Below are 72,089 nucleotides of genomic sequence, written 5' to 3'. Positions count from 1 at the left end.
ATGGATTGGCTTAGATGGTCACTGAGGACCTTTGCAATTCTAAAGTTCCTTTATCTGCCAAGTAAAGGAACACCTATGAAGGTGAAACCACAGATTGACACAAGTATAATTTCTATTCTTTTATCACCTGAAACTGTGAGAAAAAAGCACAATAAAGTTGATACTGATTAGAAGTAGCGGTCTCTTATAAATTCAATTATAACCCAGTAGATTGCTCAATTTTCACTGGTGAAAGTCAAAGAAAATCACTGTTACAGATTGTCGAACCTGATAAGGCAAATCAGTATTATCCATCTGTTTCAAAGCTTTGTCTACACAGACTCATGTGCATATCATAGAGAAGTGATGTGGTGTTTTTTAGGTATGATAAAAGTCAAGAGGGAGTTAGTATTTGTTTTGTTATTATAAGAACTCTCCATTAGCAAACCTTTTGAATGAATTTGATTCAAAGTTGAATCATGCTGATTTTTCTGGGTTACTACATAAAGTGGATTAGTGAGATGACTCATTAGAGCATGTAAGCAGATCACATTTTTCCCCATAGCAATGATGTGGGAAATTACAACCTAGAGCAGTCTTTATGATTTGTTACTTATCATCAATGTCAAATTAGTCAATTTTGAAATGACTAAGAATAGATAGCTATACTCTTCATCCTATTCCCTGCCCCCCAAATACAGAAAAAGACTAGTAGTACAGAAGTAAATATATAAGGCAGTATGCTTTGATTTATAGAAAATGTACTAATAGGGAAGGTTAAAAAAAACCCAAATGAATGGAGAAAAAAAGCAATGGATGAGTCCCCATATTAGTGTATTTTCCAAATTTTCTGAGTAATTACCTAGTTCAAAGAGAAATCATACTTACCTATTAATAGAAATAGAAACTACCAGAAGTGGGAATGACTGCTTTAGGAAAACCTGCTTTGGATGAAAAAGTCCCTGCCTTGCTTTAAGCTTTATTCTTCACAGCTCTTCACTGCCTTGACACTAATCTGTTGGGTAAATTCTGAAAACTTCTGGTTATGCCAGTGGTTTGCTTAGATCAAAGCAGGGGAAGTTGTTGGGGAAAGGGGGATTTGCTTTTTTTTTTAAAATGTTTTTATCTGTCATTGTTTTTTTAAAGTAATCTTTTATTTCCCCCAATTACATGTAAATATAATTTTTTAGCATTTGTTTCTTAAATTCTGAATTCCAAATTCTCTGCTTTCCTCCCTTTTCTGTCCTCTTGAGACAGTAAGCAATCTGACACTAAATTTTACATGAACAATCATGTGAAACATTTTTCCATATTAGTCATTTTGAGGAAGAAAAACGTGAACAAAATGGAAAAATAAAAAATGAAGAAAACATGCTTCAGTCTGCATTCAGATTCCATCAGTTCTTTCTCTGAAAGTATGTGTCATTTTTCATCACAAGTCCCTCAAGATTGTCTTGGATCATTGTATTGTTGAGAAGAGTCAAGTCATTCACAGTGGCTCATCATATAGTCGTGCTGTTACTGTGTACGATGTTCTAGTCCCACTCTCTTCACTCTGTATTAGTTCATGCAAGTCTTTCCAGGTTTCTTCTGGAACATCATGCTCAGCATTTCTCATAGCACAGTAATAATAGCCCATTACAATCACATGTCATGATTTGTTCAACCATACCCTAAATTTCCCTCAATTTCTAATTCTTTGCTACCACAAAAGAGCTGCAATATTTTCATATAAATAGATTTTCCCCTCACTCCTTTAAAAAAAATCTCTTTGGGAGGCAGGCCTAATAGTGGTATTGCTGGATCAAGGTGTATACACAGTTTTATAAACCTTTGGGAATAATTCCAAATAAGCTGAACATTTTCTAAATGGAATAATCATTTATTGGATATCCCTTATCCTTCTAGAAGTTTCAGGTTTATTGCAAATTATTTCTTTCAGTCAATTCATCAAATAAACAAGTTCTGGAATACTTTTCAATGACTCACTGACCCTCCACCCATCTTCAGGAATAGTGGGGGCAACTACAATTTGGGAACAATTGATTTAAAAAAAATATTGCATTTATCCTTTTTGTAAAAAAAATCATTGACTTTGCCTCCCAATAAATTACCATCCAGATGAATAATTCCTCATAACAAAAGAATTACAATTAGACAAAACAAATCCATATGTTATCTTTGCCTGGCAATATACCACTTCCAATAACTTTAGTTTTGCATCTTTATCCTGAGAGTCAGGATATATGCTTTATCATTAGTTCTTACAAGACTGGTCATGCTCATGAGTAAACAAAGAACATGGGGAGTATTTCCCTTGGTCCTTCCAATGTGAACATTTCCCCAGGATTGGCTGACATACTGGCCTATGTTCTCTACATGTCTCTGTACTAGTAGTTATCTGAGTTGTGATGTCTTTTTGTGTTGTTTCCATTCACATTAGGTGTGTATCATTTTTTATTTTTTCGTCATGGTGTATTTCCTCCTGGCTCTGCTTACTTTGCTAAGCATTACTTTTTGAAAGTCTTCCCAATTTCTCTGAATTCATCATAGTTGGTGTTTCTTACAATGCCATAATATTCTATTGAATTCACATCCCTAATTTGTCAGTCACTCCCTCAGTCAATTGCACTATTTGTTTAAAGTATATAACTTACATAAAAAGCGCTAAGTGAAGTATTTTAATATATATGGGAACTTTCTCCCTATCAATGACACTTATAAGTGTTATTGCCGAGTCTTATCCTTTTATTTTATTGTTTAGAGCTTACATCTCTACCTATTTCCAGTATAGCATCTTTCCTACCACAGGTCCAAAGTGTATTATAAAACAGGAACCCATTGCAAATGTTCCTAACTTGAGTTCTGTGAACTTGCTTTTAAAATATTTCAATCAAATGTAACAGCGCAGCTTAGTAGTGAAGGCATATGTTCAACACAAAAACTGTGCTCATTGACTTTCTTTTTAAAAGCCTTACCTTCTATCTGAAAATCAATACTGTGTATCGATTCCAAGGCAGAGGAGCAGTAAGGACTAAACATTGGGATTTAAATGACTTGCCCAGGATCACACTGCTAGGAATCATCTGAGGTCAAATTTGAATCCAGAACCTCCCACCTCTAGGATTGGATCACTATCTACTGAGCCACCCAGCTGCCCTAGCAACTACTTTATGGACAGCTCCTTAGGTAGAAAGATGTCACTAAAGTCTATAATTCTGGAATTGTGAGTTTCCCTGGCCATATGTATTTCCTATACATGTACTTCATTACCCAGGATGGAAAGTGTCTGTACACTTCCACTATGGGACCATGTGATTAGTGAGATAGCATGATTTCGATTTTTAAGGCAACAAAAGAAACTGAGAAAAACCAGTAAAATAAATAGGAGGAGAACCAAGAGTGTTAAAAACAATCCTTGAGAGGGGAAAATAAGTAGAAGAGAGAATGGCAAATAGTGATAGATGTTGCAAAGGGGTTAGAAAGGATAAGGATTTAGAAAATGTCATATTTGGCATTTAGAATGAGAGAGTAATTTTAGTCAAATGATGAGATCAGAGGCAATAATACTAATAAAGTAGCAAATGCAGACAGATTTTTCAAGGAGTTTATCCAAGAAAGGGATGAAAAATATAGGACAATATCTTAGAATCAAGTAAGGAACTTTTTTTTTAACTAAAGGATTCACATGGATATGTTTGTAGGCAGCAAAGGAAATAGGGAGAGATTGAAGGTAATTTGCTGGAAGAGACATAGAGGAATGGGATCAAAAGTGTTTATATTGGGAGGGGAAAGACATTAAAACCAAGCAAGACATAGAAAGAATCACAAAATGTAAAATAAATAATTTCGACTACATCAAATTAAAAAGCTTTTGTACAAACAAAACCAATGTAACTAAAATCAGAAGGGAAACAACAAATTGGGGAAAACATCTTCATAGAAACCTCTGACAAAGGTTTAATTACCCAAATTTATAAAGAGCTAAATCAGTTGTACAAAAAATCAAGCCATTCTCCAATTGATAAATGGGCAAGGGACATGGATAAGTAGTTTTCAGATAAAGAAATCAAAACTATTAATAAGCATATGAAGAAGTGTTCTAAATCTCTTACAATCAGAGAGATGCAAATCAAAACAACTCTGAGGTATCACCTCACACCTAGCAGATTGGCTAACATGACAGCTATGGAAAGTAATGAATGCTGGAGGGGATGTGGCAAAGTAGGGACATTAATTCATTGCTGGTGGAGTTGTGAATTGATCCAACCATTCTGGAGGGCAATTTGGAACTATGCCCAAAGTGTGCTAAAAGACTGTCTGCCCTTTGATCCAGCCATAGCACTGCTGGGCTTGTACCCCAAAGAGATAATGGGGAAAAAGACTTGTACAAGAATATTCATAGCTGCGCTCTTTGTGGTGGCCAAAAATTGGAAAATGAGGGGATGCCCTTCAATTGGGGAATGGCTGAACAAATTGTGGTATATGTTGGTGATGGAATATTATTGTGCTCAAAGGAATAATAAAGTGGAGGAATTCCATGGAGACTGGAACAACCTCCGGGAAGTGATGCAGAGCGAGAGGAGCAGAACCAGGAGAACATTGTACACAGAGACTAATACACTGTGGTATAATCGAATGTAATGGACTTCTCCATTTAGTGGTGGTGTAATGTCCCTGAACAGTCTGCAGGGATCTAGGAGAAAAACACTATCCATAAGCAGAGGACAAACTGTGGGAGTAGAAACACCGAGGAAAAGCAACTGCCTGACTACAGTGGTTGAGGGGACATGACAGAGGAGAGACTCTGAATGAACACTCTAATGCAAATACTAACAACATGGCAATGGGTTCGAATCAAGAACACATGTGATACCCAGTGGAATCACGTGTCGGCTATGGGGGGGAGGAAAAGAAAATGATCTTTGTCTCTAATGAATAATGCTTGGAAATGATCAAATAAAATATTATTTAAAGAAAAAAAAGTGTTTATAAAAGATTGACCCTATTAAGGAAAAGAGTATCTTTTTATCTGAGACTAGAATAAAAGAAATATCTCAATGATATGAGATAAGGAGGAGAGAAGAAATAGACTCAATTAGTGAATGGATTTAGTTGTTTTCCAGTGAAATATGAAGCAATATCTTCAGCTAAGAGGGTGAGGAGAGTTATTAGTGTGGGAGGCTTAAGGAGAAATGAAGTTTTGGAACATCTGGCATAGAGAATGAGATAGTAAATTGTTTATGGAGGAATTAAATGATTTACTTATTGCTGTGAAGGCCCAATTGAAACTGGATAACATAAATTTGTAGTGGCCCCACTAGCATAGTTTTACTATTTATTTCCTCCTAAAACTCTTCCCTCAAAATTAGAATTGATTATAATTAGAGAAAATTAGGATAATATGCAATTAGAGGCATAGAGCTGCTTCTTGATCTCTCTGGATTCCTTCAAGACTCATTTTAAATCTTACCTGCTTTGGATCTTTCTCAGTCCCTCCAGCTGTTGGCCATTCAGTCAATAAACATTTATTCATCACTTATTATGTACCAACCACTATGTTTATCAACGACAAAACAAAGAAGAGAAAAAATATAGTTACTTCCTAAACTCCAGATGTTCACATCCTAACAGAAGACACAGCATGCAAACAACTATGCTACACCCCCCCCACACACACACATTTATGCACACACACATATATTTAATGGGGATGCAGGGAAACAGGATTAAGAAATAAGAATTTATTCTTGAAAGAAGTAAAGGATGCTAAGAGGGAGAGATGATGGGAGAAATCATTCCATGTGTGTAAGATGCCCATTTAAAAGCCCTGAGTTGAGAAGGGGAATGTCATATATGAGGAATAACAAATGCCAGGCATAAAGTAGATGTTTGATAAATACTTTTTGACCAATTTTTAAAATTGATATTGGCTTGTTTTGGGCTTTTTAAAAAAGTAAATATGTTTGTTAATGTTAATTAAGATTAGTGACTGATTTATTACTGAAAAATACACTGATGGGGGCTCATAAGCTATCATATTAATAGTAATAGTTGCTCACAAAGGTTATTCTCAGGGCTCTGATAAAAGGGAGATATAGTACCAGTTCTTCCTTTGTAGTAATTCCAACTTGCCAGCATGGAAGGTGGTTGAGGGGAAAAAAAGAGAGATTACAAAAGGTGGGTGTAGCTAAGAGGTGGGGTAGTAAGTAAATGTGACACCACTTTCTACGTTATAGGTTGGCTGGCTAGCAAGTAGGTGCCAAACATAAGGAAGAATAAAACAAAAACCATAGTAGCAATGAATTCCAGGCACTATGGTTGAGTGAATCCATTGTGTGGTTGCACATTCTTAAGCTTTTCTTTGTCTTGGTAAACATATCTTATAATAGTTCTACGTTTACCTCTTATAATACCAATTACACATTTCTTCTCTTCCAGTGTTCTTTCTTTAGTCTTTCACTCCAAACTTTGTATGGAATAGAAGAAACTTATTTTTATTTTCTTATCATTCATATTAACAACAGAAATCACAAGCCCTAAGTAGAAAGTCTAATGATTACGATCCCAACATAGGATGCTCAGAACTTCATATTATAATACAATTGCCCATAATTGCTTTTGAGCGGGTTCTTGGTGCTTTTGCAAATTGCAAGTTAGATGTCTCCTCATGAGGCTTACATAAACACTTACAGTAACTTGTTTTCCCAATAGTTGCATGGAGAGCTTTTCCTGCTAACACTCCTTCTCTAATTGGAACCGACCCAATGGTGTGTTTGAGAGTTGTTATGTACTCTTCTGAAAGGTTACTTATTTGATTTTTAGTTAGTAGTGTTAGATTGGGGCAAAGGGATGGGTGGAGTATTTTTTAAAGCTCCTGTTGAAAATAAAATCTAATTTTCCTGGTGGGCTCTGATCTCTTTTCTTGCAATTCCTTCCTTCCTCAGCCTCCACAACATAATGCTACCCTAGTTTCAGACTTTCATTTCTGACACATCCTTGTATTGCCATTGCTAGTTCTTTTGCCCTCTTTTCATTTCACTGTTGGTATGATTCTCTTGTACCTGGTTCAGACAAGGAGACTGGGGGAATAAATTTATGCTAAAAATCAGTTTGATCTCCATAGAAACAGCCCAAATACTATCCTTAGAAGTTTCTATTAATATCCTGCTGCTTTTAAACTTTGATCAGTGTCTTTTACATTTCTTTCTATTTTTTCCCCATGGTGTGTCTAATGGAGTTGCTAACCATTCAGAAATATTGGGAAAATGTGTGAGAGTGAAGAGTAGAAATGCATTCTTAACTTTGGAAATAAATGAATGAAAATATATTTATTACAGGCTTACTATGTGCTTAGAGAGCATCATGCCAATTGCTCAGGATGCAAATAGAAAAAAAAAATGAATGTATTGGGGAAGCTAGGGGACTCAATGCCTAGCTGCCTATCAGTGGATAAAGAATCAGGCCTAGAGATGGGAGGTCCTGGGTTCAAATCTGAACTCAGACACTTCCTAGCTGTGTGACTTTGGACAAGTCACTTAACCCCAACTGCCTAACCCTTCTTGCTCTTCTGCCTTGGAACTGATATTTAATATTGATTCTCAGATAGAAGGTAAGGGTTTTCTTTAAAAAAAGGTGAATGTATTCTGTGCTTTTAAGAAGCTCAGATTCTAATGAAGTGGGTAGGAAGAAGAAAATAGAAGAAAATTCACTTGCAAGTCAAATGAAAAAGTTCCAGGATCTGTGCCATGAAATAACAAGGATCTTTAAGTAATGTAGAATCTTTAAATACATTTCCAATGATAGCATCTTGTCAATTTCTGACAGAAGGAAGGATTTTAGTGATAACATTTTTCTCATCTGAGTCTATAGTAGCTGTGGCTACAGTTCTTATACGAGTAGATTCCAGGTCAGATCTCCATGAGGGTTACTTCCTCTTACTGGCTGAAAAGGCTGAGTTGGAAACAAAGCTAGTGGTCTGGGTGGTGTTATTGCTCCCAGGACTCTTGAACTTACCTGCCCACAGGTGGTGGTTGACCTTCCCTGGCGTGATTACAAAGGAGTGCCACTTCACATAGTGTTTGTTCTCCTCAATGATGGTTTTAGATCTCCAGTTGGAAACAAGACCAGTAATCTAGTAGGCACTATTACTTCCAAGTCTTTCTACGTCCAGGTCCAATAGGAGGTTGTATATGCTGCCCCTAAAGATACTTGATTTCTTCAGGCTTTTGAGCAGAGTAGTACTAAGATTGAAGGAATCAAATTATTTATTGAGTGTGTACTATGAGAGTCAGCTAGTACTTAGAACCTTGGGATGGAAAACAGGAAGATGTGCACTCTAAAATTACTTCAAATGTGACCCTCAATGAAGTTATTTAACATTTCTAGCCTCAATTTCCTCTTCACAAATATGAAGAGAATTTGCTAGGCATTGAGGGGTATACATAAGAAGTAAGAGACCATGACTTCTTTCCTAAAAAGTTTTCAATCTTTTCTCCCTTAGAATATTTGGAAGAAAGCAGCAAAGTATATTAATATTTTGCCATCTTTATTTTCTTTACGAACAGAATAATAGTGCCCAAATATATGTGCTTCTATATTTGTTTACTTCTGCTTTTTATTGTTCACTTTTGAATTTCAAAATCTCTTTATCACAACATGGTTAGGAAATTACTTAGAACTTAGAAACATTTAAAAAGAAAGGTCATCTTTGCATGTATATCTTTAAAATAAAGGAGAAAGGATGGACATGAAAAATTGAAATTAGAATTAGGAAAAAGGTAGGATGCCTACTTCATAATTAAAGCTTATATTTTATAGCTTACATTTCAAATGCACTATTTGACTTTCATAATAACTCATTGATGTATGAAGGGTAGATATGACTAACCACATTTTGTGGTTGAAGATACGGAGGTTCAGAGGGGGTTCAATGAATTGTCCCAGATCACATAGTAGGAGAGTTTGGGACTGGAACTAGATTCTTTCTAGTATAACATTCTGCTGTTTCTCTATTGGTTTTATTGTTCTTTAATTCATTCATGCCTGACTCTTCATGACCACAGGGATCACAGATATCCATGCTGTGGCAAGGATACTGGAGTGATTTGCTATTTCCTTTCTCAGTGGATTCAGTGAACATTTTTGTCAGTTGACTAGGTTACACAGCTTGAGAGTGTCTGAGGCCAGATTTGAACATAGGCCTACCTGATTCCAGGACTCTATCCACTGAGCAACCTAGCTGCCTCCTTGTTCAACCTTTAGAGAAAATTTTAAAGTGAATATCTTTTGGTTTAAAATCTTCTATAAAGGGTGTAGTTTATTAATTCTTGCTGTCTTGTGAGATCATTGGCCTCTACTTGCCCAATTCTAGTCTTTAAAGACTGGTTTTCAGCTAGGTTCTTTTGATTTTCCTTTTTGGTTTAGTCTATCCTGCTTTTCATGGCTTCCAGCAGGTCAATTCTGGTCTCCAATTTGCTTATTATTTTGTTTGATTTCTGGACTTCTTTTTCCAAGTGGGAGATTCTTTCTTTTAAACTGTTATTTTCCTTTTGAATTACTTGCATTACTCTCATTTTTCTTCCCATTCTTCTTCCAACTCTCTTACTTGATTATTAAACTCAAATTTGAGTTCCTCTAGAGCTTGTGACCAATTTCCATTTTGGGGGGGAAGTCTGGATGTGTTTGCTTGTTTGTCATCCTCTGCTGTCCCCTCTGTAGTTTCCATATAAGTTATCCAGAGTCAAAGTCTTTTTCTTCTTTTTCTTTTTTTTTCTTCTTCTTTTTTTTTTGGAGGTTGTAGATTGTAGTTCTGGGTGTTGGTGGCCATTGCTGTGTTAGTTTTTCCTTCCCTTCCAAGCCAGAAGTCTGAGTGAGGAGGGCAGGCTCTCTGTATAGTGAGCTACAGAGTGGTTTTTGCCCTGAGGCTATTTTTCAGTCTCTGCCCCATCTGCTGTGGGCAGCCCATCTCTACCCTATCTGTGTACCCAAGCTCCATGTTCCTCAGCTTCCTAGGGTCCCAAGTCATACTGCTCTCAGGGGTAAGTCTGTGTTGTCCTCAGCCAGCCCTTCCCCAAGAACCTAGAGATTTCCCCCTGCTCACTCTGACTCTGGAGCCATAGATGGAGTGAGGGAGGGGTGATCAACTCAAGCTTTGGTAGGAGTAATTTTACCCCCGTATAGCATGGAAATGCCCAAACCCTGCCTACCTTCAAGGCTGTGCCCTATGGTAGAGCCCCTTCGCTCATCTGATTTTGATTTTTGTCCTTTTGAGGCAATTTATATTGGTTGGTGGTGAGGAGAAGACCTTTGCTTCTATTCTGCAACCATCTTATCCTGGAAGTTTAAAGGGTATAGTTTAGAGGGCAAATTGCCATCTGCACCAACTAGCTGATAACTTTCTTTTTGTACAAGTCTTTTTCCTTATTATCTCTTTGGGGTACAAACCCAGCAGTGCTATGGATGGATCAAAGGGTAGACAGTCTTTTATCGCCCTTTGGGCATAGTTCCAAATTGCCCTCCAGAATGGTTGGATCAGTTCACAACTCCACCAGCAATGAATTAGTGTCCCTACTTTGCCACATCCCCTCCAGCATTCATTACTTTCTATAGCTGTCATGTTAGCCAATCTGCTAGGTGTGAGGTGATACCTCAGAGTTGTTTTGATTTGCATCTCTCTGATTATGTAGATGTAGATGTAGAGCACTTTTTCATGTGCTTATTAATAGTTTTGATTTCTTTGGCTGAGAACGGCCTATTCATGTCCCTTGCCCATTTATCAATTGGAGAATGGCTTGATTTTTTTGTACAATTGGTTTAGCTCTTTGTAAATTTGAGTAATTAAACCTTTGTCAGAGGTTTTTATGAAGATTGCTTCCCAATTTGTTGCTTTCCTTCTGATTTTAGTTATATTGGTTTTGTTTGTACAAAAGCTTTTTAATTTGATGTAGTCGAAATTATTTATTTTACATTTTGTGACTCTTTCTATGTCTTGCTTGGTTTTAAAGTCTTTCCCTTCCCAAAGGTCTGACATGTATACTATTCTGTGTCCACCTAATTTACTTATAGTTTCCTTCTTTATGTTCATGTCAGTCACCCATTTTGAATTTATCTTGGTGTAGGGTGTGAGGTGTTGATCTAATCCTAATCTCTCCCACACTGTCTTCCAGTTTTCCCAGCAGTTTTTATCGGATAGTGGATTTTTGACCCAAAAGCTGGGATCTTTGGGTTTATCATATATTGTCTTGCTGAGGTCACTTGCCCCCAGTCTATTCCACTGATCCTCCTTTCTGTCTCTTAGCCAGTACCAAATTGTTTCGATGACTGCTGCTTTGTAATATAGTTTGAGATCTGGGACTGCACGGCCCCCTTCCTTTGTATTTTTTTCATTATTTCCCTGGATATCCTTGATCCTTTGTTATTCCAAATGAACTTTGTTATGTTTTTTTCTAAATCAGTAAAGACATTTTTTGGAAGTTCTATGGGTATGGCACTAAATAGATAGATGAGTTTGGGTAGGATGGTCATTTTTACTATATTGGCTCGTCCTACCCATGAGCAGTTAATGTTTTTCCAATTGCTCAAGTCTAGTTTTAGTTGTGTGGCGAGTGTTTTGTAGTTGTATTCATATAGTTCCTGTGTTTGTCTCAGGAGGTAGATTCCTAGGTATTTTATTTTGTCTAAGGTGATTTTGAATGGGATTTCTCTTTCTAGTTCTTGCTGCTGAGCTGTGTTGGAGATATACAGAAATGATGATGACTTATGTGGGTTTATTTTGTATCCTGCAACTTTGCTAAAGTCGTTGATTATTTCAATTAGCTTTTTGGTTGAATCTCTAGTATTCTTTAGGTAGAACATTATGTCATCTGCAAAGAGCGATTAGCTGATAACTTTCAATTGCTATTTTAGATAAATTTAAACTGTGTGGATGTTAGTGTTTTATCCATCTCAGTTAAGGGGAGTTTAATCAGAGTCCTTTTGAGGAAAAATACTTCAATTCAAAGGAATGTTCTATTGGGATGATTTTCAAAGATAGTGTTTTTTTTTTTTTTGGTACCTTCTATCCTTCACATTAGTTCATATGAGCGATGGTCTCAGCAGCACCCAAAGCTCTATATGCATGTTTGAGTTCTAAAATGTTAATTTCATTATTGCAATGAAAGTCATTGACTTTGGTTAGGGCCTGGATATAGAAAAAAATGCATGGTTCTGCACAGGGCACCATCATACCACATTGTTTGTATACCTTTCTTTTTCCTCCCTCTCCTCTACCTTCCTTTCTCCCTTCTAGTTTATTTTTCTCCTCTTCATTTTAATTAATTTGGTAGCAGAGTGGAAGGAGAAAAAGCCTTTGTCATAGAATCCAAAAGTCTGGTGTCCTTTTTGGGACATATGGCTTCTGAAACATGTATTGTAGGCAAGCCACTTAATCTCTCTGTCTCAATGTCTTCATCTGTAAATAGAAAAAAATAATAATACATGTGCAACTTTGTTGTAAGGAAAGTATTTTTAAAACTCTAACAACACTGTTTAAATGAGCTATTAATAATGAATGCCATGAACTAATTCTATTAGATCACTCAAGGTTCACTTTGGGTTAGGAGAAACAGGGAAAATGTTATAAAGGAAATAGGATTTTAAGCTAGGTCTTGAAGAATGGGCACAATTTGCAAGTCAGGAATGTGGAAAGGGGAGGAAAGATTAGGAAGACAAAGAGAAATGGAGAAAGTGAAGACTTTCTCCTTAGATCTGTCAGTCCTTTCTAAGAAGGCTGCCTAAGAGTCAGGGAAATGATTCAGTGGAGAGAATGCTGGGTCCAGAGTCAAGCAGTCCTCAGTTCAAATCCTGATTATGACACTTTCTAGCTGTGTGATCCTTGGCAAGTCATTTATCCCTATTTTCTTCAGTTTCCTTAACTGTAAAAAGGGGATAATAAAAGAACCTACTTCTCAGGGTTTTTGTGAGGATCATACTAGATAGTATTTGTAAAGAGCTTTACACATTCTCTAGTATGTAGTAGGTGCTTAATAAAGACTTATTTTCTTTTTGACGACATTCATATGTGGCAATCAGCCCTGCTGCTGACCTTTAAGTCTAATCTAATTTTAGATAACTGGTTTATATCTTTTCCTTTTGAGTCATCTTCATTTTCTTTACCATTAAGTTATTTTCTAACCAGACCTCCATTATTTGTGAGCAAACTTGGCAAACCTTCTCCCATTCTGTTTTGGTTTATTTGAATATATATATATATATATATATATATATATATATATATATATATATATGAATATATTTACTCATGTTTGTGACTTTTGAATGTAATTTATATAAATATCAATAGAAATATATATAGAGATAGATAGATATGGATAGTACATAGATACACATAGAGAAAGGTAGATAAGTAGAAAGACAGAAAATAGAAGGAGAGAGATACAGATATAAAGAGATAAAAGAAAGATAAATAGAAAGATAAAAAAGCTATAGATAGATGTATAGGTAGAACAAAAGATAGATATAGATGATGGATGAACAGATAGATTAATAGATAGGTGATCATATATATATATGCATATATATATATATATATATATATATATATATAGAGAGAGAGAGAGAGAGAGAGAGAGAGAACTGACAAAACATTAAGTATAGAAAAGCATTCCTAAGCCATCTAGGGCTTGAGCTTTCATGTTTTAAAGATACTTTCTCTCAGTCTCAATAGAATTGGAAAAATTCTAAGGAACTGTTCCATCTTTGACCCTCTCATTGAAATAAATGCAGTTGGGACATAGGATGGGGGCTCTAAGTGATAAGAGCATAAGTGGCTCTCCCCCCCCTCCACTTGTTTGAAATTAGATATGCCCAGGATTAGGAAACAGAAAGGACAAAACTGCAGAGGATCCAAAGAGCAATGTCAAATTGTATGGTAGGTATAAGAAGCCTGAAGCATAGAGCCAAAAATAATTTGCATCTTAGAGATATCATAAGGGATCAAAAATATATATATTTGTATGCAGTATATACATGTACATGTATATATAATGCATATACACATGCATTGTAATAAAATATATATGCATTGTGCAAATGTAAATATAAACATACATAAAAATATTATCCTTTCTGCTATTTCTCCTATGTTCTACATATATTCTTTCTTTGTATAAAATAGTATAATAGTATATATGTGAAGTATACTGTCACACACTGTATATATTAAATACTATAATATGCTATACATATATATATATATATATTTGCTTACACTATACTATAGCAGACACTCACACACATATATGCTATATACTGTACATTTCCTAGCTGTGTCACCCTGAGCATGCCATTTAACCTGTATTTTTTTTCAGTTTCCTTCTCTGTAAGTTGGGGAATAACAATAGTATTTACCTCCCAGAGTTTTTAACAGTCAGATGAAATAATTTTAAAGTTCTTGGCCAGTGTCTGGTGTATAGTGTAATAGATAATAAGGGGATATATTTGGTTGTTAATTGATAACTAACAGATCAGGCAGTTATCTTCTTTTTGCCTACCCTCCCTTCCTCCCTTTTCCTCCCTCTTCTCCCAGCCTCCCTCTTCTTCAGCCTCTTCAGCTTCCCTCCCTCTTTCTTCTTTCTAAATCACTCAGGGTGAGTTAGTGGTGTCTCAAATGAAAATACTTTTTCTCTTCTTTATCTTAAGCAAGGGATTTATTTGGGTAAGACAGGAAAAGATAGAGGATGAAGATAAGAAGGTTTTATCTCCCTATACTACAGGTTGGCCTTAGGTTGGAGGATATTGGTATAGAATTCAAATTGAGAGAAATGTCTTTCATCAACAGAGCAAGTCAGAGAGATATCTGGACTATTGTCCTTTCTTCTGCCTTCAAAGTCACCAGGGACCACCACTCCTTTCTGTCTTCCTTCTTCCCTGATACCACGCAACAGGAAAAGACCCAGAGTTCAGCCAGCAGTAGGCTTTTGCCTTCAACTGTTTTCCCGGTAACATTCCAAATCAGAACCTCTCATTTGACTGACAGGTCACCACTCAGCCACTGCTTCTGCCTTTTGCATGCTTCCCAATTCCTCTCTTCCACAATAGTAAATGTTATAGAAATTATTATTTTTATGTCATTATTGTTATTGTTATTACATCTGTAAAGTGTTATATATGTGAAATTTAAGGACTTGCTATGTACCACTGTTCTAAATGCCTGGATACCAGTGCAAGTAAATAGGATAATCCCTATCCTCACTAGCCTACAGTTTGTTGAGGTAACCCTTGGAACACATGAAAGGATGGAGAGAGTGTTATATGCCTGGAAATATGGAGTAGAGATGGACAAGAAATGACATGGAGGAGCTCAGGTAAGATGAGCTAAAAAAACCCCAAAAAACAACTTAGCCATCAGAGCCAGATGGGACAAGGACAAAGCCCAAGTTTCCATGATGTGTGGCATAAGTACAATGTCCAGGGAACTGAGAGTATGTTTTAGAGATGGCCAATAAGTGACATGGAGGGTTTTCGTCCCAGGGCATAACAGATGGACAATCAACATCCTACAATGGTATCTTAGAAATAATCAGCCACTCAACAATCACATATTAAGAATTTACCATGTTTCAGGATACAAAGAAAGGGAGTACTCTCATAGTACTTGCTCTTGTAGAGTATACATTCTAATAAATAGAAACTACATGCAAATATCTAGATACACATAAGATATTGAGAGTAGATGACAGTAATCTCAGAGGGAAGTCATTAGCAGCTACAGGAAATAGGGTATAGATCAATATCTCATACCATATATCAAGATAAGATCAAACTAGGTGATTTAGACATAAAGGGTGATACCACAAGCAAATTAGGGGAGCATGGAATAATTTACCAGTCAGAACTATGAATAAAGGAAGAATTTATGACTAAACACAAGAATGAGAACTTTGTGGGAAGTAAAATGGATAATTTTGATTATATTAGAATAAAAAAAATTTGCACAAATAAAACCAATACAATCAAGTTAGAAGGAAAGCTGAAAGCTGGGGAAAATTTTTTTCTCCAAGTATCTCTGATAACTGTCTCATTTCTCAAATAGTTAAGGAATTGAGTCAAATTTATGAGAATACAATTCATTTCCAAGTAGACAAAAGGTCAAAGGATATGAATAGTTTTCAGAAGAAAAAAATCTAAGCTATCTTAGATTTAGATTTGATTAGATATCTTAGAAAAAATATTCCAGATAACGATTGATTAGAGAAATATAAATTAGAACAACTCTGAGTTACCACTTCATACCTACCAAGTTGGCTAATATGACAGCAAAGGAAAATGATAAATGTTAGACGGGATGTGGGAAGACTGGGACACTAATGCACTGTTGGTGGAATTGTGAACTGATCCAACAATGCTGGAGAGCAATTTGGAACTATGCTCAGGTATGAAGGACAAAGAGCAATTGTGATTTTCCACTACAGGATTAACCGGACTAGAGTGTGTAAGTACCATTGTGTCTCATAGGTGTGCAGAGTGCATGACTCTCAAAGGAGTCAATGGTAATGCACACCAGGCTTATGCTGCCTGAATGCCAGTAGTGTGTATATTCTGTTCTCACTTGTCAGGACACCAGTTCCTCCTATTAATCAAACTATATCTTATCCACTGGGGGCCTTCTGACTGATGCACAGATGCTCAAGGGAACACAGTCTAGAGACTTCCTAATCCTTGTGGGAACAAAAACTTAGGATCATAGATGTAGATGTAGGGTAGATAAGAAGTCATCTAGTCCAACCCCTTCATTTTACAGATGAGGAAACTGAGGACTAGGGGAGTTAATTGACTTACCCAAGGTCATACAAATAGTGTCCGTCATTGTTTGAACCTATCATTTCTGATTCTAGATTCCGTTCTTATAGGATGGTGGTTCAAAGAGAAGAAAGAGAGAGAGAGGTAAGTGTTTCATTAGACTGTGAGCTCCTTGAGAACAAGGACTGGGTTTTTTTGCCCTTCTTTATATCTTCCATGTGTAGCAGAGTATAGGGAACACAGAGAGTAGACAGTTAAATACTTAAATAGACTGACTCTATAACTAATTAGTTGGTAAACTTATTGGGTAAGACTCAGAACTACCAGATACCTTGGAGAGGTTGGTTTAACTTAAAAACCCTGGTTAGGGTGCCTCTGACCTGATCGGAAAAGACAGGATGCATTTTCCCCAATTTTTGGAGGAAACTTGGGTTTAAGTCTGATCTGGATATAGATATTCCTGACTGGATATTTTTGGTGTATCTGTCAACATCATAGTCATAGCCAAAGGAACCCTAGGTCTGCAGTGGGTCCTTTGGGAATGTTTATGTTCTATGTCAAGGCCCTTGGAATCTATTTCTATCTACAGGTGAAAGGGTTTATATATTGATAAAGAGGAAAAAGAGAGACAGAGAGGGCAGAGAGAAAGACAGACAGTAGACAGAGAGAACATCTATGAGCCTGTTTGGAATTGTGTCTGATGGAAAGACCATGGACCTTGTCATTTGTGAATGTACATCACTGTCTACCTTTTCCCATATGAGATGGTGTATAGGAAAGGAACACTGAATATGGGGTTGGAAGCCTTCAAGTCCTAGCTGTGCTACTTTTTATTGCTGTAACCTTGGGCAGGTCATTGCCTCTTTCTATCCTCAATTTCCTTACCTATAAATTGAAGGGGTTATATTTGATGATCTTGAAGGTTTCTTCCATGACTAGCATTATGTTTGTTGAAAGGGAAAAATTAGTGAATAATTTTGGAGGCAAGGAAGGGCAGTTTTTTCCAATTCCAATTAAATTGATTGGTTTTTATACCTAGTTAATTATAAATAAATTTTTGTTCAATTTAATTTAAATCAATTCTGCTCACATGTCATTGAATGTCTACAACATACGAGGTATTAGGCAAGGTGTTGGGAACACTAAGAAAAGATTGCCTTCTAGAAAAACTTAGTTTGTATTGTTATTATAGATTTGAGTTGTGAGGCAGCAATAGAGTTGATACAGGACTGTCCTTGGAATCATAAAGAAATGAATTCAAGTCCTACCTTTGACACACATGAGCTACTTTTGTATTTTTAAGTCACTTAATCAGGAAGGACTGTTTAAATGGGATGTAGAACCTAATACATTAGAAGAGCAATAAGAAAAAGGAAGGGAAAGGAGAAACATTACTGTTTCCAGTGAGAGAAGGCAGCAATTGCTTTAACTACACCTTTTTGAACTGATGCAGTAGTAAAACAACTAGGAAGGAGTGTTTGTAATAGCCAAGACAGGAAATGATTCAGGTTTGGATGCAAATTTTAACTGTGGAAATGAGAGAGAACAGACATTTTGGCATAATGACAATTACATTTCTGGTCTGACGTAAGTGATATTGTGAAACTATTTTTATTACACACTGGCCTTTTGTTTCTTTTCAATCCTTGGGGACAACTAGATGGTGCAGTAAAAAGTGTGCTGAGCTTAGTGCCAGTGAGAAATGAGTTCAAGTTCAACCTCAGATCCTCATTAGCTATGTGGCCCTGGGCAGGTCCTTTAACCTTTGTTTGCCTTAGCTTTTGTAGCTGTAAAATGGGAAAAAGAATAGCTTATTTTCTTACTCCTTTCCTTTCTTCCTTGGCTATCTTTGGGTACTATTTGGATTGTTGATAGTTCTTAGTTGTAAAACATAGAAGAATGGTTACTGAGAAATTCATTTACAAGCAACAGATGTTATTTTCAACTGGAATGATTCTTCTGTACCACACAATCACAGTTTCCAAGTGTGGTTATAGTTGATATTTTAGAAACAAGCTCTGAGTAGGGGTGGCAGATACTGTGGTATGTGTAGCCAATCCAGACCCAGGAAGACCAGGGTCTGAGATGTTGCCTCTTGTCTATCAGAGATCTCTGGGTCACTGTGATATTGTGCATGGAGTGTTCACTTTCTTTCTCTTTCTTTCTTTCTTTCTTTCTTTCTTTCTTTCTTTCTTTCTTTCTTTCTTTCTTTCTTTCTTTCTTTCTTTCTTTCTTTCTTTCTTTCTTTCTTTCTTTCTTTCTTTCTTTCTTTCTTTCTTTCTTTCTTTCTTTCTTTCTTTCTTTCTTTCTTTCTTCCTTCCTTCCTTCCTTCCTTCCTTCCTTCCTTCCTTCCTTCCTTCCTTCCTTCCTTCCTTCCTTCCTTCCTTCCTTCCCTCTTAGAATCAATACTGTGCATTGGTTCTAAGGCAGAAGAGAAGTAAGGGTAAGGGAATGGGGGTTAAGTGACTTCAAGGTCACACAGCCAGGAAGTGCCTTAAGCCAGATTTGAACCTAGGACCTCCTGTCTTTAGGGCTGGTTCTCAATCTACTGAGCCACCCAGCTGCCCTTTAGTAAGATTCTTTTGACAAAGCTTACCTTACATTTATGTCATATTAAGCAGTTTTTAAAATTTCTTGTCATGTCAATATTCCATTGGATTCTGACCACAGCTTTGAGAGGCAGATGGGAATTCTGTCATTTTGACATTCATTATACAACAGAGAACACCAAAACTGAGAGGTTAAATGAGTGTGTGTGTTTGTGTGTATGCACACCTACACACAAACACATACACACACACAAATCCAGAGATACTGGTAAAGGATCAATTACGGAAGCTGAAGCTTAAATAATTTGGGCATCTGATGAGAAGACAGGACTCAGTGCAAAGGGAAAGATCGAAGGCAAAAGGAGGAGGGATAGATAGCATCATGGAAACAACAAACATGAACTTGAACAGCCTTTGAGAGATAGAGGAGGATAGAAAGAAAGGTCTGCTGTGCTATGGTCCTTGAGGCTGAACACAACCAAACAACAGCAACAAAGGATCATATCCCAAATCCTCCATCTTCTAGGTGGGACACCATTGTCCACTCAACAATGATGTGTAAGGGGAAAAAAAAAGCTAAGGGAAATCATTTCATCCTTTCTCTATAGTAATTAATATCATAGAATTTCAATGTGTCTGATATGACTCAGGAACAACTGGCACATAGACTACTAGCACAAGTCCTACATGTCCTTAGGGATAGAAACAGTTTATTCTAGGAATCTTGTTTGTAATACATTTGAATATTTGCATAACCATTGAGCAAATGTGTTAGACTGTGTGGTAGAGGCATGGAGAGAGAGAGGACAAGGCTGGGGACATATCTGTCAATCAAGAAGGAGTTTCCAAACTGAATTTTCCCAGGAGTTGGCAGTTGAGCTGACCAGGGGAATGGGACTTGGAGTCACTCTCTCTCTCTCTGGCAGTTGAGGCTGGCTGAAGACTCTTGTAGGGCTGCCTTGTTTTGGGGGCTTTCTGATCAAAGGGAAACCTCTGCTCTCTCTGAGGTTTTGACTGACCAAGAGTTGGGGGGTTTCTGGCCACAGAGAGGAGAAGGAGGAGAAGCTTGGCTTTTGAGTTGGTTGTCTCTTTGAGAGTTGAGCTGGCCAGGAGAAACTGAGAAACTTTGGACTTTGTTTTCTCTCTGGGGTTAAGCTGAGAGACCTTGCTGACTTTGTGAAGAAGAAAGAAGATTTTAAACAGCTGTTGTCCTCCATCTCTCTCTCTAACTGTCTTAGAGTCACAGTTGTGACTGGACTACTTTCCCAAACCCCCAAATTCTCCCTCTTTTTGGATTAGGGACACCTTCATCCCTCTTACCTCAGTTTCCCCTCCTGTTATCCCAATAAACCCCCTGACTTGAAAAGGAAAAGAAAAGAATATTTTTATAGTTCATTCAGGGGGGAGGGAAGAAGCCAAAGGCTTCAAGAAGAACTGGGAGGTGAGGGGGGCAGGGAGGAGAGGGTAAAGGAGGGAAGGAGAGAGGGTAGGAGGAGATTAGGAGAAATATTGATCCACTAGTCATCAGTAAGGATCAATAAGCATTCCCCTTTAGCAGTATCCCCTGTACCAGCATCTTCTACAGCATTCCCCTCTAGCAGTTCTTTAGTAAGCTAGAGTACATCCAGTTAGTTCAACCAGAAACAGTTTCAACTGCTTCCTCTACCAAAAAGACACAATGAATTCTCATGATGACAGCTTACTGGCTTGAGATACTAACGGGTAAGACTTCAAATGACTGTCTCTTTGATATCACAGAAAGGGCAAGGTTGACTCATCATGTCTGTTCTCATTATGATCTTAAGGAGGGGTGAAAAAAAGCACCCAGGTCTCCCCAGGCTATCAGGCAATTCTTATAGCATGCTCTGGGGAAGTCTACATAGGTTTGAACAAAATTTGCATCAGGCTTTACCCTAAGATTTAGTGACATCTAAACTCTCCTGATTTTGATGCTACTCATTTCCAAGGTTCAAAATCATAGAATCATTTTGATTCTCCTTTTGACCTTATCGCATATAAGTCAACTTTTTGTAAAGTCTTTTACAGCTCTCATTTCTAGATCCTGAAATCTCAAACCAAACGTGCCCTAAGTATGTCTAGTCAGTCTTTTGGGAATGTCTATGCATTCTGTCAAGGCCTGAGAAGTTTGTATATGTCTAAAGGTGAGAGTTTGTCTATTGGTAAAGTTTAGAGTATGTTGGTGTGTTTGTGTTTGTGTGTGTGTGTTGAAATAATCTCCCATTAGATTAAAAAGATATTTATTCAATGTTTGACATGTATTGTATCTAAATTCTGCAGATAAAAAGATGGGAATGAGGATGAAAACAACAAGAGCAACACATAAAAATTTGACAATAGTCCCTTGTTTTCAAGGACTTTTTATTTCAAGGACAATTTATTTAATTAATTAATTTAGAATATTTTTCTATGATTACATGATTCATGTTCTTTCCCTCTCCTCCTCCCTACCCCCTCCCATAGCCAATGAGAAATTCCACTGGGTTTTACATGTATCATTGATTAAGACCTATTTCCATATTATTAATGTTTACAATAGAGTGATAGTTTAAAGAATCTATAGCCCCAATCATGTATCCATCAAACCATGTGATCAAACCATTGTTTTTCTTCTGTGTTTCTACTCCCACAGTTCTTTCTCTGAATGTGGATAGTGTTCTTTCTCATAAATCCCTCAGAATTGTCCTGGATCACTGCATTGCTGCTAGTAGAGAAGTCCATGACATTTGATTGTGCCATAATTTATCAGTCTCTGTATACAAGGTTCTCCTGGTTCTGCTCCTTTCATTCTGCATCAATTGGAGGTCATTCCAGTTCACATGAAATTCTTCCAGTTCATTATTCATTTTAGCACAATAGTATTCCATCACCAACAGACACCACAATTTGTTCAGTCATTCCTCAATCAAAGGGCATCCCCTCATTTTCCAATTTTTTCCCACCACAAAGAGTGCAGCTATAAATATTTTTGTACAAGCCTTTTTCCTTTACTATCTCTTTGGGGTACAAACTCTGATCATAATCATTGATTAAAAGTAATTCATTTTGGGAGAGAATTGCTAGAAACTGAGGGATCAGGAAAGGTCTGTTGTAAGAATTAATATTTCAGCTGATTTATGAAAGGAGGTAGGAATTCCAAGATGCAGAGATGAGGAGGGAGAGAATTCCAGAAATGGTGCATGGTATGTAATGCAGAAATGGCAGATGGAACATAGTGCATAGGGGATAGCTAGCAGTCTAATTTAATTGCTTTTCTTTGTAGCCCCAGTGCTCTGCACAGGATCTTGCACATAGCAAGGACTTAATAAATTTTTATTTCTTATGGTGAGGATGATCTAAATTTATCCAATAAAACATAGCTCAATTCACCTTAAAATATCATTTCACCAATTGCTCTACACTTTGTTCAAAACTTTTTGGTTTCACAATACCTTATTTGAGTATTCAGAGTTCTACAAGCTATTTCTACCTATTTTTGTATTTAAAAAAATTTAACGTATTTATTTGTTTCTTAAATTAAAAGATCAAGTTAACTTCCTTCTTCTCTCTACTTCATCCCTTTAGAAAACATAATTTAAAAATATATATATATATATATATGTCTTCCTTACTTATCAATTCCTTCTCTGGAATAATAAAAAGGCAAAATGACAAATGTTGGAGGGGATGTGAAAAAATGGGGACACTAATACATTGTTGAAAGAACTGTGGACTTGATCGCTACCTATCTTTCAATTTTATTTCCCATTATCACTCAGTTGGAAACATTTGCTCAACTAGGTGGATTTACTAATTATCTCTTCAACATACTTGTTAAATTCCCACTTCTGCATCTTTATTCATACCATTCTCCCCCTCCACTTGCCAATATGGATTTGAGTCATCCTTCCAGGTCCAACTGAAATGGTATTCCTTTTATGAAATTTTTCCTGATCACTCAGGTCTACAGTGACCTCATTGTCCTCTGAACTCCTATAATATTTATCTGTGATGCTTATTTGTCACTTATATACTGGTGTATGAATAGATTACACGTTCACTCAAGTCAAAGACAATATCTTACACTTAAAAAAAATATCTCCACAGTGCTTTTCATGATGCCTTTTCAGGGCTGCTCATCCATCTTTGGTGTTCACCTTTCACTCAACTCTCACCTGTAACTCCAAGAATCTTTAGTATATACAGTAGCCAGACCTTAGTAAAACTGTCTTGCCAGATGGGCTAAAGCAGGTTGAGGGTAACCAACATGCTTCCAATTCATGGGTGAGTTAGTGAGATGTCTGCCCTAAGCATTTGATGATTCCCCCCAGAAGATTTGGTCAGATAAGCATAATTTGTTCCCGTGGTCAAGTGGCAGAAGCAGGTTCTGTGGAGTGCTTAGCTCTTGGTCAGATATAAAGGATTCCAGGGTCATCCCAGGCCATCACCAATCATCTGACTTTTATCACTTCAGTGACTTTGAAAGAGAGAATAAAGCTACTGACTTTGTGTTATTCTGCCACACTTAAATCCAATTCATACTTGAATCACAACATCATTCTGTGATATCATTGGCCCTTTTTCAAATAAATATACTGTCAATACCTGGTTAATTACTTAATAGATCCCACAACTTCCTGGTATAATAAGGAACAAGGGATTTGGAAGTGACTGGGATCTATTGCATTGTTTTGTCCCAAACTCTCATTTTTTTTTAAAATATATTTTATTTGATCATTTCCAAGCATTATTCGTTAAAGACATAGATCATTTTCTTTTCCTCCCCCCCACCCCCCATAGCCGACGCGTAAGTCCACTGGGCATTAGATGTTTTCTTGATTTGAACCCATTGCTTTGCATTAGAGTGTTCATTTAGAGTCTATCCTCTGTCATGTCCCCTCAACCTCTGTATTCAGGCAGTTGCTTTTTCTTGGTGTTTCCACTCCCATAGTTTATCCTTTGCTTATGAATGGTGTTTTTTTCTCCTGGATCCCTGCAAGTTGTTCAGGGACATTACACCGCCACTAATGGAGAAGTCCATTACGTTCGATTATACCACAGTGTATTAGTCTGTGTGTACAATGTTCTCCTGGTTCTGCTCCTCTCGCTCTGCATCACTTCCTGGAGGTTGTTCCAGTCTCCATGGAACTCCTCCACTTTATTATTCCTTTTAGCACAATAGTATTCCATCACCAACATATACCACAGTTTGTTCAGCCATTCCCCAATTGATGGGCATCCCCTCGTTTTCCAGTTTTGGGCCACCACAAAGAGCGCAGCTATGAATATTTTTGTACAAGTCTTTGTGTCCATTATCTCTTTGGGGTACAGACACAGCAGTGCTATGGCTGGGTCAAAGGGTAGATATTCTTTTGTCGCCCTTTGGGCATAGTTCCAAATTGCCCTCCAGAATGGTTGGATCAGTTCACAGCTCCACCAGCAATGAATTAATGTCCCTACTTTGCCACATCCCCTCCAGCATTCATTACTTTCCTTTGCTGTTATGTTAGCCAATCTGCTAGGTGTGAGGTGATACCTCAGAGTTGTTTTGATTTGCATCTCTCTGATTATAAGAGATTTAGAACACTTCTTCATGTGCTCGTTAATAGTTTTGATTTCTTTATCTGAGAACTGCCTATCCATTTCCCTTGCCCATTTATCAATTGGAGAATGGCTTGATTTTTTGTACAATTGATTTAGCTCATTATAAATATGAGTAATTAAATCTTTGTCAGAGGTTTCTATGAAGATTTTTTCCCAATTTGTTGTTTCCCTTCTGATTTTGGTTATATTGGTTTTGTTTGTACAAAAGCTTTTTAGTTTGATGTAGTCAAAATTATTTATTTTACATTTTGTGATTCTTTCTATGTCTTGCTTGGTTTTAAAGCCTTTCCCCTCCCAAAGGTCTGACATGTATACTATTCTGTGTTTACCCAATTTACTTATGGTTTCCTTCTTTATGTTTAAGTCACTCACCCATTTTGAATTTATCTTGGTGTAGGGTGTGAGGTGTTGATCTATTCCTAGTCTCTCCCACACTGTCTTCCAATTTTCCCAGCAGTTTTTATCGAATAGTGGATTTTGTCCCAAAAGCTGGGATCTTTGGGTTTATCGTATACTGTCCTGCTGAGGTCGCTTTCCCCCAGTCTATTCCACTGATCTTCCTTTCTGTTTCTTAGCCAGTACCAAATTGTTTTGATGACTGCTGCTTTGTAATATAGTTTTAGGTCAGGGACTGCAAGGCCCTCATCATATGTGTTTTTTTTCATTATTTCCCTGGATATCCTTGATCTTTTGTTCTTCCAAATGAACTTTGTTATGGTTTTTTCTAAATCAGTGAAGAAGTATTTTGGTAGTTCAATGGGTATGGCACTAAATAGATAAATAAGTTTGGGTAGGATGGTCATTTTTATTATATTGGCTCGTCCTATCCATGAGCAGTTAATGTTTTTCCATTTGTTCAAGTCTAGTTTTAGTTGTGTGGCGAGTGTTTTGTAGTTGTGTTCATATAGTTCCTGTGTTTGTCTTGGGAGGTAGATTCCTAGGTATTTTATTTTGTCTAAGGTGATTTTGAATGGGATTTCTCTTTCTAGTTCTTGCTGCTGAGCTGTGTTGGAGATATATAGAAAAGTTGATGATTTATGTGGGTTTATTTTGTATCCTGCAACTTTGCTAAAGTTGTTGATTATTTCAATTAGCTTTTTGTTTGAATCTCTAGGATTCTTTAAGTAGACCATCATGTCATCCGCAAAGAGTGATAACTTGGTCTCCTCCTTGCCTATTTTGATGCCTTCAATTCCTTTATCTTCTCTAATTGCTACTGCTAGTGTTTCTAGTACAATGTCAAATAGTAGAGGTGATAATGGGCATCCTTGTTTTACTCCTGATCTTATTGGGAATGCATCTAGTTTATCCCCATTGCAGATGATATTAGCTGTTGGTTTTAGATATATACTGTTTATTATTTTTAGGAATGACCCTTCTATTCCTATGCTTTCTAGTGTTTTTAATAGGAATGGGTGTTGTATTTTATCAAAGGCTTTTTCTGCATCTATTGAGATAATCATGTGGTTCTTGCTAGTTTGCTTGTTGATGTGGTCAATTATGTGGATGGTTTTCCTAATGTTGAACCAGCCCTGAATCCCTGGTATGAATCCTACTTGATCATGGTGAATGATCCTTCTGATCACTTGCTGGAGTCTTTTTGCTAGTATCCTATTTAAGATTTTTGCATCTATATTCATTAGGGAGATTGGCCTATAGTTTTCTTTCTCTGTTTTTGACCTGCCTGGTTTTGGAATCAGTACCATGTTTGTGTAGTAAAAGGAGTTTGGTAGAACTCCCTCTTTGCTTATTATGTCAAATAGTTTGTATAGTATTGGGATTAACTGTTCTCTGAATGTTTGATAGAATTCACAGGTGAATCCATCAGGCCCTGGGGATTTTTTTCTTAGGAAGTTCTTTGATGGCTTGTTGGATTTCAATTTCTGATATGGGATTATTTAAGAATTCTATTTCCTCTTCTGTTAGTCTAGGCAGTTTGTATTTTTGTATATATTCATCCATTTCTCCTAAATTGGTGTATTTATTGCCATATAATTGGGCAAAGTAATTTCTAATGATTGCCTTAATTTCCTCCTCATTGGAGGTGCTGTCCCCCTTTTCATCTTTAATGCTGTGAATTTGCTTTTCTTCCTTCCTTTTTTTAATTAGATTGACCAGTACTTTGTCTATTTTGTTTGTTTTTTCAAAGTACCAGCTTCTTGTCTTATTTATTAAATCAATAGTTCTATCACTTTCGATTTTATTAATTTCTCCCTTAATTTTTAGGATTTCTAATTTGGTTTTCTGCTGGGGGTTTTTAATTTGATCACTTTCGAGTTTTTTCATTTGCATTTCCAATTGATTGATCTCTGCTCTCCCTTGTTTGTTAATATAAGCATTCAGGGCCAAACTCTCATTTTTACAAATAACGAAATAGAGACTCAGCAGTTTTATTAATTATTCTTTCCTGTGCCCTTAAAATTTTGACCTAGAATATCCCGGAAAAATATTACAGGAATCTACCCTGAAAGGATGGAGGAACCATTGAAAATTTATGAGTTGATATTTAACTGAAAAAAGCTCTTTGAGAATAGGACAGTTCATGTGATTTTGTAATTTTAAGTGATTTATAAATGTTTGGTATTTTTGATTAAATGATTTGTCCAAGGTCATATAAGTAGTCAATAGCCGAGCCAGGATATGAACCCAGGTCCTCTTACTATGGATTCACTGCTCCTTTCTACTTCATGCATCAGGTCAATGGACTGAGTGGCTCTTGACATAGCTATGGTGGAATAGAAAACAGAACTGGTTTACTTTGAGAATCTTGATCTTAGCACATTTTAGTCACTTGTATAACCTTTGAGTGCTTTTGCCAGATTATGCTCTACCCAAAGGACCTAGTAAATTCTCAAGATTATATGAAAGAGGGAAAACCATTTATTAGAGGGAGTGAGGTAGCACTATGGACAGATTTCTGGGTCTTATATTCATACCCCAAAGAAGCTCAAGCTAGTAACCTTTCAAAGGCAGCTAGGTGGAATGAAATTGGATTTCAAGTAGGGAGGAGCCGAGTTTAAATCTGTGACCCTGAGCAATTTATTTTACCTTGATTTCCTTAACTGTAAAAATGGAGATAATAACAGTACCTATCCTACAGGGTTGTTGTGAGGTAAAACACTCAGCACAGTTCCTGGTGCTATATAAGTGCTTAATTGCCTTCTTCTTATTAAGTGTCTACTATGTTGTAGGCACCTAACAAATATTATCCCATTTGATAATTACAACAACCTTGGGGAAGAGGTATGATGGTTATCCCCATTTTACAAGAAACCTTAGACAAGTGAGGCTAGGTGACTTGTCTAGGGTCAAAGAGCTAGTGTCTGAGACCAGCTATAAACTTGGCCCTTCCAGTCTTTCCATCTAGCTGCCTCTGAAAGGTCACCAGTTTGAGTTGCTTTTAGGTATGGATGGAAGTTAAGCTACAGTCATTTTTAGGAGATTGGCTGTAGTTTTACCTCTGTTAGAGACATAATTTCAATGGATCCCCAATGGCATTAATGACTCCGTGCTCTGGCTCCCTAGAAGTGCTACTAATAGCTACCTGAAAAGCCATAGTATGACCTGTTCCTTCATCCCATGTCTTGAATGATGGCCTCAGGGTGTCCTTAATTCTCCAGTTTCCCCCTGATTTCCACAGCACTCTCCCTACACATCTTGAGTCCCTTCCTCTATTATACCCATAGTATCAGGATAAAAGAAAGTAATTTTATTTTAAATGAATGAATTTGGGTTTTTTGGCTACATTAAAGTCACAGTGACCCTCCTTTCTGTCCCCAGTAGAGAAGGTACTGTTTGACAAAAAGATTATGCATATATAAAACTATGGTTTGCTTGTTCCTACTTAATATCAGTTCTTTCTCTGGAGGTGGGCATAAGCAAGTTATTCTTCAAACAATATTTATCTTGCTACAAATCAAGTTCTCTTGGCTCTGTTTGTTTTTCTCCTCATAATTTCATATCAGTCTTTCCATGTTGCTTTAAAAAAAGTAATCTGCTTGGGTCAGCTAGGTCACAGAGTAGATAAAAGACAAAGGACTGGAGTCAGGAGAACCTGGATTCAAATGTGACCCTGAAGTCACTTCTTAACTTTGTGACCCTGGACAAGTCACTTAACCTGATTGTCTAGTCCTTGCCACATACTATTCATACCAAAACAGAAGGTAAGGCTTTTAAAAAATACTAAAATTAACCTGCTTGCATTTCTTATGGCACAGTAGAATTCCATCACAATCATATGCCATAACTTGTTTAGCCAAGGAAAGAATTTTTAAAAAAATATCAAATGACTTGAAAACCACGAAGGAAAAAATATTTTGTTGACTATTGCACATCTTCCTTCCCATTAATTACTATACAATATAAGTACAGTCTGGGTTGGGTGGTAAACTTTTTGTGTGTGTGTGTGTGTGTGTGTTTTTTTTGTATAGCAGAAGATGTGCTAGTTTTAAAGTCAGAGGTCCTGGATTTGAATTCTGCCTTTGCCACTTACTAGATGCGTGAGCAAGTTCAAATCATTTAACTGCTCTCTGCATGAGTTTCCTCATCTGTAAAATGAGGGAGTTGAATTGAGATAACCTTTCAGGTCCCTTTTAGCTCTAAAACCATGAATCTATTTCCAGAATTAGACTGCAGTCCCAAATTTTCTTGTTCTTACTTGAAATAAAGCAGATGCATATATAAATAGTTTAGTTGAAACTTTTTTTGAACTGTTGACCTTTTTGAGTTTCTATTTTTTAAAAAAATTAGAATGACTGATTTTTCCAAAGCTCTTTCTCCTCTTTCCTATTTGGCCATAATAAGTCTGCCTTGAAATTGAGCCAACATCATAGTAATAAAGACAAAATGTGTGGGTTAACTTTTCCTTTAATGAGGAACATTTGTTTAACATAACACTTCGAAAAATGATTCAAATAAGAGTCCAAATGTGAATGTCAGAGAACATTAACTAGAATGTAGACCACTTTTCATTTTCCCAAAGGGGTAGGCAATAAAGATTTATTAGTCACCTACTCTGTGCCAGGCACTTTGCTAAATAATAAATAAAAATAAATTTTAAAAATTCAAATAGGGAAAAGTCACTAAAATTGAGAGGGACTCAAGAAAGTAAAAGTGAGGATTTTAGGTGAGACTTAAATGAAAAGAAGGAAAAAGGAAATGGCAAACCACTCCAGTGTCTTTGCCAAGAAAACTTCAAATAGGATCAAGAAGAGTCAGGCATGGCTCAAATGCCTGAACAATAACAAAAGATACAAGGGATGCCAGAAGTCAGCAATAAGGAATGAGAGCCTCGAGTCAGAAGATGGAATGTTTTCAAAGAACAGCAAGGAGGCCAATATCGATGGACTGAAAAGTACTTGAAGGAGGGTGAGTTGGGATGTAAGGTAGGAATGACATAGAAAAGCTTTTAGAGTTCATCTAGTCATAGAATCTCCTACTAGAGGGAAGGGTTCTCAAAGGCTACTTAGTCCAAAACAAGCCTAAGCAAGACTAGCCTGCTAGGTTTCATAGTGAATAGAGAGCTGAATTTGGAGTCAGAAAGACCTGAGTTCATATCTGGCCCAATGTATTAGCAGAGTGACCCTAGTTAAGTCACTTAACATCCCAGTTCAATTTCCTCATTTGTAAAACAGTGATATTAGCGCTATCCCACAGGTGTCAATTCTGTGAATCAAATTAAATATATCAAATATGAAAAAATGCATCACAAACATTAAAGCATTATAAAATTTCATTATTATTATTAGTTATTTTATGAATCCCCTATACCACATACCCAGCAAGTAATCATCTGGCCTCTCCAATGAGGGGGAGCCCATTGTTTCTGGGAGATTTGACATTTGGACAGTTCTAATAGATAGGATTTTTTCTTTTTGGCGTCACGCTTACATGTGCTTTGCAATATTTATTTATTGTCTCGAGTTTGACTTTCTTGGGATAAGCAGTACCAGTGTAATTCCTCTCTCATATCACAACCCTTCAAATAGCTGAAGAAAGTCATAATATGTCCTCTAAATCTTCTTTTCTCCAGGTTAAGCGCCCTCAGTTCCTTTAACTATTTCTCAGATGGCACAATTTCAGGGCCCTTTTCCATCTTCATTGCCCTGTTCTGGATACTCTGCAGTTTATCAGAGTCCTTCCTAAAATCTCATATTTGGAACTGAACACAGTACTCTTTATATGGTGTTACCGATAGCACAGTGGATAGAGCACTGGTCCTGGAGACAGGAAGATCTAGCCCTCAGACACTTAGTAGCTGTGTGACCCTGGGCAAGCCACTTAAGCCTATTTACCTCAGTTTCTTCATCTATAAAAAATGAGCTGGAGAAGGAAATGCCAAACTATGCCAGTATCTTTGCCAAGAAAACCTCGATTGGGGTCATGAAGAGTAATATATGACTGAGAACAACTGAACAAGAACAAATCCCTTTAGGACACCATGTTGCTCTTAGTACACTCTAAGATTGTTTTGGCTTTTCTGGCTACCATATCACAGTTTTAACTTGGATGGTGTGGAAGCAAATCTCTCTCTCCATTATGTAGCCTTTTTTTTTTTAATGACATCTTTCAGTGACCTGGAGTCAAAGAGCATTGAGTAAATTCGGGTATAGATAAGCCCTCACAAAAGTTAAAGAACCAAGGAACCCACTAGAGAGGAAACTAATACCACAGGCACTGCCCCTCTGGGGAGTCCAAGCAAATTAAGAAACTATGGTTGGTTCCAGAGATGTGACATGTGGGAACTAGAGGATGGAGAAAAGAGCTTATAAAGTGGTGACCAGGTGGTCTTTAGAGTCTGCTAGCTGGAGTGTGGAGGCGGGAGGAACCATTGTCAGAGGCTAGCTTCAATCCATTATGGTGGCCCATAGATTAGTAAGCTAAGTTTCTGTCTACTTCTTCCCTACTTTTCCCTCTCTTACTACTATTACTTTGATTTTTTTTTTAAACCCTTACCTCTGTCTTGGAGTCAATACTGTGTATTGGCTCCAAGGCAGAAGAGTGGTAAGGGCTAGGCAATGGGGGTCAAGTGACTTGCCCAGGGTCACACAGCTGGGAAGTGTCTGAGGCCAGATTTGAACCTAGGACCTCCTGTCTCTAGGACTGGATCTCAATCCACTGAGCTACCCAGCTGCCCCCTATTACTTTGATTTAATAAAGTTATACAACTACTAGCAGCCTCCTAATTTTAATTATTGCAATGGAACAAAGTGATTTTCTTAAAGCACAGGTCTGTCTGATCATGTCACCCTGCTCCCTCAATATACCCCAGAGATTCCCTATCATTTTCCCCATCAAATACAATATCCCTTTCTTTGAAATTCAAAACCCTTCATAACCTGTCCATTTCATAATCTAGCCCTCCTTCCTTTCCAGTCTGTGTGCCCCTTACTCCCTGAAAGATACTCCTCCAGTTTAAGGGGTAGAAAGACTACTGCTGTCCATTGAATAATAAGTTCAAGAGACCAAAAGGCTGACCCATCCTTTGGAGATACCCTACTTGCTATCTATTTCAGTTCAACAAGAGTGAAGCATGGTGAGGAGTTGGCATAGCCACTGAATGATCTATTTGACCCAGCTCATCAGCTGAAGGGTGTATTGTATTAGAAAGGATTAGCATTAGGTAGACAGAATAGCTAAGATAAGTTAGGATTTTGTTAGTTTGGGTGGGGCAAGAGAATATTTAAGATGGTACAGAGTTAAGAATAGATTAGAGTTTAAGAGTAGAGTTATATTAAAGGTAAGTATCATTGAAATTCACGGATGAGAATTAAAAAAAAGAAATTAAATTAAAAATTTTTTTAAATTATAAAGAATTAAGTGCAGCTGTGCTGCTCATCTGAGCCGTGATTTGCCTTAACCTTGGTATTCCCCTTCTCCTTCATGTGTGCCTCACTATCATGACAGTTTTCTTTAAGTTTATACTTACATATTCGTGCTTGTAGTCTCTGAATCTATTTGTGGGTGAATGCACTCCTCACATTGAGGGAAGTGTTTCCTTACTGTGCCTCATGAGGAAATGTCCTTGAGAAAGAACTATATCTACTGGCCCAATTTAGACTTGGTTTTTGTCTTTGTATCACTTGCTCCTAGAATAGTGCCCTATACAAAATAGGTGTTTAATAAAAGCTTTGATTCACAATCAGAGCACTAAATTGAAAGGCCCATCGAAGTACTGGGAAAGCACAAAGTTCACTGTCATTACCTGTAACAACAACCAGCTCACAGTGTGGCATGACTTGTTAATCCTCTATCTTGTGTTCAGTTAGATATTTTCTTACAGGTCCAGAATATTAGTTTAGGTCTTACTAGATGATACACATGAAATAGAATGAATTGTAGAGCATTAGATGAGTGCTTGGACATAGGAGGCAAAGAATAAGTTGTTTTAAAAATAAAGGAAATTTAATGAGAGAAGTAAAAAGTGGTTCAATGTGGGTTAGAGAAATGGAAAATGTATAAAAGAAGTTAGGTTGTTGAAGGAAGTCCATCTAGGGCAGTGGTTTTAAAATTTGTTCCAAAGACCCCTGTGGTTCTAGAGGAGATCAGCAGTAAGTTATATACATAAATCAACAACAAAAATAGACAACACGATTTTTTTAACCTTTTCAGGTCATCTAGTCATATAATAAGGGGTCATGTAGTTTAGTTTCATTTATTAAAAAAAAAGAAATCAACCTTTTGTCAGAAGATTTTTTTAAAAATTATGGAATAACAATTTTATCAAATTATTTATTTTACAAAATAGGGAATAACAATATTATTCTGCTAGTTTGTCATGTACTAAATGGCTTTACTAGGATGCTATTTCAATGAATGAATTCTCTGAAGAAATTTTCTGTTTAACAAATTTGGTGAGCATAAGATGAGATGCCAGTCTTTCCATAGGTTGTTGTACCTCGATTCTGGTACAGATGTTACAAGGGCAGGACTGGGACTGACTGAAGAGAGGATATTACTTCCAGATGTGGATATTGTAAAGGAGATAAAAAGCTGCTCAGGGAAGTCATAGTCCCCTCTCTTGAAAAGGAGTATATACCCCTCCAGATAAAGAAGGTAAAGAATTAATGCCCTTGAATGAGTCCCCGTGTATCTTATTTTTTATGGGTAGCTAGTGGATGGAGTGTGTAAGTTCTACTCAGTCAGATGAATTCAAATGCAGTCTTAGAAACTTACTAGCTGTGGGATTCTGGTCAGACCACTTAACCCTGGTTGATCTCAATTTCTTTATCTGTAAAATGGGAATAAAGATAGCAAGTTGTTTTCTTTTGTTTAGTTTTAACATGTGTCCTATCCACAGGAAGACCATCTTTTTGAATCTTGTTCAACTTTTACATGGAAGGTCATAATCTATTGCTCTTAAAACTCCTTGAGGAAGACAGCATTGCGTCCCAGTGAGCCTAATGCTGGGTTTGGAGTCCCTGGAATAACTAAAGGAGAAGGGCTGGACTATAAAGAAATTCTGAAAGAGCCATCATCCATCCACATGGGGATATTGGGCAGAGTCCCAGAGCAGCAGAATGCTGTGATACTGGAACTGGAAAGCCACTGACAAGCCTGGATGAGAATCAGACCCCCAAAGATACAGCCTGATTTGCTCTGGCAACGAGCCTTGAAAGGTATGACCTTTTCAACTCCAAAAATATAATAACAATAAATATAATATAATAAATATGATATAATATAACATGTTATAGTATATGATAATATATTCATTGTATATTATAAATATATTATCATATAATATAACATGTTATAATACATTATAATATAATATAACATAACATGTTATATTTTATTATAATATATTCATTATATATTATAATATAATATAACATTATATTATATTATAATATATTTATTGTATTATATTATCTATAATCTCAGAGTCAACTGGAGAGGAGAGGCAGTTTAACATAGTGGGTAGGACACTGGACACTGAGTCAAAAAAACTTAAAGTGAAACCTGCCTTAGACACTTACTAGCTGTGCTAGTGTGGGGAGTTCATTTAATGTTTGCGTTCCTTCGCCTTACTTTGCTTTGTAAAGCAGGGATGGAATCGATGACTTTCTGACATCCTTCTTTAAATCTATGGTCTGAAGATGCAGAGTTCATAAGGTCCAGAAATATGGCAAAGATGTTACCTTCTATAGTTTTCGTTACTTGTCTAAGAAGAATCCTCTATTCATACTCCCAGCCTAGGGAACTCGGGAACAGCTAGTCTCTCAGTTTCTCCCCTGGACTTTATCCACTACTCCAGAGGAGGACTCTGCGTAGGACTTCTGGCCTGAGTGCTACAGAGGCAGGAATTTCCCTTCCGAGCAAAGGAAGCTTCCAAGAGGGAATTTTTCGGGCACGCAGCAGTAGCACATGCCCATTCCCCGAGTTTACTTTCTCGTTGAGACAACCCTTCCTTACAACTGTCCCGACCGAGGAGGAGAGGCGTCCCAACGTCCGGGAAGCGCTGCTGCCTCCGCCCCCTTTAGCAGAGCAAGGGGAGGAGTGCAGACCAAGCGCCAGCCTGGGTGGGAGGGAGCTCCATGTGGGGAGTTGGGAGACTAGGCAAGGATCTGGAGAGGAGAAGCTCGGCTTCCATCCTCCTAAACCCTCCAGCTCCGGGCTAGTGCCGCTGACCCATGACTCTCCAAGAGGGCGCAGGAAGTGGGATGGAGGAGCCCAGGTCCCAGAGCTCTGCTGCCCAAGTCTGGCTTCGGGCGCCTTAGAAGGACCGGGAGAAGGTGCGCACCGCGCCGGCAGCACCCAGGGAGCGCAGCCTGATCCCCTGGCGGCTGGAGGTTTTCTGCTTTCTCCCGAGGAGAGCTGAGTAAGTAGAGGTAGCAGTCCCAAGCTCGGAGAGACGCCCGGACTCCTCCGAGGGCCGCGCCCAGTAGAACTGAGGGGCCTGGAAAAGGAGGGGATGTTGGCAGCCCACCAAAGGAACGAGAAAACGTGGGACATTGTCAGTCTCTTTGCCATCCACCCTAGATGTCCTTCTAGTCTTTTGGCTGCCCCTAGGAGTAGCTAGAACAGGGGGTGGGTGTGACTTTGAGGCTTACTGGGGTTTGGAAGAGGGACGGTTAAATGCAGGGTCGGTTAGACATTGAGCTGTCAGAGGAACTGGGGAACAAGTTCCTTCACTAGCTTCTCCGGAACGCACAGGGTAACTCATTCGCCCCTGCCCAAGCCGCTGGAGCTGAAAGTGTGTGGTCCATCGGACTGGTGAATGGTACTTCAAATAGTCATTGTGGATTTTGGGGTGATATTCAGGCTTAACTGAGTGAGATGATCGTGTGTGTGTGTGTGTGTGTGTGTGTGTGTGTGTGTGTGTGTGTGTGTGTGACAAGCAGAGAGGGACAGAGGAAGAGACACAGAGACCCGACACATTCACACAGACAAATTGGGAGGGGAAGACAAAGAGGGAGGGAAGGGAGGAAGGGGCAGAGACAGAAACAGAGAGAATGATAGAGAGAGAATGACAGGTACAGAGAGACAGAGAGACAGACAGAGATAGAAAAGATAAGAGAAGAGAGAAACAGACTGAGATTGATTAAGAAACAGATAGAGACAGGCAGAGGCAGAGACAGAGACACACACAGAGAAACAGTCAAATCAATTCACCATATGTCTTACTAAATTTTTTTTTTGATACCTGCAATAAGTGCTTTCCTTTGTAATTCTTAGATTATGAATTCTAAAGGGGGGACCTATGACTTGTGTTTCTGAGTAAGCTCCTTTCTGTACTGTGTTCAGTTTGTAGGAAAGGATGTTCAGTAAATACTTTTGATTGATTTTGTGTTTTGGACCCCCAAAGGTCTTGGTGGGACTTGACATTGAATCTGTTTGTCTTTGTGGAGCTCAGGAGAGTTGCCTTATTTCTGCTACTTCTGAAGAAAAGTAAAGTGGTAGGACACTTAATTTTTTTAAAGCCTTAATTTCCATCTTAGAATTAATATGAAGTAACGGTTTTAAGGCAGAAGAGTGCTAATGATTAGGCAATTGAAAGTAAGTGACTTGTCTAGGATCACACATTAGGAAGTGTCCCAGGCCAGCCAAATTTGAACCTAGGAGCTCCAGTCTCTAGGCCTGGCTCCATTTACACTGAGCCTACTACATACCCCTGACACTTTTAAAACAAAATGCTTTCAATTCTTTTTATCATTTATTTGTGTTAACTCAAGTTATGTTTAGCCTGGAGGGAAAATCAACTTTAATGTGGCTGCCTCATCAACAATGGGACACTTATATAGCATCTCCCATGTATTATCTCATTTGTTCTTCCTAATATCCTTGCAGTGTAGGTGTTGCACCCCCATTTTGCAGATAAGAAAACTAAAATCGAGGGAGCTGAGGTGATTTGCCTATGGTCACCACAATTTAGAGGTGGGATTTGAAAAAAAAAAAAAAGGTCTTTTCTGATGCTAGTAGCATTTTCCCCATTCCATTATGTTTCCTCAACATGTTAAATGGATGAATTGATTGAATGCTCTGCTGACTGAACAAAGCAGAGGGAGTGCCTGGAAATTTTCTCAAAATAAAGGCCTGACTGGAAATTAGCTCAGGCACACCATTGGGAGAGTGGTCTAATGTGCTCTTATTCGGGTCTTTCTCTCTGAATGGGGTTAATAGTAAGAGATCAGAATGACTTCTGAGATGATCTGGGAATATCTTACTCAAAGGTATTGTCTGAAACAGATGCAGACCCAACAGTCTTGCGAGGAATATTCTGACAAAGAAACTCACACCCATGGCCTTAGTGCAGAACATATGTTTGTATCAGATGAACCACTATTGATTGATAGATTTGGTTAATTCTAATTTTGCAACCCAAAAAGTCACAAAGAGCCAGACACAACTATAATCTTCTATCTGCACTGATAGAGGGAGTTTCTAAACGCATGTGAGTATCAGGTGTTTCCTACACCAGTGAAATCATAGGTTCAGGCAAAAATGATGGTGGTAGGTGGGGGAAGTTAATGCTCTTGGAGTGAATCAAGAGGAATAAGATTTGAAAGTGACTTTGTTACAATTTTCCCTATTAGTGTCAAGCTACAGGTATAGAGGCTAATTGTAACATACAGCTTTCTTTTGGTCTTGAGGACCTTGTTGCTTCTCTGGTATCTTAAGCAGTTACATCATCATTGCTAGTTATAGAGCACAATTAACATTGTATAATAACATATGATTGCTATCACTGAGGTCTTGGGATGGTGTCAGGGTACCAGGGTACTACTACTCATCATAATAACTGAACAACATCTGGGCAAATCAGGGTGCCCAATTCGTTTATATTTGGTGACTCAACCTGGACAACTGAAATCAGAATGAAAAAGGATATGAGAAAAGGATGTATTTTCAATACTTTAAGCACTGTGATTCTATCCTACAGTCAAGAATGATCCACTAGTCTCCTGCTTAACACAGTGCCCAGCATATAGTAAGCATGTAATAAATTCTCATTCCTCTTCTCTCCAGCAACTCAGATTGCACCGAGATGCAATTTAGTAGACAGTTTTCATGAGCTGCTATGATGGAAAAATTCCTTACTCTACCGCTGCCCAGCCAAGCTGGCTGGTCTGAAGATGAAAGACAGAAGGCCCGTCTTCATTCTAATCCTCAGAACCTCTCTAGATAGCTGGAACTTGACAGGACTTGTACAATTTTGGCATTGACTTTGAGGTGCTAGGATCACCTACATATAATTGCAGCAAGACTTTATTGGAAGACACCTATTAGCATAAGGATATACAGATGTAAAATTTCCAGCAAGGTGGCATGGTTGTAGGGGAAGAACCTGGGAAGAAATGGCATCAGAATGGCAAAGTTTGGGATCTACCACTTGAAGAAATGCCACATTATGTATGCCACATTATGTATGAGTGAGGGAAAGAAATTTCAGTGTTATGGTTTTCTAAAAGACATTATATTCACATATCTGAGACTGTCTCAGTTTCATCCATTTCTACACACTCACAAGATCATCACCTTAGTTGAGACTTTTATCACCTTTTACATGGACTACTAGTTGCTATTGTTGAGTTGTTTTTTTCAGTACTGTCTGACTCTTTGTGACCTCATTTAGGGTTTTCTTGGCGAAGACACTGGAGTGGTTTGCTGTTTCCTTCTTTAGCTCACTTGATACATGAGGATAGGGCAGCAAACAGGAGTAAGTGACTTGTCCAGGGTCATAGTTATTGTATCTCAGGGTAGATTTGAACTGAGGAAGATGAGTTTTCCTGATTCTAGACCCAGCACTCTATCTACTGTACCACCTAGCTGTCTCTTAGACTATTGTGATACCCTCCTAAATTAGTCTTTAAATCTCAAGTCTCTTCTTTCCTTTAATCCTCCACCTTTCTGCACCTCTACCTCAGAATCCCTATCTTCCTTCAAATCTCTGATTAAATGCCACCTTCTTCATGAATCCTTTTTCTGATGCACTTAGTCATTGTTTCCCTGGAAATAATTTTATATTAAATTTTCCACTCATGTGTTGTTTCTTTCACTAGAGGGGAGGAGATGTTTGACTTTTGTCTTTGTATCCCCAGGACCTAGCACAGTGGCTTAGATATAGTAGACATTTAATAAACATTCATTGACTTGAATACACATAGTGGAAAGTCATATTGGTTATTCAGAGCATAGAGTATATCTTAAAGGCATAAAATGAGATAAAGTGTGAAAACCTTTCATGGACAGCCAGAATTTTCATAGTTGTGCAAAACATCACATTTAGACAATTACTGTAGAGTTTGATGATGGCATAGGTATCTTGGGAGATAGGAAACCCTTACATGAATTATTCGTGATGTTATTAGAGACCTAGATGGAGAACCTTTTCTCCATACAAAGCATTCAGTAGTCCTGTTGGAAAGAACATCTTTCCCTGGGTATGAAGAATCTTATTAAATAGCACAACAGCAGAATACTACTTCAATAGAGCAGGTACTTTGTCCTGCAGTTTATTCTTCCTCTGATTAAATGCTATTACTCACTAGAGTGGATAAGTAAAAAATAGAAAGGACTGTGCTGTCTTACTCAATTTACTCACATGGGAAGAACGGCTAACATTCTATGGCCCTACAAAATGGAAAAGGAATAGAGAAAGATAGGACGTTGGAGCCATCTTGGTGACAGAAACAAGTGGAGGAAGAGGTACCTTGGGGTATGCTGTGAGCCATCAGACCATGATAGCATGATAGAGTCATGCGTGGTAGCTGGGGAAACCACAGAGTGGTCCTTGGCGAGATGTGACTGCCCCCTCTATCCCCCTTGCATGACCTCTTTCATAAATGCCCCTTACCTATGAATTGACATAATTATTATTCTCCCTAGTCTCAAAAGAAATAATGCAAGAGCAAAACACACGTACCCTTATTCCCCAAAACATCACCAAAAGATCAGACCATTAAACCCAATCCCCAAAAAGACTATCATGGATTAACTTTTATTTAGGTACATAATTCCCAGCCAGACTGCAGCTACAGGCCAAGCCCAAAACTTTCTCATGAAGTCAGAACACAAGCCAATCATAGAGGCTCATACAATAAGTATAGGTAAACTAAGCTTCAATATGCCTCAGTGACTCGGCTTCAGAAACCAGTAACTCAGGAACTCCCTAGTAGAAACCCTGAGAAATGACCAGTCCAAATTTGAATTGTGTTCACAGTACCCCTCAACCTCAATGATATGATTGTTGAATTGTCTTTTAAGAACTGCTGATTAATTATTCCACTTTATTAAAAGTAATAAGTAATTTCCCTTAATTGTTTGTAAGCTCAAGACTTCTCACAGGGTAATGAGAAAATTAAGCCACCTGTGATGAAATCAATAATCTTGTGTGCAACCTTTATTCTGTCTTTAATCACAATACAAAGATATAGAATGTTAATTAAGTGATTTGTTAGAAGTTAATGTATCAATTTTCCAATCATCTCTCTTTGATTTTGTGTATCTGCATGCCAATAAAATGGGTATAAAAATTAAAAAAAAACAGACATTGGGATGGTGGAGCAGCTGTCTGATGCAAAGCAGTCCTATGACTGTAATGATTAAGCTGTCTCCAGTAAGTTATTTATTTTGACTGATCATTCTCTGGAGTCGTGAGTGAGGCTGGACCCTACCCGTGGCAGGGGTAGAGTGTTGACTGATAAGTAAGAGGATAGGGATAGGATTTCCATTTTTTATAGGTTTGTGTGAGTCATATAAGTCTATTCCAACCATCTTTGCTTAAACAAAGGCCATTAAGGCTGTGTAGCTTAAACACCAACTTTGCTATCGTGTTGGCATTGTTCAGTTGTGTTAAACTCTTTGTGACCTCATTTGGGGTTTTCTTGGAAAAGATATATTGGACTGATTTACCATTTCCTTTTCCAGCTCATTTTACAGTTGAAGTACTGAGGCAAACAGGGTTAGGTGACTTGCCTATGGTCAGATAGCTAGTAAGTATCTGAGGTTACATCTGAACCCAGGTCTTCCTGACTCCAGGTTCTCTATCCATTGCTGTGCCACCTAGCTGCCTAACTCATGAAACCTTCCTCAGCCTTAGTTTCCATGTGGACAAAACAAGAATTGAATTAGTTGATCTGTAAGGTCTCTCCCAGATCCCACTCCTAGTATCTTACTTTTGGGAGTGGAATGTGTGACTGATTTCACTGTTATATAGAATGGCCTGCGAGGAATCCCTTTCTACCAATGCAGGTGCATATCTGCTATTTACATCTTATTGAATATTTAGCATTTAGAGGTTATGTACTTTGCTCTGGGTCTTATAGCTAGGATATATTAGGCACAGGACTCAATCTCAACTTTTCCCAACTCTTAGACGGACTCACTATCTATCTACTATAGCATGCTGCCTATCACTTGATCTATCTTTAGTTAGGTAATTGAGACTTTCGTGATAACTGTAACAACTTATATTTGTATCATGCTTCTTATTTTTCAAAGGCTTCTTCTCCCTCATCTCATTTGATAAAACAGCCTGCCCTTGCCTGATTTGTTCAAACGAGCATTCTGGATAAACCTGTTTTAGCCTCAGCTCTTGGTTTTACTTTGCTAAATCTTTTTCTTGGGGTTTCTTGAATGAAGAGATAACATTTGCCTCAGTTATAGCCTGGACTCATTTGCTCATATCTACTTAAAACACTTTCCCTTTGTGAAAAATTTGTGGTATATTGATCACATGGCTTTTTTTCTGTGTTAAGCAGAGACTTAAGCTTTGAGGTTTTGGGTGGGTGTTTACATATTCCCTCTGTGCTATAGAATTGAAACAGCATTCATAATTTAGAAAGTAGAGTGCTAACATTTTCAGTCACTGTCAGGGTCATTTTATAATTCTCAAGCATAGCATGAAATCAGCCAAAGGTGTTCCTAGGTAGTTACAAAGTTAAATTTTCATTCATTCAGTTGACAAAATTTATATTCATCTATGTTGACCGTGACAATTGTTGATTAATTGTTTCATTTTTGTCAGATACTCTGTGACCCCTTTTTGTGGTTTTTCTTAGCAGAGATACTGAAGTGGTTTGCCATTTCCCTCTCCAGGTGATTTTATAGATGAGGAAACTGAAGTAAAAGAGGCTTATGTGACTTGCCCAGGGTTACATAGCTATTAAGTGTCTGTATTTGAAAGCAGATCTTCTTGACTCTAGACTTTTCGCTCTAATAGCTATGCTGCCTAGCTGCCCCTGATTGTGACTGTGCATTCATGAAAACTTGGAAACTTCACAATTTCCCAATATATCCATTTATCATGTGTAGTTCTTTGACATAAAAGAGTAAAAATGGGGCTCAGTTCGAAGTATCAAATTGGAATCAGCAGTGGTATTCCCAAGGGTCCACAGTGTCATCAAACTTTAGACATGGAAGGAACTTGCAGGGGCTTATTTTGGGAAATACCTGGTTGCTTAACTTTGAGAGCCTTTTTTACCTTGTCTTTACTGAAAAAAATATTTGAGATAGCTCTACAAAATGCTTGACTATTAAACAGATGTCTGTTGATGGTCTCAAGGACTGTGTAATTCTTAGCATCCTCTGCTTGGATTCCATTTTGTATTATGCCATTACTGATGTGGGAAGGGACTATATGTGATTAATGGCTTTTTGGTATGTTTCATGGATTTCAATGACCAGAAAATTGACCAGATAGTGGTTGACCCCTTGAGACTCACTTAATAAATGCTTGTTAATTGATTAAACAGTAATATCTTTCTTCATTAATCCTTGCTGGTCCTCAGACAGTAAACATAGTAATGAAGTATAGAAGGCCTGAACTTTAAAGCTTTTTAGTTTGGTAGAACTTGCCAAAACTTGTGACATCCTCCTCACTGGCCTTTCCTCTTCTTCACCCCACTAGTCTTTGCTAACTCAGTATTACCTCTGTTCCATGAAGAAGTATTCGAATAAGACCTTTGTGAAGAACAAATAGATAATGTATGGATTATCATATTTTCATCATTCATTCATTCATATCATATTTTCATATATAATGGCATAGTTCTCCTTTCTCCATTCCCACTGAGTTGCTACAATGTTAATAAGATGGGGAGGTATAAAATTTTTATAAGCTTCTGGGGCTTGTTCAGTGCTACCCTCGCCACCATCCAAACCATCTTTGATCCATAATCTTATGATCTTTGAGATTCTCACTTTCATTTACTACTTACTAAATGACTCATACAGAGTTATGTGGCAGCAACTAGTATAATTAATTGGAATTTAGATGTAACATTTCTCCTTTGAATCTTAAAATGAAGGGCTGCTCTAAATGGAAAATATGGAAATATTTTTGAAAGCAAATCAAGGTAGAATTTAAGGTAAGAATGATATGCCAGAGACTTAAAAACATGTTTTTGTAATCATTTAGGTGTTTCAGTTGTGTCTGAATCTTTTTGATACCATTTGAGATTTTCTTGGAAAAGATACTGGAATGGTTTGCCATTTCCTTCTTCCTTCCTTCTCTTATTTTAATTCCCAGCTAAAATCTCATCTTCTACAGGAAGTCTTTCTTTATTCCCCCCACAATTTTACTGTCTTTTTTCTCTAGTGATTATATCTAATTTTCCTAATTTATACAACTTATTATTTGCATATGCTTCCTCCCATTAATCTAAGGGTCACTTCAGATCAGGGACTGTCTTATACCTATCTATGTAGCTCTAGTGCTTAGCACAGCGCCTGGCACAGAGAAGGTGTTAAATAAATATTGTCTGCCTAACTGTTTGGAAAGATGAAAAGAGGTTCACATTCTTGTTAACATTTTTTTGACACTCACAGTTTGACTTTTATTTTTATCACTTTCTAAGTGTTTTAACAAATATTCCAAATTTCATTAGCGGAAAAGCCAACCCACTTATTTTACTTTGGAACTTGAGTCATTTTAGGTGTCCAATTGTTTGTGACCCTGTTTTAGGGTTTTCTTGACAAAAATACTAGAGAGGCTTGCCCTATCCTTCTCTAACTCATTTCACATGAGGAAATTGAGTCAAACAGGATCAAGTGACTTGCCCGGGGTCACCTGCAGAGTTAATGTCTGAGGATAGATTTGAATTTAGGTCTTCCTTACTCCAGGCCCTGGGTGCTCTATTTACTGTGCCACTTGGCTATTTGAGAAGCAGAGTTGCTTTTAAAGTTTCTGCTGGCACAATTTTGAGGAGCCAAAGGAAAAGGGTTTTTCTCTCCCTACTGAATTTAATTCAGCACAGTGGATACTGTACCTACTTGTTTGGGTGTTAACTAACACATAGAGTGTGAATCAAACCAATAATCAACATTTCCAAGCTTTGCCCTGAGCTATATCTATATTATCTCACTATCAACCTGTGCAGTAGGAATAATTCTGAGGCTCAGAGAGACGAAGTGATTTGCCTGATTAGTCTAGAGTCACACTGTTCTTCGGCTTCTCCAGTTCAATACTTCTGTTATAGCAATTTGGGGAAAAGTGTTTTTGAGTCAGTGAAACAAAGGAAAAGCACTGGGGCTCTGGTGAATGAAATGTCACCTATTTCAAAGGCACTTTTTTCTCGTTTTGGAAAATATGCCAGAATGTTTCCAGTTATTCAGATTTTCAGTTCATTGAACTCAATTCATAATGAGAAAATCGTTAAATTTATTTCATGCTTAAACTGTGCAATTGCATTAAAATCTCATTAAAAATAACTATATCCAAAGTCTGGAAAGTTTTGTAGCTAGACATTTGTACACCGTCTCCATTTCTATTGGGTGTCAGGCTATTATTTAAAGAGAGACTGAAAATTTAATGAAATCTCTCTTTCAGAGATTTTGTTATTTAACATTTTTTGTTATTTGCATTTTGTTATTTGCATTTAAATTAATAGGCCCTAAATGAGTTTGTTTTATGACCCTAGGTAAATCACTTTATCTCCCTGGTTATCAGTTTTCTGATCTATAAAATGAGGGAGATACATTAAATGACCTCTATTTCTTTCAATTCTTTCAATTGTACAAATATATATATGCATATATATATATACATATATATACACATAATCCCACAAAACCATTTTATATATGAAAATACTGAGACTTAAGTGTATGTCTTGGGAGGTGTCACAGTGGTGAAATTAGGATTTGAACACAGATCTTTGGATTCTAAGTCTAGTATCTTTCCTGTTAGATTACGCTGCACTCAGCAGACATATTCAGGGTTGCCTGGTATCTTCTACTTTTTAACAACAAAAATCATAGCTAGTATTTATTTAGTGCTTTCAAGTTTGCAAACATTGCAAGTTTGCTTTCAGCTTTACAAATAATCTCTCATTTGATCTTCACAAGAAACCAAACAAGTGGTGATAATATTTTACCCTTCATTCACTGATGAAGAAACTGAGGCAGATAGATGTTGTGTGGCCTGCCAAGAGTAATAAAATTTGGTTAAATATCTGAGATTGGATTTGAATTCAGGTCTTATAAGATAAAAATCTGACAAAAACATTAATATATTATAGCTATGTAATTTATCCAGTGAAATAATGTTTCTTAATATCAGTAAAATATATATAAAGTATGATACTTTGTTATGAGGCTTATTACTTTGTGCCTTGTGATATGAAAGTAATGCTAGGTTTCCAGAGACTATTAAAGCAGAAAGCAAAACATGGCAGTTTCTACTAAACTGAAGAAGCTTTGAGTTTGGTTATGGTGATGAATTTCATATCCAGTTATATGTCCGAGGAATAGCCTCACTAAATTAATAAATATCTATCATCATGGTTAGCTGCCAGGCAATTAACTGTTTGGTTAAACGATTCATGGAAATGTACATTAAGGCGTGGGAATAAGATGTGATCTGCCTTAATGAAAGAAGCAACCATATGGACAAAAACATGGATCCTGGAAGAGTTTAAGGAATGGATACATGGGACAACCCCAGTACTTACTTTATGTAATCATTTTAAACCCTGCTCTTCATTCAGTGTTATTCCAAGCTCTCCTATGATACCAGTTGAGGTGATGTTATTGCCTAGTAAGCTTGCTCCAAATCTACATTTCCTCATTACAAGGGAAAGGGCTCTAGGGCACTGCCATTATTTGTAATATGCTGTTTATCTTGTAGAAAGTTTGCAGGTCTGCTAGCACACAGCTATTGAGAGCAGTGAGGATTTGATTTTACCTTTATAGTACCTGTAACTCTGAAGTAGTTTTCCCTTTCTAGTTTTTTTGGTGATTAGGCAGGGCTGGCTTTTGGGTGAGTAATGGAGCTTTGAGGTCAATTTAATGGCAGTGGTGGCATGAGGTGGGGCAGGGAGGCACTATGGTTTCGGAGAGGTGCTAGAAGGGGCCACTTGGTGCTTGTGGAGAAGAGGATGAGATGGTACCTGACTATGTTACTCCTGGTTATTTCATAGGTACCCACTCAGCCTCTTCCCCTCCAGAATTTAATAGCTCCCTCAGATACTTCTCTTACAGAGCAAAGTACTCTCCTTTCCCCCAACACAGTGCTGCATTTGATTGACCTCCCGTGATCTGTCTGTGACATAACCAGGAATAACATTGCCTAACTGGTTCCTGGAAAAATACTGAAGGGTGCACGAGGGGACTGAATTATATTTAACAGGAACAGCTAATGGTGGGAAGGCAATGGGTGGACTGAGACAGGGACTGCCTCATACCTTTTCCCTTTTCTATCAAAATACATATGCATTCATGGTGGTATTGGTGGTGGTAGGGGTAGCAAGCCTTTACCAAAAAGATCTTTTGAATACACCTGGCAAAACCAGACACAATAGACTAAATAGGGAAGTTAAAATTTCAGACTTGCCTAAGATCTGGGTCATTCTAGATCTTTAACTTTATACTATTATTAATTTCAATTCTACTGTTGTAACTGGGTTCTAATCTACATTAATTGAAGAGATTCTTTGGATCATGATGAATTGAGGAGATTTGAATTTCAATGTCATGATGGCAAACCAGGAAGGATTTGTGAATGATTATATGAGTTCTTTCCAGCCCAAGATAGAAAACTTAGGAGAACCCTGGGAAAAGTCAAGGTTTGTGGAAAACGAAACAAACAAATAACCCAGCAGCAAACAACTGGTGTTTCATGCATGTGTCAGGAATGAGGTGGCATAGTCAGAACTCTTCACACTTTCAAGCTGATTGTTAACTCCTTTCTTTTGCCTCTGTTGGGATCCCTGGCACTTAATGTAGTGTCTGGTACATAGCAGGTATAAATGTGTATCATTTGATTATTGGCCAAAGCAACCCACCAGGATGGATTTTTCATGTCCACTGATCTTAGAGCACCATCTTGTGTTAAATTCATATCTAACACTCTAGTTGGCCACCTCAAACCACCCTTCATAGTCCTATTAAGAGGTGAAATACTGCTTCTGTGTTTGTCAAAGTGAAACAAAGTACTGCAGAATTGTTTTTGTTATTGTTCTTAATTATGGGATATAGAACTGTTAAGCCAGCAAAAATACAGCTGATTGATTTGATATTTTTTTATGTAGCTCAGATGAGAATGAAGGCATCGCTTCACTGGCTGATCTTGAATAAAGCCTTTTAAAATTTTTACTCCGATTTTTTTCCTTTGGTTTGTGGAAGTATGGCTTAGGTTTGGACAGATATCTCCTGGCTGCTTCCACTTACTAATAACAACGTGTTTTTCAGTTGCCATGGTTTCTTTTGTCATAGTTCCTTAATTTGAAATCTCTCATGCCAGTGTACAATAATACAGGAAGTCTGGTGCTGGCTGGAGTATCAGAGAACTCAAAGGTCGCTGTTGACATTAGCTTTGGGACACTGGACATTTGCTTAAGGGTGCTTGAGCACTTTTTTTTTGTTATGTGTAAAATGAATGGGTTAGAGTCATTAGAAGGCCTCTGACATTTATTTTAGCTCCAGCTCTATTACCCTATGAGGTCAGCTCAAACTTTTCCCACCTAACTCCATCTCATTTTCTAGCAATGGCAGAGTTCCTTATACCATTTCTTATCCTAGTCTTGAGAGGTGTTTCACTCACCTTGAGCACTGAGTTATCTAATATGATCCTACTTCTTTCCTGACCCTAATAGAGCTAAGCTTCATCTATTTGGCATTGCTTGGGGACATGGGTTTTGTTTCAGATATCTTTTTTAGGGCCAAACTATTTAATCTGTTTCCACTACTTTGGGTGGACGTTCTTCTAAAACATATTGAACACTTCCTTAACTTCTGGGTTTTTAACTCTGTTTCCAAAAATTATGATGGTCATATTTCCTAAATGAAAAATCAGGACACATTATCTGACAAAGGGATATTCCTTTTGCAAAGGCTTGTTAAGTATGTATATATTATTTTCCCAATATTGAGATTGCCATGGAAAATCTGAGACATACAGTTGCCATGTAATTTGGGTGAAGTTGATGCAGAAATCCTCTCTAAGTAGGCAAAGTATTACTATGCCTAGTGATTCTGATTTCTCAGATCTAATTCTTCTCAATTCTGATTCCCTGTCCCTCTTTTATCCAATCCTGAGCAAATATTTTTTTCCTGGTATTTGTTCTTTCTATACTGATATCCCAATATCTTCCACCCTGATCTTAATGTTTGTTTCTTCCTTTGCCCTTCCCTATTTGTTGTTCAGTTGTTTTCAGTCCTAACTAACCCTTTGTAATCCCATTTGGGGTTTTCTTGGCAAAGATACTGGAGTGGCATATTCCTTCCTTCTCCAGCTCATTATACAGAGGAGAAAACTGAGGCTAGCAGGATGATGTGAGGACTTACCCAAAATCACACAACTAGTATGAGACTAAGGCTAGATTTGAACTCAGAAAGATGAGTATTTCTGACTCCAGACCCAGCATTCTATCCACTGCATCACCAAGCTTTCCCTATAGTTCTACCATAGCCTTGCTCCTGATATGTATATACCAGCTCTCACTTACTTATTGCTAAATTTCTGGAAAAGTTGGCTAGACTAGATGCCTTTACTTTCTTACCACATGCTCCCTTTCTGACCTTGTGCAGTGGAATAAGGATTTCTTTCCTTCCCCTTATTCTGCTAAAACTGTTCTCTTAAAGGTCACTAGTGATTCAATCCTCATCCTTGGCTTCTTTGTGGCTTTTGATACTGTTGATCACTCCTGTGGGATATTCTCCTCTTTCTTATTTTTAAAAGCAAACTTCAAGTGCTTCTTCCACCTCAACTGACCTATCGTTCTCTTCCTGAGCTCTCAATGTTTATTCCCAATGCCTTACCCTGGGCTTTCCTAGTCTGGCTCAAAGTGTTTTTTTTTTCTTTCTGGCCTGAATTTATTCCCATTGTTTCAACTATAGCCTTTATGCATATAACTCCCAAGTCTGGAGTTTCATAGATTTATATCACTTTTTGTGTGAGCTTTTGTTTGTGTATTAATCCAATGATTTCAGGATTCATTATTTGAAGTTATTATCACTCTGTTCAAATAAAATTATAAACTTTGTGATGAAAAGTTAAACATTTTCAATAAACACCCTAGATTACTTAAAAGTATGCATTCTGGGATAATGAAGGGGGGGGGGAAACAAGGGTTTTTTGACTTTTATGTTGACTGCATGAAATAAAATCATATGTATATATTGTCTCTCTTTCAGACAAACAGAACCCTTAAGAATGGTGACCAGCATCTAACACATTGTACCATGTAGCAGAGGAACAAGTGAACTATTAGGTAATGAAAAACTCTCTTTGAAATCCACAGTAGACATTGTCGGCTGCATCTGGGGTCAAGGAATAGGACAAACTATGCTCCAGAATATTTGCTCTTTGATCTTCAAATTCTTGCCATGCTGGACCAGTCTTGTTATTACTGCAGTTTTAGCATCTTAGAGCAGTCCAGGATATTCTCCCATTAGCAATGATCTTAGGAAGAACAGCTAGATGGGGTGGTAGAGAGAGTGCTGGGCCGAGAGTTAGTTGTTTGCCTCAGGTTTCTCATCTACAAAATGATTTAGGGAAGGAAATGGCAAACCACTCTAGTACTTTTGCGAAGAAGACCTCAAATGGAGTCTCAAAAGCTCAGTACAATTGAATAAGAATTAATTAGGAAGGAGAAGGATTGCTTGTTCTTGAAAATCTCATCCTTCACGAACCTTGAACACCAGAAGGCACCCATGATTCTACATTCTCCTCAGTATTTTTACTATTATTATTTCTGAGGCTAAGATCAAAGATATGGAGCTGAAAGAGACCTTATAGGCCATGCAGTCCAACCTATTCATTTCTCAGATGCAGAAATTGAGACCCTAGAAGAATAAGTGACTTGACCACGGTTATGTAGGTAGCATCTCCAGTCAGCATTCTTTCTCCTGTGTTTGTTAGATTTGGGGGGTTGGATCAGCCTGGAGATTCCCAATTATCATTGCCTTTAGAATCTCAGAAGTGAATCCTTTAATCATCAGAGTAGGAAATGACTCTTAGCTACTCTGAATTCCCTATGGTCACAGTGACAGGAACTGTCCATAGCCAGCCAGAGCTCCTAGAGGGGGTCTCCATACAACTTAGATCACAGGTGTTTGACCCAAATCAAATAATCTTATGAATACATTGAGTCCAGAGTTGTTTGACTTATTGGTGTCCCTTTTGTTCAGAAAGGTGAGAATTTAGTCATTGAGCTAATTTAGATAAAACAACTATCTAAAAACTCAGTTTAGTTCTTTATTTAGCTTTCCCTTTTCACTCCATGTTTGTGTGGGGAATTACGTCTCACCCTCTTCTATCTTGCAATTAAACTCTTTGGAGTTTGGAAAGATCTAACTCTTGGAAGTAATGGGAACCAGTGGGTGTTTATTTTATTTTATAATACCATGGGAGGGAGAATGCAATATGGATTATGAGTGATTAAAGTTAGAAATGATACTAGAAGGAAAAAATAAAAAAAAGAATTGTTTTTTTAATATAAAACCAGAGAGCCAGAATATACTACAAAAGACAGTAAGCTAGTTGTTAATCCTACACTAATGGCTGCTTTATTTAATCATCTGAATATGATACACTGGAAAAAAGTTCAGTAGAAACAATAGTTTGACATATATCACTTGAAGGCTAGTCTGAATTAATAAATGTCTGAACTGAAGATTTATTAAATGCATGCTCCTTAACATAATCTGTCTTGAATGAGACTTACAAAGTAATTATCCTTCCACCTCTGCTGGGAGTGATGGTTAAGGGACACTGGAGCTTGTGATTTGGAAAATGGACATAAAAGTTTTTGGCTCTCCTTTTACACCAGAGAAGTCTATTTTTTTTCCTTTTATGGGGTTTACATAGTCCTTTATTATAAGTTTGGGGTTAAATATGCATTTCTGAGTTTCTAAGCCTTTTCTGTGTCATCTGCTGGCTTCTTTTCCTGTTGTCTGCAGCTTTAACACCCTTCCCTCAAAATTCCCAATTAGGTAATGTGCCAATCCATAATATGTTGAAACCATGATGTGGAAAGTCAAACAAGGAAAGGGATAACTGTATGAACAGTTTAGAGATCTGCCTCAAATGGCAGAACAGCATATGAGTGATTAGCATAGAAATTGCTTGAAATGCTTACGTAGTTTGCCTTCTTAAGTGAGTTAAATTCTACAGACAGGAAAACAAAACCCCCCAAAATTCAATTTCTGTTCAAATGATTATAAAATAAAATAATGAAGTTTTCACTGTGGTTAAAAGATTGAGACAGTTATTATCAGGCTCTTCAGTACTTGTGGCTATAAATAAATACTTAAACAAGCTTTAACCCGAATTTCTCATCCCATTGTGTTTCATTTTGAAGACCAGTCCCTTCTTTTCAGTAGCCCCAGAATGAATGAATAATTGAATGAATAAAAACTTGTTTTTTAAAAAAGAAATTTTGCAGAAGCAGTAATGTTTACTTATTTTTTCTTTATTTTTCTTTATAGGAAAGTATGATGAATTTGTTTTGGTATGCTAGCTTCATAATTCTACTGATTTCTCCTCTTGAAGCTGGTAAGTTAAATAATTTTTTGTGTGTGTTCTATCAAAAACAAAGCAAAATACTTTTATGTGTGTTTCAAAAACAAAAAATTCTCTCTCTAATTTTAAAAACATGTTTCAGTTAAAGTTGGTCATGTAAGTATTCAATAATCAATTATTAGTTGATGAAGCTGCTTTATGGTGTGGTGATTCTTTTTATTTTTTAATTTAATTTTATTAGTTAATTTAGAATATTTTCCCATGGTTACCAGATTCATGTTCTTTCCCTCCCCTCCCACCAACTCCCTCCCATAGTTGACCCACAATTCTACTAGGTTTTACATGTGTCATTGATCAAAACTTTGTCATCCTCGGTTACCGAGAGACTACTACTAGGATCAAGACCTATTTCCATATTATTGATATTTGAACTAGGGTAATCATTTAGAGTCTACATCCCTAATCATATTCCCATCGACCCATGTGGTCAAGAAATTGTTTTTCTTCTGTGTTTCTACTCTCACAGTTCTCCCTCTGAATGTGGATAGTGTTCTTTCTCATAAATCCCTCCGAATTGTCCTCGATCATTTCATTGCTGCTAGTAGAGAGGTCCATTACATTCGATTGTACCACAGTGTATCAGTCTCTGTGTATAATGTTCTCCTGGTTCTGCAACTTTCACTCTGCATCACTTCCTGGAGGTCATTCCAGTTCACATGAAATTCCTCCAGTTCATTATTTCTTTGAGCACAATAATATTCCATCACCAACATATACCACAATTTGTTCAGCCATTCCCCAATTAGAGGGCATCCTCTCATTTTCCAGTTTTTTTGCTACCACAAAGAACACAGCTATAAATATTCTTGTACAGGTCTTTTTCCTTATTATCTCTTTGGTGTATAAACCCAGCAGTGCTATGCCTGGATCTTTTAGCGCCCTTTGGGCATAGTTCCAAATTGCCTTCTAGAATGGTTGGATCATTTCACAACTCCACCAGCAATGCATTAATGTTCCAATTTAACCATATCCACTCCAACATTTATTACTTTCCTTTGCTGTCATGTTAGCCAATATGCTAGGTGTGAGGTGGTACCTCAGAGTTGTTTTGATTTGCATTTCTCTGATTATAAGAGATTTAGAACACTTTTTCATGTGCTTATTGATAGTTTTGATTTCTTTATCTGAAACCTTCCTTTTCATGTCCCTTGCCCATTTATCAATTGGGGAATGGCTTGATTATTTTGTACAATTGATTTAGCTCCTTATAAATTTGAGTAATTAGACCTTTCTCAGAGGTTTTTGTTATAAAGATTTTTTCCCAATTTGTTGCTTCCCTTTGTGGTGATTCTTTTTAAACAAAAGGATGATCAACATGCACAGATTTTTAAAGGCTAAGAAAAGTAATATTATGGGGTTGTACGTTCAACTTAGGGCATTTAGGTGGTATAGTAGATAGAACACTGGGCTTGGAATAGGAAGACTCATAATCATTAGTTCAAATTCAGCCTAACTAGCTATGTGACTTTGGGCATGTCACTTCAGTCTGTTTCTTAGTTCCTCATCTAGAAAATGAGCTAGAGAAGGAAAAAAAAGACAGAAAGTGAAATATAGTCTGTTTTGTTCTTTGTTCAGCCTCCATCAGTTCTTCCTTTGGAGGAGGATAAGATTTTTTATCATGAATCTGGGATTTTCTTGGATCACTCTATTATTGAGAATAACTAGGTCATTCACAATGTTCATCAAAAATTTTTGCTGTTACTGTATACAGTGTTCTGGTTCTGCTTATTTCACTTTGTATCAGTTCATGTAACTCTCTTCAGGGTTTTCTAAAATCATCCTGATAAGCTGTGTCTGTAATGGAGTGTAATCATTTCATCTTTAAGGTCAAAGGAATCTGTGATTGAGCAATGACTTTACTCATATGTTAACTGGAAAATTAATAATGCGAGTGTGTTCTTTTCTATTTTGAACCTCCATTTCCATATCTAGAAAATGAAGATTTTGGATTAAATGATTACTAAGCACTCATCCACATCTTAAGGAACTTTTTTTGGATGATTATTGCAGAGTCCTCAGACAATAGTGTTTTTTTTTTTTTTAAGTTAATGAATAGGATTTAGATTTAGACCTAGAAGGTACCTTAGTGGTCACAAAATCTAATTCTTTAACTTTACAGATGAGGAAACTGAGGATTAGGGAGGTTAAGCGATTCCTTTAGTGTCAGACATTTGAGTGACATTCAAATTCAGTTGTTCCTGATTCTAAGTCCAATACTTTGCCTGTTATAATATGCTTTTTAAAATTTTAGTAAACTTTGAAGGACATGATTTATTATTGTACGTTCTTTCTTTTTATCTTTTAAAAGATAATTGTGTGGAGGTTGAAGCACAACTAATCTTAGTTATTTTTGAAGATGAACTTGATGTTCGTCAATGTGGTCAAAGAGCATTTGACTCTTACAGTAATCGAACTTGGTATGGAAGTGATGGTAAGACGCTCATTTCAATGGATCAGAACTCTAGGGTTCACCAATACAGAGAGATACTTTGGTTTGCTCCAGCTGCAACAGAGGATACAGGATATTATTACTGTGTTGAAAGGTAAGAAGTTTTTTGTTTTCTTTTTTCCTCTGAATGATGCTAACAATATGGATAATACACAGGGTGGACTCCAGTAAAGATTTTTTTTTTGCAAAACTTCATTTTGATCAAAAACTTTATTAGGGAAATCTAGGTCACTCAATGGAAAGAGAGCCAGGCCTGGAGATATGAAGTCCCGAGTTCAAATCTGGCCCCAGATACTTCCTAGCTGTGGGACCTTGGGCAAATCATTTGACAGCTATTACCTAGCCCTTATTGCTCCCCTGCCTTGGAACTGATACTTAGTATTAATTCTGACAGAAAGTAAAAGTTGGAAAAAACCTGTATTATAAAATTCATGGGTACATGGGAAGAATATGATACATATTTATATACAACAGACATGTTATACACAACATATGATAAAATAATATATCATAAATTAAAATGAATAAGAAATTAAAAATTCATCTTATCCTACTTTCAAAAAGATCTTTCTTCTGAGGTATTCAAAATTCTCACTTCTTTGAAAGCTCTCAATAAATGAGGTCCAGGATAGTTTTAAAGGCCTGACTATAAATGCACAATTGGTTAATATCAGTGCTTTTTATTATCAACAACAACAAACAAAAGGAAGTTCCATCTACTGCAGAACCCTCGTCTGAAACACATTCATATATATATTCTTATTTGGTACTTGTGTCATCTCAATAGCAAATGGATATCTAATATCCATATCTAATGGAGTGGCAGAAGGACAGATGGGAAAATCCATAAGGCAGCTAAATATGGGGAAGGTTATAATAGTCTGCAACTAGATATTAGGGTTTTTGATAGGGTTTTGATATGAGTTTTCATAAAAATGTTCCCCCTCCATTTTTAAAATAAGTCTGAGGTTTTGTTTTCTGCTGATAATGATGTTCATATTTTTGAGGACCTTCTCAAAGTAACACAGCACAACCCCCCAAATCACATTTTAAATAATTGTCCAATGTAGAATAACAGTGAGCAGTGAACACAATTTTGATCCCCAATTTTTTTGGTTAAGTTTTAGCATGTTTGTTTAAAAAGAAGATTGAAATAATTTGATTTCTATTTGTCTTTGTGCACTAAAGGCATACCTTTGAAATATAGGTCTTTGATATCACAACACAATTTTGGGGGGGAAGCTGTAGGACACAGTCTTAAAAAAGGGGAAGATTTTATATGAATTATAGGAAAGTGTGGGTATAACCTATATCAGACTATTCACTACCTTGAGTGAGGGGATAATAGTGCGGGAGAAAATCTGAATTCTAAAGTGTCAGACGACAATTGTCAAAAATTGTTTCTATGTGTAACTAAAAAAAATTTAAAAACTAGAGAAAAGGGGAAGATCTTATAAAATATAGGACTTAAATGAAATGTACTAACCCCCTTAAGTGGTCTAGAGAATAATTGTCCTAACCCTGGCTTCTTTATGTCATTGCCATAAAGAAAGTTTCAAAGGATTTGGAGTGAGCTTCATGCTGCCTTTTCTGGAAATTTTCCCTTTGCACAAAATAACTGGAATCCGTAGATGACAGCTGTACATGCTCAAACCTGTTTGAACTATGATAATAATAATAATAATAATAACCCCTGGGGTTCCTGGCATTACAGTTCTGGGGGCACTCTATTTCACCAATCACTAAAGATGGTATCTTCCCACCAGCTAGTCACAGCATTATTTTTCAGATATGTAGGAAAACGTGATGCCTCACAATTTCTTTCTGCCCATGCATGATGAGTAGGGCCCTCCCTGCTAGATCAAGTCCACTGGTGGGACTGGTGATACATATCCATAATAAATTGGGGAAAAGTGAATAACACTTAGAAAAGGGCTCAACCCAACCATTTTATTTTCATTGTAGAAATTCTACCCACTGCCACAAAGAGAAATTCAAGATAGAAATTTTGAAGAAAAATCCTGGAATATGTCATAACGAGCAAAATGATTATATACAAAAATTGCCTATAGGACCCGGTGGCTTCATTGTGTGTCCCCATTTGGATATTTTTAAAGATGAAAATAATAATCTACCTAAAGTACAGTGGTATAAGGTAAATTCTTTTTTGAAGTACTGTTATTACCTATTCCCCCCAGCCCCCAGATGAGTAGAACAATTTGGTGAAAGAAAACTGATTCACTGAAAATGGAAGAAGTGGTAACTTTGCAAGATTTTTATGGTATTATTGGTATTATATATTTACAGATGTTTAATTTATTTTTATATATTTATGTATTTTATATGTTATATATTATATTAATTTATTAATATACTTAATTTATATTATTATTGTGCTGTGGGAAGATACTTCTGAGGAAATCTCTGTAAAAAGTCAAATTAAGGGGGCAGCTGGGTAGCTCAGTGGATTGAAAACCAGGCCTAGAGACGGGAGGTCCTAGGTTCAAATCTGGCCCCAGACACTTCCCAGCTGTGTGACCCTGGGCAAGTCACTTGACCCCCATTGCCTAGACCTTACCACTCTTCTGCCTTGGAGCCAATACACAGTATTGACTCCAAGACAGAAGGTAAGGGTTTAAAAAAAAAAAGAAAGTCAAATTAAATGGGAGCATAAAACGCTGACTTGGGAATTTAATTGAAGTATTTGAACTTTTTTTCATTGGACCTATACTTTTTTTTTGTAGCACATTTTTTATATTGAGAGAATGAAAAATTAAGAAAAAAGATATTATAAATTAATTTATATGATATTGTTATTATTATATTATTGGTTTATATTATAAACTGGTAAATTTGCTATATTGTGCATTGTTTACTTTACCTGAAATGGTGGTCTTGAATTCACTTGCTTCCTTGCATATGCAGCTTAATAGCCTTGCTTGGGACAACTAAAGCCTAAAACAATATATGCTGAATGCTTTTGAGGGCTATTAATGTTTATTACATTGACATGATTGTGGGAAGGATTGAAATCATCACATAGAAAGGACGAAATATACAATAAATAAGTAGCTATTAACATTATTGTCACTAAGCTGGTTAGGAACTAAATAAATTTGCAAAGAAATTCTTTCCCACTGTACCTCTAAGTCCCTCAAACATGTGTGTATGTGTGTGGAGTCTTGTTTTTGTCAATATGTAAAGGGATTTATTTTTCTGGGTCTAGGATTGCAAACCTCTTCTTGACACAAGATTTCAAGGAAAAAAGAAAGATCTTTTCCTGGATGATATACAGAAAGTGGATCAGGGGCACTATACCTGCCTTATATCCTATCCTTATATAGGGAAGCATTATAATGTTACTCGGTCAATTCATCTAAGTATTATGGGTAAGTGTTAAAGAATTTTTGAAGAACACCTTAGAGATAAACTAGTTTTAGTGTCTCATTGTCCAGGTAGTACTGAATATGATATTTAAGGAGGTTGACATGCCCCCTGGTTCCACGGCCAGCCTCTTTTTCTCCTTTATTTTCCATTATCTGATGTTTACCACCTAAAGGTCCATTGCTACCTATCAGCATTATGAAATAAATTTAACCAAATTCTAAGAGAAGAGACAACCCTTTTGTGTCCTAAGAATACCTGGTGTTTTAGTGCTCTTCAGTGGGGATAATATGCCCCAAAGCACTGTAGCTCTTGCTTTCCTTTATTTCAAAGGAAATAAAGCCAGATCTCATGTCTTAGACAAACTGTCTTATAGTCTAGATGCTATTCTAGAAGTAAGGATTTGTAGACTTCCTAAAAGTCTTGGAGAAAAATCAATATTTAGGGACCTGTCAACCATAAGATCACCAGTTTGAGTATTCGTTGGCTCTGTTTCATCATGTGGGAAGACAATAGATAAGAAAAGAATGCTATAGGAGGGAATAGGAGGGGAAATAGGAGGAATAATTCGTCTTTCCATGCTTTTTAAGATTTTATAAACTTTAATCATGTCTTCCCCTTTGGTCTTCACCTTACTATCTTGAAAGTCTTATTTTTTTTTTCATTTTTCTTTATTTATTCACCCCTCCCTCACATCAATAAATTTATTTGCTCTTCTCTGATAATCTTCAAGCTCAATTTTATCTTCTTTGGGATAGCATAACCGGAATTACAAGTGTTGTTCCAAACTTCAAAGGAGGTGGCTAGTTTGAAGCATCCTGACATCTTTATTTCTTATGCTAGATATTGACACACCATTTCTCCAGCTTCCAATTGGCTTATCCTACTTCTCCTGTCCTTGAGATTCGAAGTCTCAGCCCACCAAGAGTCTCTAGCTTCCACTTTAGAGAACTATACCCCAAGAACCCTCCACTCTTAGCTTCTCCATCTAGGGAATTTTGGGCTATTCTTTTCTTCTCTGTCTTCACTCTTATCTCCTTGTCTCTGCATAAAATTTTCATCACCTTTGGAGAAACAGTAAAGCTAGAGATCTTGAAACCCAGGGTCTTAGTCTGTCATTACCTGAGACATTAACTGTGCTCATAAGAGTTGTCACTTCAATGAATTCAGTAGCATAAAGAAGGCCAAGCCCTGAGAATGTTGTGGTTTGGCTGAGTAATAGCCCAGGAGTTTAGGGTGTGATCTTTATCTAGGCATGTATGGGCAGATTCTCTATCCCTTTTGTACACCTAATCCCATGTCAACTACCTTACACTGTCTAGAGACTTGGATGATTACTTGGTCAGGTGTGACCTAGCCAGTATGGGGAGATAGGTAATCCTCTGAAACTCCTCTTACTGTTTGTTGGAGACTTAGAAATCACTGTGAAGAATCACCTTCATTTATTTATTTATTTGTTTGTTTATTTATTTATTTACTTATTCATCTATTTATTCTATTTTATTCATTTATTTATTCATTCATTCATTTATTCATTTATTTATTCATTTATTTATTTGTTTGTTTGTTCATTTATTTATTTATTTATTCATTCATTCATTTATTTGTTTGTTTATTTATTTATTTATTCATTCATTCATTCATTTATTTATTCATTCATTCATTTATTTATTTATTCATTCATTTATTCATTCATTCATTCATTCATTCATTCATTTATTTATTTATTTATTTATTTATTTATTTATTTATTTATTTATTTATTTATTTATTTATTTTAAGGATCAGGAAAGAAAAAACTACCAACAATTCTGGCACCTGAAAACAAGACAATGGAGGTAGAACTTGGTAAGTATTACCAATATTTGGTTTTTTGTCCTTTGTGATGAGTTGAAAACCATCTCATGAAGTATATGCGTTTTCCTCTCATGTCAGTGTATGAAAGAACATTTGAGTGAAGGCATCACAGATTATTTAAATGTTGTTTCAGGGTCCCGGTTGCTTTTGGACTGCAATTTCACAGTTGGAAAGAACCAATATCCCTATTGGTCTTGGAATGGATCATATGCTGACATTGATCCCAATATTGCATGGTTTACGCCTCAGTAAGTGCATGCTAATTATATTAAGATAGAGGTAAAGAAATTTCTCATTTTGTGTGAACCTTGTTACTATTTTGTTAAGCCATCAATATAATTTTCAACAGGCTAAGAAATGGTCAAAATTCCTTATTTTCTAGCAACATATAGAATGTTTTTTAAAAAATGTTTTTAAAAAACCATTTAGTCCAATCTTTTCATTTTATAGATTTAAAAAACTGATAACATGGAAGTTCTTAAAATTGGATAGAGTGCTAAGCTTGGAGATGAGAGGACCTAGGTTCAAATCTGGCATCATATACTTCCTAGCTATGTGACCCTGGATAAGTCACTTAACCCCAATTGCCTAGCCCTTGTCACTTTCTTGCCTTGAAACCAATTCTTAGAGTGTGAATTTGTCAAGAAATTCAGGATGTAGTTGTTGCTATGACAATTTTATGTTAATTTTTCATTACTGGGAGTAGCATTTGGAGCTTGGTCATTCAGGGAAGGAAGGAGGAGGCCCAGGGTATCATTGAAATAGAGCTGAAAGGAACTTCAGAAACTCTTTAGTTCAACCTTGTACAAATGAACTGAAGGCAAGGGAGGATCAGCTACTTGTTTCAGGTCACACAGGTAGTGACAGAGGCAGCATTGGAATCCATGTCTTCCTGACTCTGGAACGAATGCTCTTTCTAATATGGAAAAGATCTCACCAGCAAATGGGCAAGGGACCAATGCTAATATGTTTATATGTTTTTCATTCTTTGCCTTCTATTTTTATTATGGTATCAAAAAATAGTGCCAAAAAAAGTTTCTTTCTTTGGGCTTTTCCCCTTCCTTTAAGTCAGGGTCATTCAATTTGATTTCCTTCAAGCAAGAACTTTTGGGGCTTCCTCCATTTGTAACTTATCTAAACTTGCTGATGTCCTTGGATGCTTTTTCTTGTAGACATCTCCCTGAATTCATCTTTTCTTTTTCTTGGTATCCACCCAAGCAGATGTCCAAGACTTTCTGTCACGTTGCTCCTTCTTTGACTCCTGTTCCTTATCTCCTCCCTAACTTTCAACCCTGTTACGGCTTTCTTAAAGAAAACCCCAAATGGCATGATGAAGTGTTGGACACTGAAAGATGACTGATCTGAATTTTTCCTAACCACAATAGTGGGAGTCTTTTTCTATACTCTCTGTCTTCTAACATCTCACTACTACCCTTCTCTTGGGTCCTTCTATCACTAATTCTTTCTCTGTGGTCTCACCATTTAAGTCTCATTATCAAACAGCCTCTCTTAGAAGACTTTGTTGTCTCAGTATGACATGAAACCTACAATATGGCTTTGTATGGTCTAATCAGACGTGTGTTGCTTTTAAGGCAATCATCATCACGTCATAAAGCTAAAAAGAACCTTGGAAGTTCTTAGTCTCATCCCCTCGCCCCATGCAGGAATGTCTTCTATTTCATCTTTGACAAAGAGTTCTTTTGCTCTAACAGTTTGATTGATGGGAAAGTACTAATTTGCAACATATAATAACATGAAGAAGGTAATAGCATGAGGAGCTTGTTGTTACCTATGCAACAATTTATTTTAATGAAAAAAAAAAGAAAAATAGAATGAAGTGAAATGATTTGTGTTGAAGTTTTCTTAAATAACCTTGTTTTTTCTATTGTTTGAATAGAATCCCAAATTTAACCAAAACGAATCCCAGTACAGAGATTTGCAGGCTTAATGTTTCCAAAGTTCAAAGTAAACATTATCTGTACCCATTTATCTGTTCGGTTAAAAATGGTGCTGGTGAGGTTTCAGCATATATTGCCTTGATACCACCAGGTAAGCAATTTGATTATTTATTTGAACTATAATTATATTTATTGTACTATGCTCTCCACTTAAAATGGAGAATAATAAACATTAATAAAAATAATGTGTGTCAGCAGCAGGCTAATTTGGGACTTTGAAACTATTCAGAAAGAGAATTTTTGGCTAGTTTGCTAAATGATTGTGATTTTTTTTAGTGAAAAGTTTGTATTTTTGAATTTGGTTTCTGGTCTCATCAGAATAAATATATCATTAATTTTCTTGGGAGATTAGGTGGAGTAGGGGAAGGAAATAATAAGACAGAAAGCTTTCATAAGCACTTGACTGTGTGCTCTAAACCTACTCTTCTTGGATGAAAAAGAGTAGTTATTCAGTCAGTAGAATTGGATAAAAGACCATATTGGACAACCAGGATTAGCAGTGTTGTTATTGACTGGCATTAATGACAGCTGGGGAAGCTGATACCAGAACTAAGCTATGTTTCAACTGGGAAAATCCCCCACAAAGCTTTAGTATAATGACCTCTTATCACGGCCCCAACGTGAGCCTGGGTTTTCAAATGCTATGTAGTCAGAGCACAAGCACTAGAAGGTATCATTCTGCTGCAAGGTGTTTTGGGAGCATGGACCCAGACACAGGCTCATCACTTCAAGGCTGGCCACCAGGTGGTGAATGTTTTTGGACAAAGTAATATGAAGATCATCGACTACTAGCAAAATGCATTTATGTTTTAGTTCAACACTTAAATCTGTGATTTCTTTGGTCTACAGTCTCCATTTGCTGGTGTAGACTACAACCCTTCCATGAATTAATGGATGTTCTTTAGTAGAGAATTATGGATAGAAGTATTAATAATTATTATATAATGGAGATAAGAGACGATGCTTTAAGAAACTAGATACATTAAACTTAGAGGCTCTGCTTCAGCAGATGATATTGACAGTTCTATACTTAAAATATTGTTACTTCAGGCTCAATATTTGCATTTCTTTGTTTTTCTGAGATAGTCCCGGATTATAAGATATACCTGATTGCTGGATTCATCACTTTGACATTAGTAATTACATTCTCCATGATTATCTACAAATTTTTCAAGGTTGAAATTGTGCTTCTATATAGGGATTCTTGCCATCCTTATTTCCTGAAAAAAGGTAAATTTATGTTTTTTTCCTGTTCAATATCATCATTTGAATCAGTAAATGAAATAAAAATAATCATGTTACTTAAAATAGAAAGTTTTCTCATTTTCCATTTTTTGACTTTTCTGGAAAGGAAGAGCCAAATTGCTTCCTTTTTGTTTGCTTTAGTTGATAAAGTCAGGCATGGTCCATGTTTTGTAGACTTATAGATAAATATGTATTACTAAGGATTAAATTATATTTGCTTTCAATTTAAGTAATAATGTCAATTTGTCCATAGAATGTAAACCATATTGGTAAAAATCTTTTTACGTGGTAACTGAAATTCTCATCATTTTAAAATTCTTTTGTGTGGTTGATAAATATTTTTAACAGTCTCCTGTGATCTCTGTGCTGCCATCTACCTTCTAAAGTAAGACATTAAAAAATTTGAAGTCACCCCAGGTGAATTCTATTTGTTAAGTATCATAGGGAAAAAAAAAAATCTCTGAACAACTTAAGGAGAGGAAGGTCAAATTTATGGTTGAGACATTTGAGACATTTAGAGGAGTGGATGAGTGGGAAGTCCCAAACTTGTACCTATTACAGAAAGTGCTAAGGAGTCACAAAACTGAATTTATTTTAGATCTTAGGTTAATTGCATCACAATGTTTACACTTGAAGGAGAAGAGTGTTGACATGCATATTTTCTGCTACTTGAACTTTTTATCATAAGTAAGAAACTAGTGAATTTTAAAATATTTTAAATAATAGAATATATATATATATATATACACACAGGCATACACATGTATAATTCTGAACATCCTCCATGATGACATTTTCTGAGCTATCTTATTTGCTTATTATATTTTAACCTTTATGTCAGTGATATTGGCTGGTATGGCCATAATATCTACATGCATCAGTACAAAAATAATCATGCTACTTAAAATAAAAAAAATTATGATTTTCCTTTTTTAAAACTTTTCTGGGAAAGAGGGGGCATTGTGGAAGAATGATGCCTTCAAGTTGCTTGTTTGACTATTTCCAAAGAAATAGGGTCATTCTCTATATTTACAAATTTATTTTCATGCTAAGAAGATAAAGGACTACTATGTCAACTATTAAAACTGAGTCACCAACATATATATATATATATACATATAAAGAAAATTTAAAAACATTTGAACAATTAAAGAGATTTTTTGTGGTGGCTATTATTTCATTCATGTCATGGTACCAAAGGACTATCAATATTGATTTGGAAATGGAAGTTTGTTGTCTCTACTTTGTCAGGATGCTGAACACATTATGTTTCATCTTTTAGTTTCAGATGGAAAGCTCTATGATGCATATATCCTATATCCAAAAAATTCTGGAGAAGGGTCCACCTATACCTCAGACATATTTGTGTTTAAAATCTTGCCTGAGGTCTTGGAAAATCAATGTGGATATAATCTTTTCATCTATGGAAGGGATGACCTTGTTGGAGAAGGTATGTTTAAAATGAGGGAAATGACTTCATAATAACTTATGAAATAGTATATATTTCATAGGCTCATAGACTTAGAACTACTACTCTCCCCACCCCCACCATCATCACTATTACTACTAGTACTTCTGCTACTACTGCTGCTACTGCTGCTCTTTCTACTAGCTAGCTAGCTAAAATTTATGTAGTGCTGTAAGATTTGTGAAACACTTTATAGGTGTTATCTCATTGGATAATTATGATGATCCTATAATGGAGGTGCTATTGTATCCTCATTTGGCAGATGACAAATCTGAAGTCATGACACTAGTAAACGTCTGAGATAGGATTTGAAGTCAAATCTTCCTGACTCCAAATCTAATATTCCTTGTATTGCATCAATTGCTGAATTATAAAATATGAGGAAGATAGTAAAGTATAAGGAGACTGGAAAAGTAGGAAGGGACCAAGTCGTAAAGGGATTTAAGTTCCAAACAGAACATTTTGTATTTGATCCTGGAGGTATTAAGGGACCGCTGGAGTTTACTGATTAGGGGATGGAGAGTGACATGGCGATGCATTCACTTTAGGAAAATCACTTTGATCACTGAATAGAGAATGGATTGGACTCAGTAGAAGCTTAAGTCAGGGATCATCCAGGCAGGAGATAATGAGAGTTTTCACCAGAGGTGAGAAATGTAGTAAAGGAAAGAATGAAAGCACTTGGCAGCAGATGGAATTTGTAAAGTGAGTATGAGTGGAGTCAGAGATGACAGAGATTGTAAGCCTGAATAAATGAGATAAAAGTGGTTATTTCAGTAGTAACAAGAATGTCACTAAGAGTGGAGCATCAAATTTACTATATCCAGGGCACAGTTATAAATGTGAGAATGAAACTTGGGAGACTGGTTAGAGCTCGATATATAGACCTTCTTGTGCTTGTAGGTGATGGCAAGATCACCCTGTTTGTAGCTGAGGTAGAGGAGAGGAGCAAGTCCTGGAAACTGAGTAGATCAAAGAACTGGGGAGTTATAGTATATGCGAGAGTATTAATATGTATGTTGAAGATTCCTATTATGAGAACAGGAATTGGGAGGAGAGTCTGTTAGCTTTGAGGAAATATGGAGAATGTCCTAGAGATTAATAGGAAATTGGCATTAGAGTATGGATTAGAGGATAAATTTGAATGGTGCTTAACTCAAAAGAGGAGAGTTTTGTTGAGCTAATGTAGGACATTCTAAATATTACAATGAAGAGCAAGGAGAAAAATCAATGAGTCAGGAATTTGTGAGTCAAGGTGCAACCAGTACTGAAAAGGTGTTATAGTTTCTCTGTTGGCTTCTTACCACAGTAGATAAGTGACCTACACCCAGTAGGTTCTTAATGAATATTTGATACTGTTAGCTTTTAGGATAATTTAATATCTTGTTGGTCCTAGAGTTATAGGTGGAGACACTTGATTTCATCCATTTTCTCAGGGCTGATAGAATAATTAGCATATAATAATCAGCAGGGAAGCTAAGTGGAATAGTGGAAAGAGTAATGGGGCAGGAATCAGGAAGACTCATCTTTCTGAGTTCAAATTTGGCCTCAGACACTTACCAACTGTGTGACAGAGCAAATCACTTAAGCCTATTTGCCTCAATTTCTCATCTATAACATGAGCCAGAGAAGGAAATGGTAAACCACACCAGTATCTCTGTCAAGAAAACCTCAAATGGGGTCACAAAGAGTTGGACATGATTGAACAATGATGAAAACTCTGAAACATGAATCAACTCCAAAGTCTCCCTGACTTCATGTTTATTCATCCTCTTCTTGAATATTTCCTGTATTGAGGACTTCACTATCTTTTATTGCCTTCCTAATCAAGGTAGCTTACATTCATCCTCTTCAGGTTCAGTATTTCCTCAAGGATGACCATCAAGTTATAAAGGCATGAATTCCCTTCTCTCACTGTCTTTCATATCCTGCACAGGGGAAATTTGGAACCCTTTGTTCAGTTTCTTTTTAAGAAAATCTCTTCCTAGTTCTTGTAATAAGGAAGTAATGAGACAAGTACAAGAGGGTTGAGGCATTCCTATTTTTTAAAAAAGATCTGGAGCTTTTGGAGGTTGAAAGCTCACTATTATTTGGCAAGACTTTGTGGCAACCTTGAAAAACAATATTATCTGAGGCTTCTCTAGAACAGGAAATGATAGCCTCAAGGTGCTCTGTCTTACTGCCACAGCTAAAGGGTTGTGTTCTAGGTGCCCTATTTTAGGAAAGACATATCTAAGCTGCATAGTGTCCAGAAGAACATTTGAAAGATCTTAATTTCATAATATATGAGGATCAGACTGGGGCTGTTTAGAATGAGGAAGAGAAAACTGATTGGGGACATAATTGCTTTCATCACATAGGCAGAAGGATGTCTTTCAGTTAAATTTAAAAGGTATTTAAGTGCCCTCTATGTGCCAGGCACTGTGCTAGGAATAAAAAGAGAAATTAGAATTATTCTGTTCGATCTCTGAGGGAAAAATTCAGAGCAATGAATGGATGCCATAGAGAGGAAGATTTAGGTTGGAAGGAAAAAAGTGAAAAACTAACTGATTATTGAAGCTATCCAAAAGTGGAATAGGGCAGCTGGATGGCACAGTGAATAGAGTGCCAGACCTGGCATCAGGAATTTTTCTCCAAGTTCAATTCCAGCCTTAGACATTTACTTGCTGTGTGATCCTGGGCAAATCACTTAACCCACGTGCCTCAGTTTCCTCATCTGTAAAATGAACTGGAGAAGGAAATGCATATCAGTCCAGTATATTTGTGAATAATATATAAAATGGAGTCAGGAAGAATTGTACAGACCTGAAAATGACTGAATTAAAAATTGGAATGATGTGCATTTTGACTTTCAAGTAGCTGTGTATCACATTAGACTGTAAGTTCCTTGAGGGCAGGTACTTTTTTTTTGTCTCTTTTGGTAAACACAGTGATTAGCATGGTGTCTCACACATACTAGTCACTTAACAAATGCTTATTGATTGATCATCCTCTAAGCACTCAAGGTTTTTGACTGGCTAGACAATGATATGGTTAGATTAGAAAGATTATTCTGGCTGTGTGAGCAGTGGATAGGGAGGAGACTCTAAGCCCAAAAAGAGGTTAGAAGGATGACAGCTTGAAGTTTCACATTTATACCATGCCACACTTTGTATTTTTCAGATGCCATCATGGTCACCAATGAGAACATTATGAAAAGCAGAAGACTGATCATTGTCTTAATGGGAGAATCATCAAGTTACAACTGGCTGGGAAACACATCAGAACAGCAAATAGCCATGTATAATGCTCTTGTCCACGATGGAATTAAAATCATCATGGTTGAACTAGAAAAAATTAAGAGCTATGAGCATATGCCAGAATCTATTAAATACCTCAAACAGAAATATGGTGTCATCCGATGGTCAGGGGACTTCATGGAAGAAACTCCATCTGCAAAGACAAAATTCTGGAAATGCATCAGGTACCACATGCCAGCACAGCAGCATTGGTCTTCTTCCCCAAGGGAACCCCTGGCCTTAGACTCTGTGCTTAACTATAAGAAGAAAGAGCACACAGCACTTTGAGCACTCAGGGAAGCTCTCTTTGCAAGACTGCACAGATGAATGAATGGTCTCTAGAAGGAGAAGCTACCTGTTTGCCTTACATATTTCCAAGTTGGACAAATTTTCATGGTGGTTCTTCCAGTCATGGGGTGTGTGTGTGTGTGTGTGTGTGTGTGTGTGTGTGTGTGTGTGTGTGTGTGTGTGTGTTTAGTTACTTGCCACTATGTGGTCCCCTAGAATTTTGTTTCAGTATTAAAAGTAGTTCATAGATGATAAAATCTTTGACAGTGAAGTAAAGACTAGAATGAATCAAGGGCATGGTGGTGTGAAAGAACATTAAAGGGGAGAGGTAGGAGAGGGCAGAAAACTTCCATATTTTCCTTGAAAGCCAGAACTATGCAAGACACCAACATATAAAAAATAATACTAAGAAGGGAGCATGAGGCCATTGAAGATATATCTTAAATAGTTATCTGTCTAGAAAAGAGAGTTGGCAGACCTGATCTTTAGCTTGGCCTTTGAAGGACCACAGCTTTCACCAGCCAGTTAATCAAAGAGGAAATATAGCTAGAAAATTCCTCCCACAACTAGGTTCAGTTTGTGTGTATGTGTGTGTCTTTGAACAAATGACACTTCACAGAGGAAGAATTTCATAGACATCTTTATACTGGCTTTGCTCTTGCTATATCCATCCGAATTTCCTGCTATCTGTCAGTTTCCAAAGAATAAATGAAAATTTTATATTGATGCTTTTAATTACATTAATGGTTAGAACTATTCTCTAGGATTACAGAGCCTTTAAAATGGCACTTGACCTTAGATTTCTGTAAGGATGGTGACCTAAAACAGAAAGGAAAAGAGCATTGTCTTTTAGATCTGGTCAAGATTTCACTGGGCTACATACTAGTTTTTAGAAGTGGGTCTCTAAAGAAATAAAAACACAAGCATTTCATAGAGAAAAAGGATATTTCTTATGAAAGAAATTTTAGTGAGGAGTCCCAGATAACATCGGTGGGTCAACAAGTATTCATTACAGTACAGTGGTACAGGACTTATGATAGTACCACACATAAAAAAGAGAGAGGAAAAGGTTATGATTAAATGCCTTTTTATGTTCCATTTATAATATTGGGAGGATTCGTGGGAACATAAAGAAAGCTAATTCTAAAACATTTTGGTTGTAACTTGGAATTAATAGTTCAGTCTGTGAAATAAAGGTAAGAGAAAGAAAATAATTTGAAAAAATCAAACACTAAGATTTTCAAGAACTGTTCAGTGCAAGTGGAGACCTTTAAACAGGGAGGTTTAATTATAATGGCTTCTCAGGGAGGAAAAATCTAATTTTTCATTCTTGGTAAGCTCCTTCTGCCTTTTTAAAAAAGCTCTTATTTTCTTCCTAGAATCAATACTAAGTATTGGTTCCAAGGCAGAAGAGTGGTAAAAGCTAGGCAATGGGGATTAAATGACTTGCCCATGGTCATACAGTGTGGAAGTTTCTGAGGTCACATTTGAACCCAGGACCTCTCATCTCCAGGCAAGCTTGGCTATCTTTCCACGGAGCCACTTACCTGTCTGTGCTTTATTTTTTTAATTAACAAACATCTGTTCATTTGTGTTGTTTTTTTCCTGGTTGTTTCAGAAGACTATATCCTCTCCATTCCATTTCAAATTAATGATTTTTTTTATCATACTTTTGGTTATGATGCCAAAAGCTTTCGTATAAAAAGTTCCTGCAAATGCAGCAAAGCATCGTCTTTGAGAGATGTCAAAACTGCTTTAGGACAAGATATGTTCTCTCCCTCATTCTATAGGAAGAAAAGCATTGAGCCATTTTTTTCAGCGCCAAATATTTCCTTTTTTGATAAAATATATGGTTTATATTTTCACGATAAAAATGTTTGTTCACTTGTTTGTGTAACTCAAGCAGATGTTAGATATTTTTATGTATTAAAACACCAAGTTCATGATTTTCAGCAAACCTATTGATTGCTTCCAATCCATTGTATTTGTTTTCCAATAAAGTTGTTTCAAACTTGTAACTTTAGTAAGAATTCTGATGGTTCCTGTTGCCTACAAGTCTGTTTCTTTCTTGACTCGTCTCTCTATCTTAAGTTCACACTCCCAGGCCTGAAAAAGTTTAACCAAATTGAACAGATTCTACACAAACGCTGAAAATGGAAGTCAGAAGAAATGTCTGAAAATCAATGGGATATGAATGGATTTACTTAAGTTAGATTATTCTATCTGCTGTACTACTGTGTTGTATTTTATTTTGCCAGGGGAGGGACATTTTTAGCTTCTCTGTGTCTTTGCTATGAAATAAAATCAAAATGTGAAATTTACTATGGTGACATCGTACCCATCTGGGACTGGTGCAGGGGCAAAGGACTCGATTGAGACTCAGAGGATCCAGCTTTGGATCCTGGCTTAGCCACTTATTCTCTAGGTGACTATGGACAAGGCAGGCTTTTCCTTTATAACATCTCTTGCATACTTTCCTGTCTCTCCTTTACCAGTGCAACTACCCTGGTTCAGCCCTTCAGTACTTTACACCTGAACTATTGCAATAATCTGCTGGTTGGTCTGCCTGCCACAAGTCTCTCCTCTCTCTAGTCTATTTTTCCAGTCAGATATCAAATTAATCTTTCTTAAGAGAGGACCTATGCCATTCCCCTACTCAATAAAGTCTTGGGGCTCCAGGAGCCAGTATCACTTTCAAAATCCAATATAAATCTTTGGCAGTCAAAGAAAGTCTTTTGTTACTTGGTTTCTCTTTTCCTTTCTAATCTTACATCTTAAAAAAAAACAAAACAAAACACTTATGTTTTGTCTTAGAATCAGTACTGTGTATTGGTTCCAAGGCAGAAGAGCAGTAAGGGGGGTTAAGTGACTTGCCTGGAGTCACACAGCTGGGAAGTGTCTGAGGACAGATTTGAACCCAGGACCTCTAGTCTCTAGGTCTGGCTGTCAATACAGGAAACCACTAGTCTTCTTAGATCTTACAGTCCTCCACATGTATTTTGAAATCCAGTGATACTAGCTTCTTTGCTGTTTCTCAAACAGAAAGTCCCCCACATTCATCATTCATAGAGTCTTATTATGTGCCAGGTACTGTGATAAATGCTTTACAATTTTTATCTCATTTGATTCTTGCCTATCCTGGGACCTAGGTATAATTATTATTCCTATTTTACAGCTGAAGAAATTGAAGCAAGCAGCATGACTTGTCCAGGGTCACATAGCTTGTAATATTCCAACTCTGGGTATTTTCACTGACATGCCTGGATTCTTTCTTCCCTCATCTCAGCCTCCTGGTTTCTCTGGCTCCCTTCATGTCCCAGCTGTAATATATGGCCAGAAAGGGAACACACATACACACACAGAGGAAATGAAGGGAGAGAGAGAAAGAGTTGAGAGAATGGAGAGGGGGAAGATTGACCTTCCCCTCTCTTCCCTTTGGGGGAAGGTAACCCAGTTTTGTCTCCCTGAGGGAAGGAGTATGTCTCCTCAGAGAATGGTTCTAGGAGATGGAGGTTAAGAACCAGAGGGAAGAGCTTTGGTAAAACGACACTCTGCTTCCCCTTTTGGTCTCAGTGACTTGTTGAGAGGCAGGATGGACTCTTCTGCCTCTGTGTCCCTCAGGTACACCAACTGCCACTACTCCCCCCCAAGACCTTGGGTTACTCCTCAACCCAGGAGAGATGGTTACTCCTTGGGTCTGGTTGTTTGACACCCTCGGATCCTGAGCTAACCCTCCTTGTTGGGGAGAGGTATGGTTTTCTCCAAAT

The 72,089-nt window shown here is 37.0% G+C and overlaps 1 protein-coding gene across 1 annotated transcript; it reads left to right on the top strand.

Moving 5' to 3' along the window:
* Window positions 1–35,382: 35,382 nt before the first annotated feature.
* On the top strand, window positions 35,383–70,340 carry IL1R1 (interleukin 1 receptor type 1). The gene is made up of 12 exons (XM_007501161.3): window positions 35,383–35,751; window positions 50,007–50,083; window positions 52,302–52,368; window positions 54,704–54,938; window positions 56,810–56,999; window positions 58,071–58,233; window positions 60,011–60,076; window positions 60,219–60,333; window positions 61,983–62,134; window positions 63,130–63,273; window positions 64,571–64,738; window positions 67,919–70,340. Exons 3-12 carry the CDS (start codon window positions 52,308–52,310, stop codon window positions 68,320–68,322), a joined length of 1,698 nt encoding a protein of 565 aa, XP_007501223.1. The 5' UTR covers window positions 35,383–35,751; window positions 50,007–50,083; window positions 52,302–52,307; the 3' UTR covers window positions 68,323–70,340.
* The last annotated feature ends 1,749 nt before the right edge of the window (window positions 70,341–72,089 follow it).

The sequence above is a fragment of the Monodelphis domestica genome, chromosome 8 (genome assembly GCF_027887165.1).
Source record: "Monodelphis domestica isolate mMonDom1 chromosome 8, mMonDom1.pri, whole genome shotgun sequence".
In the NCBI taxonomy this organism is placed as follows: Eukaryota; Metazoa; Chordata; class Mammalia; order Didelphimorphia; family Didelphidae; genus Monodelphis; species Monodelphis domestica.
Note: the sequence above shows the minus strand (reverse complement) of the source record. Positions and strands in the feature narration are given on the sequence as shown.

Excerpts from the sequence above, each read along its gene's own strand:
- IL1R1 (XM_007501161.3), top strand. The coding sequence starts at position 52,308 with ATGATGAATTTGTTTTGGTATGCTAGCTTCATAATTCTACTGATTTCT. Across the intron at positions 54,939-56,809 it reads TATTATTACTGTGTTGAAAG|AAATTCTACCCACTGCCACA; the intron begins GTAAGAAGTTTT and ends TTTTCATTGTAG. Across the intron at positions 63,274-64,570 it reads TCCTTATTTCCTGAAAAAAG|TTTCAGATGGAAAGCTCTAT; the intron begins GTAAATTTATGT and ends TTCATCTTTTAG.